We start from the raw sequence: 70,487 nt of genomic DNA on the forward strand, positions 1-70,487 counted from the left end.
CCAACTTAACGCGGATAACGCAATTTTATCCCAACTCGCAGGAATTCCAAACTGCCAAGAATGAACCCATTTCACCGTTTAAATGAATTACCCTCCTTGATTTTATCATGTTTCGCGGTAAATGATAATTTAAGCGTGCTGATAATTTAAATTACCCTCAACCACAACTCTTTGGGATCTATATTACGGAATGTCCAAAAAGATCAGAAATGGCGCACTCACTCATCCTGTTATTAATACCCTTATATTTAACAATGCTACCACCAACGTAAGTAAATTCATGGGATTTGAGGAAAAGCGGTGATAAACGTATTATTGCGATGCATCAATTTTTTTTACAGGGCCTATGTAAAACTCAATTTCATGATTTTACAACATGTTCAATACCGAAATTAAAGTATGTTTGCATGGGTTAATGATTCCTACAACTTAAATGGAGCTAAACAAAACAGTTCGTGGCTTGAGAGAAAGGGAGGTCGAAATGATTACCTTGAGAAGACGTGCAGTTGAATTTTCCTGTAGCTCATTTGAATTCCACAAGGGGAAACACGACTAGCATTTCGTTATTTCGACGAAAGAAGGGAATCGAAACATTAAGTAAACAGGTAAGCCAGACGTTAATTAAATCCCACAAAATGAAATACACCAACTCAATTAAACAAGAGTAATTAATCCAATTTTTAATGAAACCATAAATTCCCTGTTACTACCCTTTAGCGCATGAAAATTTCATATTCCGGTCTCGCAGCGCAGTTGGATTGTTCCAACGTGGCAACGACATGGAATCCATGGCGTCGCCATTACGGCCATTGCCCCAGAAGGAAAACTTTTTAATTTAATCAGGAACTTAAGGTTAATTTTTTCCCGGGGAAAACTCTCTCCCGGTTGCCGACAGGATTAGACCAGAAAGTATTCTGAGGAACACAAACTTTCGATTGTGCTATACACGGAGAGAACGAACTCTCTCAAATTCCCCGTCAGCGAGTGGCGAAGCGGTAAACCGTCTGCCTACCTCGTATTGAAGCACATTTTACTCCCCAATTTTAAAATAAGGGCACACCCCTCCCTTATGGGACCTTCCCAGGCCAGGAGGTGGATCGGGAGCGAGCTACGTAATGGGAGCGACCCATGATCGAGTGAGTGAGAGGGAGGGTTTGGGGGGGGGGGGGGGAGAGAAACGTCCAATCCCAATACAGACATGGCAGTGCGCTGTTTTGTTTTTTCCACTCTTCCCACCCCCCTCGAACAACCGCAAGACTGAGCCCCCCGAAGCCCCAAACCGTTAATCCGTTTATAAACAATGGGAATTTTAACTGCACGGTTCAGCCTGGAGGACTCGCCCGTTCGATTCCGGCTTGAAGTAATTGCTCGTTCGATTGCTTCGTTCCTGGCTCCACCGCTTTGCATTTTGATGGCCGACGCGAGGGAAAGGGTTGAAGCCACGACGCAGAGCTCCTTCTACCCGATGGAAGGGGGAGGGGGGGCTGGAGGGATTGAGAGAGGTAAAGGAGCGGAGGGGAGAGTTTTAAAGGCGAGGGTGGAGGGTGGGTGGGCGAGTAGGGGATGAAAAAGGGAGTTCGGGGGTGGAAGGAAAGAAAGGGTCGACCCCGGGACCTGGGTGGGGGGAGGGTTGGTTTGAGCTTGTGTGGGTGGTTGGGGGAGGGAAGAGGTAAGGGCCGGTGGGAGTGAGTGAGTGGGAGGGAGGCAAGGAGATGGAGGGCTGAGGGTGAATATTGGGGGTTTGAGGAGGAGGGATGAGTTTGCCATCGGAGAGGAACGGGAAAGGGAATGAGAGAGAGGGGGCTGGCTGGATGAGGGGGATTTTCGGGAAGGGGGGGGGTTCAGAGAATCCCAGTTTCAAGCCAATCGAGGGAGAGTTTTCTCCTTTTATGTAAGCCTTTGCAAGCGATCCCCAGGAAGAGCCCGCGAAACGTTGTTTTTGCAGCGGAGAGAATCGAGGATTAGACTTCTCGGCTCGCACCCCGGCGATTCCGTCGTCATCGAATCGGAGTCCGACAGCGGAGATTTCTCGACATAATCCCGGTGTTTAAGATAAACATGAAAAAAACATTAAATCCCATTTCACAGCATTAGATCTGTAGTTCTATAACTTTTATGTCTTAGGTTGAGCGGCATAATTTTAGCCGATACTGACCCGTGAACGACATAATAACGCAAAACATATGTTAATTACGAGTCTAATATTATAGCTGTCAAATTGAAGAACGTCCTTTAATGACTCTGAGGATATCATTTGTAAGAGGATATCTTCATTTAAATTGATGATGCTTTTACGCACACACATTTCCGCATCTATTGCTGAAAATGCCAATCACCAAATCACCAAAAACGAAATACCACATTCACCAATGCCACTTATTTTAGAAGTACTTCCATAATGGGTATCAGTTTTATTAAAGGGTTACAGAAGGAGAGTAGAAAACATGGAAGATCTCCAGAATCGAATAGATTTGGCAAACGTTATGGGTATTTGTTTTGAATTGGGGAGAAAAAGATTTGGGATGATGAGTAGCAATTCATAAAACTATCTTAATTTATTATCCACAGTGATAGAATATAATTGGCATGATAAAAAGACGAAGCTCATGCTTGAGGTAATGGCCCGGGGCAAAAAAAAAACTTTCGAGCACATTCTCTAGTATTCGACGATCGTATCGAAAGCGGATCCTCTTCGGAAGTTAGATTGGACTTTTAACTGCCGCGAGTTAAAAGCAGCCAGCAGTGTGGCACTCAGAAACTACGAACGACACACTTAGCGCACTTTCAGGGAGGACTGACCCTCGGAAATACAAGGCGAGCGGCCCCGCCCCCTTTCATCCCTTCCCATTTTTCTCCCACCGCCTTACCCTTTGTCCTTGCGGGAATTCTTCTTCTTCTTGAAGGCCTTCTTGACGCGGAGCAGGAGGAAGGCCGCACGGTCGATCGTCAGGGCACTGCCACCTCCGGAGGCCTTCGGAGTGGGCCCCGGCGGCCTCTCCTCGCTGCTCATCTTGCGCCCCGAGAAAGTCCCCTCGCCGACGAGAAAGACTCCTTCAGGCGTCGTCGCTCTTCCTTCTCCTGGAGGAGGGCACGATGCCGCATCTCCTCCCGCGACGCCGTCTCGGGGCCGCCGCCGACGGCTCGCCGGCGGGCGCGGACATCATCATCCCACCCTCGGTCGAATAACTCCGGCACGGGATCTGCTTGACTCGAACCAATTCCCTCTATCCTCGACTTTCTCGCGCTCGGCGGGCCGCACTCAGCCGCCGCCGCTACTCTCTCTCTCTCTCCCCGATCTCCCCCGTTTCGCTCCTTCGCACTGGCGCGCCACTGGGCGGCCCGTCGTGTGGCGCGGGGCGACGCTCGTCCGAGGGGCGACCCTGGCGCCGCACCGATCGATTCGGGAACCAACAAGCGTCGGCGGCGAGTAAACCGCGAGGTCTTAGCGAGAAAAAGTTGAAGGATGGAGCGGAAGAGGGCGTTTGAAGGAAGCGGAGATATTTCGGAAGCTGTCGGGGAAAAATAAATGAGCGAAGGGGAAACGAGAGATTAAAGAAGATCGACCCGGACTATAGATAAGGGAGAAGTAATAAAAAATATTTTTTCGCATTTCATAGCCCGATGCGTGCCATAAAGCCCTGGCCTCTTAATCTGCAGCGTGACCCAAAATATTAATGCTATTTTCTTTGATTTATCTTTCCATTCTGCTTATGGAAAACTGAGATTCAAGACGAATTTCCATAATGAGGTAGGATATTCTTGTTGATGCGCATTGATTAGCAAAATGAAGATTAGCCCTCACTAATCTTATTTACCATCCTGATGCCTCATTATAGTTTGTAATTAGGTATCAGGATGGTAAATACAGATGATTTACTATTAACCTCGAGTAATTTTTCGGAAAGTGTGAAAAAACTAAATAAACCAATGGTGCTATTGATTATTTACCCTCTTGTCTAATATCCTTATTTTTTCCTCCCCTTGATATCTGAGAGTAAAATGCGTAATATAGTTCATAATGAGAAGCAACTTAACATTAGATCAAGGCCGAGAATTCGGTAACGCAAGTGGTAAATATTTTAGTAAATATTTACCAGGTTAAGAATTGCATACTATATACCTCGCATTGGAATTTAATTTTTTCTCGTACAAAATTCAGGCAATAAACGTGATAAAATCTGAGACTGTATTTTGTCGTTAGAATTGGAACAGTTTATGGAATTTAAATTAAATATATTTTAGGGAGCATAGTTTTCAAATAGATGCCATTTCATTTTAAATAAATCACGCACCTTCCCTCAAGAATCATTGTTGTCAAAATTGTAATCCGGTGTGAAGGAAAACGCAGAGAATTAATGTTTTTTTTGAAGCGGCTAATATCCAGTGCGTCTATCCTTTATTTTTTTCCTCATTGCACATATGCCTTCACTTTTGTTGTAGAACTGCTTTTAATTGTTGCCTTTAGTAGTTTTTCTGTCATACGAGCACGTAATTGCATGCTCTTTAAAGAGTAGCATTTCGGAATTTTGATCGCATACTAATAAATCATTTTAAACAAGGCAAGCACAATAAAATCCCTTAAAACTTATTTTTTAAGTAGTAACATTCTGCAACACTTGAATCTAAACTAATGTGTACTATTGAGTTGAATCCCGTTACTTTTTCACGCCAAAAATGAGGAACCAATTAAATTAGGTATTGATATTAACGTAACGTATTTCAAGGTAATATTAAAATGTTGATTCATGACATAAATGATGGTAGTCATAGTCATTTATCGAAATGCTGTCTTCAAAGGTGCCTTCAGCCTTCGGCCCTTGCTTTTAATTTCATATTATCATAGTCAGTTACAACATGCAATCGCGGGAAATGGTCTCTTTTTACAATAAAGACTAAATACAGGTATCATGAATCTGTCAATATTTTGTTTTTCTCGCATATAAAAACTTCGATAATACCTCCTGCAGTTCAAATATTTTCGTTAATTTTCAGGAGATCGTTACGCAATTAATCTTACGTGTCAGTCATTGAAAGAAGGATAGTACGGAGTATGGCGAGTTTTACCTGAAAGTTACCCAGGTATAAAATGTTGCTAAGAAGATTCATGTTTCAGTTTTTTCGTGAATATATTATAAAGTTGGACCTCTATGAATGTTTGAAGAATTTCATAGGTAAATTGTCTTTCACCAAAATCATTTTACAAGTATATAATTTCAATATACATCTACAAACCTAGTTTAATGAATAACAAAATATGCCTTCATATTTATAAAAATATTTTTTAAGTCTTCACTGCGCCATTTAAGTTAGATTATTGAGGAATAACTTGTTAATAGAAATAAGTAAAGAAAACAGTCAGTAAAACCAATGTACAAAAATCATTATAATTCAAGTACTAGGGTGATCTGGTCAAGTTTCAAAGTAATTGGTTTGGAACTTACGAAGGTTCTTAATATATTTGTCAATGGTTTGTTAACTTATTTCTAATTATATTTTGACAAAATACGCTATATGGTATTATGAAGCATAAAGACCAAGTACCTTGGTGTGAAATATTTATTGATGATTCTACTGGATGTTTGATGAGATAAAATTCCCTTGAATTTTTCAAGGGCTTAAGCCAAAACTGGAAGTACGCTTTGTGGTTTGTTCAGTAGCATCTTTGAGAATGGAGTTAAGGTTGACTTTGTGAAAGCAGTTTTAATCTCCATTCCAATAGAGAGCAAGACAGTAGAATATGAGGGACGTAGAGCAGAAAGTTTAGTGTAGCACGCTGAAAAGTTTGCATTGGGAATCATCAAGAAGGTTTTGTGAACGGGTTAACCGACTGCTACGGTAAAGACGGATTTGGAATGAGAAAGGGGATGGAAACGCGTGATGTCATTGCCATTATGAAAACTGTAATACAAGATAAAATTAAACATTATTATCGATTCTGTAACCTTTGAGCGTTATATTCTACCTGCGATGTAGTGCTCTTCAAGTAAGCAATATTCTTCGCTAATGCGGAGCCGATTTTTGCCTATTCAGGTCGACGCAATAAATCGCTTTAAGACCCGCCATTTTAATGCACGAACAATTCCTGCAGTAGGTATACCAAAGAAAGTCGAAGATCTACGCATTGCCAAAGTTGGTGATAACAATAGGAAAATGAATACATTACACCTTTGTCTTACCCTGCAAGCCTTCACAAGGGTGTGCAACAGGAAGTGTTAAGCCAATATCAATTACTGTAATTGACGATTACAGGCAATCGGTATTGGTTTATTTTTAGGTAATTCAACGTGATGATTTAAATTTAATATGCAATTTTTTGACCGAGACTTGACAACGGGAAAAGGATTCCTTAAGCCACACTACTCGTTGATCACTTTCCGTTTAATTCTCGTTGAGGTCTCGCCAACCAAATGTAGTGGGGGGCTAGAATTATTGCATCTAATATAAGTCAGCGTTCACATCATTTTTATTTATCTAGTCCTTCCAAAGGCTCCAAACTCAGTTCTTTACATAAATATTAACGCGATGCCTTATTTTCTTTCATAATCACTTTCCATCAAAAGGGCAGCATTTCCTTCGCACCTTGTATAAATCAGATAGTAGGCCCTTCTGCACACGACACCAAATTCTCGATGCGTACTCATGGTGAGATCTGATCAACGCGGCAGAACAGGCCATCTTAAGTTTTTCATTTGTATCTTTCCTCCCTTTTCGTTTGATGAAACTATTTCTTTAATGAACTTCTGCAACAGTTTCTAAGGTGTTTCACTCCAGTTATGTTAGATGACAGTGTGCCTCAGGAGTACTTGGTTTGCAATGATTATCTATGCTATCTCTCGGAGCACATATTTAAAATATTTAATGATTTTATTGTCCAATAAATGGATAATTAGAAAGGCAACTTCGAAAAAGAAAATCAGAAGGAATAAACTTTTAGGCTTAATTTTTTACTTGCAAATTAGTCCTTCTTTATACACTTTGCCCTTTCTTGGCAAAAGTAGCTCCAACGTGACGTTTTACACGTGACTTCACACTTTATCTTTTCCTTTTTAAAAACTAGATATTCTTTTTCCATATTTCCATCAAACATAGATGTAATTATACTTCCTTCTACTCGCAGAATTTCTTCTTGGACTGGGTATCAAGTTTCTGGAATATTTTTAGCATGAAATAAAAATGAATAAAAATTAAAGAAATGGTAAAATATTATCAATTTAAAAAAATCCATACCCTTCTGTTTTTGTATCCAATATTTCAAATAGTTCGTTTAATTTTCATTGATAATTTTCATAACTAATCAATGCATGTATCTTTTAGTTAAAAAATACTTTATCAGCCATTAAAATGACCAAGTAATGACCAAGAACAGAAATTTTATACGGAAAACAAACAGACATGAATGAAGCTCAAAGATATGAAATTTAATGGAACAAAAGGAATGATGATGCTATATCGTATGACGTATGAATAAAGGTACATAAATTACTTTAAAAATACGATGTTGGATAAAAACAAAACATCTGCAGAGTGGATGGACTTTGAAATGCATTGACTGTCTCATAAAAATCGGAAAGATTAACTCAAGTTGGTTTTGATAATTGGCTTTTGTTTTTCAGAGGATATAATAGTTCAATTTAATACTTAAATAAAAATGCACAATACATAGAGCTGCTTTCTCTCGCCGAACATCGTGATATTAGGTTGGCACTAAAGACACAATAAAAAAATCTTAAAGAATACTTGAGAATAACAGCACAATGACAAAGAGTACCGAAAACGTTTGACACCGAAAGAAAACATGTACTCTTTAAAGAGTACATCTTGGCATTGTCACGTCTGTGGATCAAGAAACCCATGCCTTACTGTATTTGGTATCTTCAGTCAAACAGCCTTCTCCTCCAGAACGCCGTGCAACGGTAATTAAGAATACGTGTTCATTGTCACTTCGTTCATTTTTGATATTGCGAAGGTTAAATACTACTGTACATGCACTTACTACTGTGAAAATGTACTTTTTAATTTAGGGCTACGCACACTTACCGTGCTTACCACGTTTATTTACCTCTACTTGTCATTCTATCCTACCAACACACCGCTCTACACTATAGCATAGAAAATACTTAAAATTATCAAATATTCTAGAAACCATACGCTTTGTTCGTTCCTGCAGCAATTTTAAATACTTGAATGGGCTTGAACCATAATGGACGTTCCAATCAACGGTTGAAGGTCCGCGAAGTCCACCTTAATGTCCATTCAGAAATTCCACAGCCAAATATTCTTGCCCTCCACTCTACTCAAAACCAGAGTACGACTGTCCATCGGAGGGACAATGCTGCAAGATGAATGGACGAATATTGACAGCCGCTATTGTAAGAAAAATCAAGAATTACAATGCTACATTTGTTATGATGATTGAAAATTCCTTACTAAATTTCCGCTCGGTACTTTTCGTGAATGTCACACTGTGCTTAAACCATTGTTTAAATACATGGACACCCTCGACAAGTGAAAGACATTGAAGGAGAGAACGGAATTCACTTTACATTCTCAGTTGATTGTGCCTACTATTTGAACATCTACTATGACTACATTAAGAACAGTTTCCAAAATTTCCCTTCTACTGTATTTTATAAGGTTATAAAAAATCATAGTTGGAGGAAGTAAAACAGAAGGGTTGAAATGTTATGCATAGAATTAGGACGAAATGAACTTAGCTCTACTAACTGAAACGCAATATAAAATCGTTAGGTATACAGTATAGTATTTCTAGGTAAGCGTAGTAGCGTCGCATTTAATCATGGCGGATACTGACCAGAGTGTGCAGGGTTCGAATCCCATTCTTTATTTGGAGATATTTATCATCAATAATTCTAATGATATGTAATTAAACCTATGCTTCACTGGAGTGGTATACTAGCATAGGTTGTTAGGTGAGGTAAATAATTAATAAGTATTTTTATTTTTTTTTAATTTTTGCCTCATGGTTGCTATGAGTGATAATGACTGAAAATTATTTGGATAGTAAAAATCCTTTCGATAACAACGTACAGAACATGTGCCAATTAAAAAAGTAAAACGGATATTCTAATGTTTCATCCTCTAATTTACGTCATAATTTCGTAAATTATTACTAATTTTCTGCTGTATGGTTCAGAAAGGATTCCTAGCAACTACGGAACCCGACCCGCTGGGCCGTGTGTTGTGCTCAGCACCGGACGAGGCAAGACTTCCGCGGTCTTCATCACAAGAACTCCTTGAAAATCGGAACCGACAGCCGCAGCAGAGAATAAAACACAGTAAAGAATCGGACCAGTTAGAATAGAGACTTGAAATTTTAAAACCATTTAGTGAATAGGAAAATCAGAAATTATAGCGCGGGAGATGAAGGGAGACAATTTAGACAGGTTTGGGCTGCACGAAATGAGATGGAAAGATATTAGGGATAATTAGAGCGATTATTATAGAATATATATTAAATGGAGGGAAGGAAAATCAGCGATAGATGGCAATGGTTTTGAAAAAAGAAGTACGAAAAGCGTAGTAGACTGCAAATGAGTAATATCACATTATTCTTTAGAAGTTAAAGCTGAAACAACGAACTTGGTCATTATTTAGATTTACATGCCAACAGGTAATCACAGAGAGGATAAAATAGGCAGAGCATGCGATCAATTTGAGGAAATAATGGCGGGCGTGGGAGGAAACATTTGATAGTTATGGGGGATTGAAATGAAGAGGTGGGGCGAATGGCGAGATGGGACTGAAGTAGGGCACTACGGTTAAGGAACAGAATGTGATCCTGGGGATAAAGCAATAAACATCTGCGGAGGCATCGTTTGATCATTAAGAACACTTGGTTTAAACATCACAATAGGCTTAGGAACGTTAATGCATGGAAAATACCTGGGAGTTCAGAAATATGCGGACTAAAATATGGTTTGGCACATATTTAGTTGCAACGTCATTAATTCTCACAGTTACCCAGGAGAAGATGAGTATTTATATCATAATGTAGTGATAATGAAGAGTAACGTCAGATTCAAAAGGATAAAGCTGGGAAGATGGATGAGGAAATGAAATGAAGAAATATTAACCGTGACGAAAAAATTAGACCAAAAAGACAGGGGAAAATATTATTTGTGAGGACAGGAAGATGGGTAAGTAAAAGAAAAATGGCAACATATCAAGAATGGGATATCGAAAGTCTCAAACAAAACTATAAGAACTTTTGAGGCATTTCATTCGAGATTGAACGTTTTAACGAAAAATACGTCGTGGTGGAAGAGGCAGTGCGAGGACATGGAGAATTTACAAAGGATGTGTGAATGAGTGCACAGTATAGAAAGGTGAAAAATCTATCTATAAATAAGATGGAAAACTCCGTGCACAATATTTAAAATACGGCAGTTTAATTAGTAATGAAATGTGGGAAGATTCAAGAAAGATGGAAGATATATCTAGAGAAACTATTAAGTAAAGACATTAGGTCTGCAGTTTTAGGTCTAGAAAGAGAATATGACGTCGATGGGGACAGCTTAGGTCCAGGCATACTTGATGATGAGATTGAAAGAGCATTTAGGAGTTGAAATCAGATGAGGTTGTCGGGGAGACAATGTTCCCGCGGAACTACTTCAGGGTTTAGGAAAACGTGAATGGAGGAGCTCTTATGGGTTAATTCGTAGCATTTATGAGGGAGGACTTTGGCCGGAAGACTTCGTCACATCAGTCGGTGTTGGTTCCCATCCCAAAGAGGGAAAAGCAGTCATTTGTGAAGATTATAGACCAATAAGTTTGATTTCGCGCACAGCTAAAGTGGTACTTAGGATCATCAAAAGAGGACGGAGGGAAGGGAAAACAATGAATAAGGGAACGATCAGTTTGAATTCAGAAAAGAGAGTAGCGCACATTATTCCATAGCAGTGAGGTCACTAATAAAAAGAAACATTTAGTACAATCAAGATATATTTGCTTGTTTCGCAGATTTAGAGAAGATGTTTGATAAAGTAAATAGTTTAGAACTAATGAATATAGAAGAGAATATAGGAGTAGATGGGTGGACTTAACATTGTATGTCTTAGACTGCTCATATGGGAGTGTCGGATGGAGAGACAGGATGGGTAGAGTCAGAAAGAGAAGTAAAATAGGAGAGTTCATTCTTACCCAACCCTTTCAATGTATACATGAAGGAAATAGTAATAGAGGTACAAGGAGAACTGAAGATAGGAATGAGAGACGGAAATAAAATCGGTCGCGGTAGGTGTAAAACTAGTTAGGTTGCGGATGATCGAGCTTTAGTTTGCCAATCATTCGTGGGGTTGCAAGCAGTACTAAATGCATTAGAAAATCAGTATGGGTGATATAGGATGAAGATCCAAACACAAAGTATAAGGAATATGAGGTAGCAATAATATAGCGATGTTGGATGGTATGAAAAAGGAGAGGAATTAAAGAGTAGACGGGTGAAGAGGTTGCGGTCTTCATCACATTCTCTTTCATCACATTGGCTTTCCGAAGGCATATTGACAACTGATTTTGCCGCATCTAGTTCATACCGTAGATAAATGTACGGAAGAAATAAATGTGTCGGCGCCACTGTTTTGCATAATCGGATAATGAATTAGAAGCCGACTTTAGCGTTACGGAATCTGGGAACATGAGATCCACCACTGGAGTAAAGAAATAAAATTAAAGGAAAATACATTATACACGTTAAAAAGTGGTCACCTAAAATCTGAAACGCCATACAGCGACTGAAAACTATGAAATTAAAGCCTGCTCACCCTTTTAGATTATCTGCAGGTCTTGATGAAAAAATTTCCGTCTATTATGCTCATAATTGAAGTATGTTTTGCAAATGAATTCGGCATCTGAAAGTTTTACACAATTTGTTTATCGTCAGCTTGCCAAAATTCTTACCTCAGGCAGGGGAACATTAAAATAAGGGTTCAGAAATGTATTGTGTTAAATTTAGATAAAAGCAAAATATTCAATTCTCTCAAGCAAATATCGGCAGGATTCCTTATTTTAACATTCATATGCCGTCCTAAAATTATTTGATTTGACGTCAAATCTCACCTTCAATCAGCTGGATGTTCCAGAATCAAAAACACTAATGGTAAGAATTCATCTTTAGGGAAACTTTAGCCAAAGGTTAGCCAGAAAGATAGAAAAATAGAGAAAGTATTCAACTTAATTCCTGATCTATAAAATCTAGCACAATTTAGCGCCCTTCAATGCAAGACAACTAACTTTCATTGCAATAGTCGTGAATAAATAAAAATAACGGAACCGAGATAAAACTCAGCTCTGCCACATCCTGAGATCTTCTCAATCTTCGATTTTTTTTCAAAAGGAAGTAGTTCCGACTTCTTTATGAAATGAACAGAGGGAGAAAAGCGCTGATGTAGCAGGAAGAGATCAAAAGCAGGGGCTGAAGGGAAGTTTCCAGAATCTTGAATCACTACAAATCCGAGTTTTTTACGATATTTCGCAATAACATTTCCGAACATTACGAATCTCACGCATCGTAAATCGGAAAATGGAAAACCGCATAACTTAAATTGTTTTCCAACCCAGTGAATATTTAGAATACGGAGAAGATATCGTTACAAAGGTGATTGCATAAAATAAAAATATGAAAAATGTTACTATCTTTCTAGAAGACGAGACCAAAAGTAAGCCACAGTAAGCGTAGAGAATGCTATATGCATGAAATTCCTGGTCCTGGATAATTATTAGAGGAGTAAATGACTAGATTTTTAAGAGGTAGATTAATTAACTTCACGAGATGTGCATTTGTCTTTCCATGAGGGGCACGGGCTCTCGTCAATTTTTAACAGTCAGTTTACAACCGTAAATTACATCATGTAGCTTTTAAAGTACGGCATGGTACCCTGTTTGACGGATCATTTGATAGCCTACCAGAGAACCCAGGCACCAACCCATATGATATCAATTGTAAACACCAGCCATATCCAATTTGTCTGATATCATTGGTTTCAAAGTAGACATGCAAGGAATAAAGAGCTGACCGCGAAAAACTGACCCAATCGTGAAAATTTGAATTTTACACGCAGCGGGGATTAACTAACAATTTTTATTTTTGGAAATCAACCTTCTGGTACATAACAGCCTTGAATACTTGCAAGGAAGAGGGCGATTTTGCTAATAGCATGAGTATGAAGAAAGGAGGATGAACCTTTCTTCATAATAATAATAATAATAATAATAATAATACTTTATTCATTTTAAAAATGGCACAACCATATTAAATGTCGTCAATCATAATATTACTTAATATATAAACATAAGTTCTTAAATGTGATGAAGATTGTCACAAAAGAATTCATCCAATGAGTAAAGTGGGTGAGCAAGTAACCAGGTATATACCCTATTCTTGAAACTCTGGATACCATCTGATTTCAACTGAGTAGGCAGATAGTTATACAGTCGTATGTTCATATTGTGTTGTAAGTTGATGACAATCTACAATAAGTAGTATTTAGATTCGATTTACCTCTTGTGGAATAGTTATGGAGGTTGGATCTTAATTGGTAAGTTTCTAGATTAACTTTCACATGAATCAGAGCCTTAAAGATATACAAACAAAATACAGTCATGATTCTATACCTAATAAAAAAAGGTTTGCAGGAATCACGTGGTGGTATATTAGCAAGAGAGCGAATAGCTCTCTTTTGCAGTAGCAAAATTTGTTTAACATGAGGGGAATGACCCCATAACTCAACACCATAATTCAAATGACATTGAAAGAAGGCATGGTAAAGTGTTAAACGATACTCATTTGAAATGATAAAGTTGAGCTTTCTTAACATATAAACAGCTTTACTAAGTTTATTACAGGTCTGACTGATGTGAGTCTCCCAATTAAGTTTTGTATCAATATAAATTCCTAGTATTTTAGCAGTTTCAATATTAGTTGTTTTTGATTTAAGACTGCACACAATATGCTGAGTTTTGTTAGTATTTAATTGTAAATGATTAACATCAAACCATTCCTTAGCCTGTTTTTGGGTAGGGCTAGATCGTAACTTTGCATCTTCTGGATGTTGACACTTTTGTACAAAAGTAGTGTCATCAGCATATAAAACAGATCTAGGTTTCATATTACAGGGCAAATCATTAATCATGATAATGAAAAGTACTGGGCCAAGCACAGAGCCCTGTGGTACACCACATTTTACTTTAAGAGCTGCAGACCGACAGCCATCAAGTTCAACCAATTGGTGGCGATCATCCAAATATGACTTCATTAGTTTCAGTGCAACTCCCTTAATACCATAATATTCTAGCTTTGTTAGTAATATTGAATGATTAACACAGTCGAAGGCCTTACTAAGATCACATAGTGTCACTGAGACTGATTCCTTTTCTTCAAATGCATTAATGACATAATTAACTATGGACTCTACTGCCAAAATTGTAGATTTCCCAGATCGAAAGCCGTACTGGGATTTGGAAAAGAGATTATTTAACTCAAAAAAATTACATATTTGATCTTTCATAATAGCTTCAAAAATTTTACCAAAAACGGGGACTATGGAAATGGGGCGGTAGTTAGCTAAATCATCTTTATCACCTTTCTTATAGACAGGTACTGTTTTGGAATATTTTAGAGCTGTTGGAAAATCTCCTGTCTCAAAACATAAATTGACTAACATTGCTAATGGTTCCGCAATGAGCACAATAATGTCCTTTATTAGGGAGTTAGAAAGACCATAAATATCCTTACTGTTGGATTTTTTAAATTTTTTAACAGTCGATATAATATCAAGTGGAGTAACAAAATTCCATTTAAAATTTAAATTATTCGGAGGAAGATTTTGCAGCATATTACCAATATTGGCAGCATCAACTTTTCGAGAGAACAAATTGTCTTCAACAGCTTTTAAGAAAAAATTATTTACAGCATCTGGGGTGAAAGGAAGATTTTCTTTTCCATTACCATGACCAACTTCTTGATTGATTACACTCCATGCTGCCTTTTGTTTATTTTTTGCATTCAATATAAAATCCTTGTAAGCATTATTTTTTGCACACCTAACTAAATTATAATAATCTCTTTTGTATTTCAAGTAGGCCTCTTTGTCATGCCGGCTTCCACTGGTTTTGTAAGAGTGATAGTAACTAAGTAAATCATTTCTAAGAGCTAATAACTCCCCAGTATACCAGAGATTTTTTTTATTTTTAGTGGGGATAGAGTTTAGAATTTTTTTAGGAAAGCATTGCTCAAAAATGCCTAGGAAATTACCTAAAAAACTTGAGAAACATGTTTGTTCTACAGAGTCTGTGCAAAAACCATGCCAATCAATACAAGATAGAAGCAGTTGGAAACTCTCTAAACCTTCTATTGTTATGGGCCTCACAATTATGGTTTTACCTCTATTTGGATATATCTTTTGAGTTATTTGAGTATTAAAAGTGAAGCTTATACCTTGATGGTCAGATAGGAGATAGTCAATAACACTTATACTGTACAGTTCAGGACCATAATTGGTAATTACATTATCTAGGCAGGCAGAAAGTCGAGTAGGCTGTTTGTTTGCCCAGTATAAATTATAAGAAAGCAAAAGATTTTCAAGAACCTGACAATCACTAGTTTTTAGTGTTATGTCAATGTTGAGATCTCCACAAATTATGATATTGGCTTTCAGAGTCAAGAATAGGGATAGTACTAGTTCCAGTTGATTGCAGAAGTGTTCAAAAACACCATTAGGGGAGCGATACACAGAAGCAATGATCAAATTCAGGTCCTTCAATATGATCGCAGATATTTCAAAGTGCAATTCCAGACAGAATTTGTCCAAGTCAATTACCTTGAAGGGCATACCTTTCAAGACATAAATACAGGTACCACCGTTTTTTGCTACAGATCGGCAGTAGAAAGATGCTAAGCCAAAATCACTAATTTTATACACATCAAATTCATTTTTCGTGATCCAGTGCTCATTGAAACATAGCACATTGTAGCCACCATGTTTGACTATTGCCTCTATCTCCGTTATCTTATTACGTAAACATCGCACATTTTGGCAAAATAAATTAACGCTATCTAGTCAAAAGGACTTGGGTTTTGATATTCCCGTTTGGAGGCGGGTAACACGTTTCTCTAAGGAACACTTTTCCATAGTGTTATCGGTGTGGCCCCTTGTTATTGAGGTGGATACCGGCGCATCACTAGTTTTCAACTCGGAGTTCGGATTTACCACCGCAGCTGACCCTTCAGGAATGTTCTCTGTCTCTTCATGAGTAGGGGTCAGTTTCCGCGGTTTTGGGGGTAAAATTTCCCAACTTTCACTTCTACTGGCCAAATATCTTCTTTAAGAAGTTGATCCTTAAGGCTAATTGGCGCACAGAGTTTAAAGGAACTATAAATTTCACCCACTCTCAAACTTTCACATTTGAAGTCATTTCCAGGAAATATTCCGGACAGATGCTTCACGATGTCATCAGGCGTTGCATTGGACTGGACACGACCAACGTAGAAGAGAGTCTTGCGAGGCACTCCCACAAAATTGCACGTAACAGCAGGCTGCTTAGAACTCCCAAAAACCGTATTACGTTTGCGTTTATTTTTCTTGTAACTCACCTTTTGAAAACCTTCCTCGTCAGTAACGATGGATTTGAAACACATGGTGTTAAATTTTGCGTTTACATTTTTGGGGCACAAATCGGAGTTGTCACTAGTGAGGCCTAATTGCTCGTTGACTTCAGGTTTCAATTCCGTAGACAACGTTACAGCTTCCTTTGCAATTGGCTGCAAGGTAGTACTTTCCGTGGATCCGGTAGATTGGAGAGCTTGTAACTCCATTTTCAATTTTTCAATGTCGGCCGCCATATTGTAAATATTGGGCTTATTTACACGGCATAAAAAACACTTCCAGTAAATGTCATGGCAGTCCGAGAGAGCTTTTAATATTATATCACCTAAGCCGGAGCATTTATGGTGATATACACACGAGCAAATATCGCAACTAACGACCATATCACGTACTTCGAGTCGTGTTTTACAAGAGCCACATCGTTGTACGGCCAAAGTTGACGCCATCTTAGAATACAACTCATACTCATACTCATGGATAGTTGACGATGCAAGTACCTAAGTGAATAAAGCGAGGAGGTAAACTAATTTTTGATAAGATGATACCCATAATAATGAACGCTAAAATTTCTAAGCCATTATACAAACAGGATATTAAGAAATGTGAATAAATGAATTATCTCTCCACTTAAAGTATGGCTTCAAGAGAAACTACAACATATCACGAGATCATGTTTATTTTTTCAACGTGTTGCTAGTGGTAGTTATTTCGGATTCAAAATTAGCCGAGGTAGCTGGAACAAACTCCTCACCCGAGTAATGACTCAAACCTCTGGGTTTCGAGACCGACGCGTCAACAAACACCGAGTCGCGTTCTCTCCAAATAAAATAATAAACGCTTGGTCACATGCGTTGCTGGGATCACTGAATTGACGCGGCGAAATGATGAACGGGACGATTCGAAATATAATAGGGTACCAGTAAAAAATCACTTTCAATGATAAAATACGTGAACTACTCTCGATGCGAAGATCTGCTTAGCCCCTCGAATCACAGTCAAGATTAAACCTCCAGGTCTTCGGTGGCAAAAGCCAATCCATCATGTCTAGCGGGAAGGAAGCCATTTTCGACCGTCACAATTAGCTGAATCAGGGTTTGAGGAGGTGAGCGGTAGAAATATCGCAGCGTTGGAGGTTTTTGAGGACCAATCGGTTTCGAGAGGTAAGGCGTTCGAAACATAAGGAACTTTCACGCGATCAACAGGAAAAATAAAATCCCTGGTGATGGCCATCCCAGCATAGTAGTCTGCGCCCTTAACTGCGTCAGCAACTATGAAAGTACGATTGTATGCTACAGTTGTAATGTTTAGAGATGGTAACTTTCAGTTAAGTTTTTACTAAATAATGGCATAAACAAAGCTAAAATTCAGGGCAGAAAAGCACTTAATAGACCACATTTACATATAAATATTGTAACATAGAAAGTAAGTAGATTATTTACTAAAACAATTGCACATCAATGTAGAATAAATATAAGGATTTAAAATAACCAGTCTGAATCAACCACTTTTTAACTTTGTTTCCTAATGTAACCAAATTCCTCTGATGGTTAGTAGGGCAGTGAGAGGGAGAATGGGGAAATAGATCAGTAGCAGGAGGTAAATACATCAATATATTAATAAATACTAATTATAATACATCTATATATTTATAGCGATTTAAAATAACCACATTGAAACAAAATAACTACTTCAACCAGAGATGGTAGTCGAAAATAATACCAAATTATAACATTTATCCACCCGATAGTACAAAAAGCACACAAGGATACGGAGTCAACATGGACGGCATGCAGTAGATTTTTGTAAAAAGACTTAATACCTCGTGCGTACCATTTGATAGCGTTATCAATTCACTAGGACAAAAAAATAATATAAACCGAAAACTGGACCAACTGCAGAAAATACGTATCACACCAAATTTTATTTTTTTTTCTAGAAATTAACCGGATGTCACCAATGCGACAGGGCAAAAAGAAGTAATATATAAAAAATTATTTCCATAGCATTCAAAAATAGAGGGAATGTTACGTTGAAAATTTTAGAGAAAGAAACATTTACAGAGAGGGGAAAAGTTTTGTAAGGTAAAGTACCATGTGAAGTAAAATACGAGCCGTAAAATCAGAAACAGCAGACTTAATTTTTGATCATTATTGAGATAAAATTTTACTAAATAAAATTAATTTATATTCCCCAACAAGATGTACAAATATATCATGGGCTTGATGAAAAATACTCTCCTTCATCCAATCCAATCGATATCCAATTCTCGACATCCAAGACAATGAGTCAGATTCGTGTGGTAGGAAATACATCTATCAAAATTGACATGCGATTGTATATATAGAAATAACATATGAACCGGTGCTATTGATAGAAACTAATAATGGAAAGAGAGAGATATGTCTGTATAAAACTCTGTATCGATTGAAAAGAAAGAATATGGCAATCGGCATAAAATGAAATGCACCAGATTATTTTGTACAAATAAATAAACGAGCAGCAATGAACATAAATTTAAAATTAAGTAAGAACAGAGAATTAAGCAAATGTATTTGCCAACCAACACACGTGTAGAAGTTAAAGAACAAAAAAACGAGGCGAAAACTTTTACGAAATGGAGGGTGTAAGTAGAGATAGATATACGAGCATGTTATGCATAGATTATGTCGTGCATAGAGGATACCTACCTGTAGGTATTATGTTTGAACATGGATTGGAACGAAATATTTTTTAAGGACGGGGTTGGTTGTGCCCGCTAATGCTGTATATTACTGTAAATATTTTATGCAATTTATTTTATAAATGGAAAATAATTCTACCATGCCATTTGTTTCGTGTTTAACTTGGTATAGGCTTCCGTAGTGTTTCGTATATTAATATGGATAGCAAGGTTTCTCGTGGCTCACGGAGTTCATTGCGCTTCCACCGAGGATGAAACGGGAATGAAACTATTATTAATCAAGAAAATGAACGAGGCTGAGTACCAGAAAGTGTTCCATATCAAATATCAATTTATTATCTTACCAGGCCGAATTACCTAATTTATTACCTTACCAGGCTATCCAGGCTGAATCTAAAAATCATAGCTTGGGGAGACACATTGTCGACACAATTATCCTAGTAACTATGAGCAAATATTTCTCAACAATTTCATGAAATATTACACGCTGTAATAACTGTGACTACAAAATATTAGCCAATATTTAAAATATGGAACAAAAATAACCCAAGATTCAGCTGGCATTGAATCTGCAATTTGAGAGGGCGTGGAGTTTAACTATGTGCAGACCAGATACGCTGGCAACATTATTGAAGTGAAAACTTCTTATGCGATGCCCATTACGCGGCTGGTTTATTATTGTTATGCATCTAATTGACATTCACATTGATTTGCTTACAATGTTATTATTTTCAAACCCCCATCTACTCCGTCTTCGAAGGTGTTAACTTGCAGTGGGGATTGTTAGTCCCCCCCAACCGTCCACTTTCCCTTCAAATTTTTGGTCACAAAAGCGCTAACTCTTGCTACAAAGGATATACAGCTAATCTTACTTAAAGACGCCAACGGAAGTCACACCCGTGTAAACAATATCAACAAATACTAGAAATCAACAGGTTTCTCCGCCTGTAGTTATTATTGTTTGGTTGTGTTTATAATTGACATTAAAATCAATGGGATTGCTTTCAATATATCCACATTTGTGAATTGTGTTTTGTGCTCGCTCATGACTGGGTTTGCTTTGGGAGATTATCAGGTATATTTAAGGGATATTTTGTAAATGCTTTATATTAGAATAAATATTATATGGATATGTAAAAGATTTATATGCATATATTATGTATATGTGTACACACATCTGTGTTATATAAATTATTTTATTTACCGCTTTTAAATAAATACATAGTTTTTTAGATTAAAACATAGCATAAAATACGGGGGTTTCAAAGCTGCGTCCGTGCTGCCGCGCGTCCCAGCGCAACCACAGCGACGCGAATCCCCTCTCTTACGCTTACGCCAGGTTACGTGCGTATACGCTGCTGCCCGTCCGATAGCAGCTGCACGTATGTGTGTCTGAATATATATAATTTTCCGCTCACTTGAGAAATCTTTTGTAAAGGTCAACTGTTACAGGTGTGGGGGCTGATGGAATAGTCGAGAGAATTGAATTTCCTAAATATCAATTCAACCCAAAAGTAGCTGGGTCATATATCCAAATCAATTTTTCACTTCGGTCGTCAGTACCCGAGACTGCCACGCTTTTGTTTTTATTTATTTTTTCTGAGTCCAACCAGATTTCAGAATCCTGTAATATTCAGCCTCGTTCAAGATAAAAAAACTTTGTTGCGAATCCAGAAATAAAATATTTAAAAAAATTTAAATCTGCATATATTTAATCACACCGTTTTTTAAACTCATTTTAACGCCAACTCATTATGCACTTCGAGATAATTTATCGAATTTCCTCAAACTCGAGTATCCATCGAGCTTCCCAATTTTCTTCCACTTGAAACTTTGAAAGCGTATTAATTTTAATATTCGATATTGAGATGGAGATTTTCAGAGACTCGAGATTCGTTTTTCCTTATGGAAATAAGGACAGAATACAAGTATGTCAAAGGCAGTCGGTTTTGACCAGGGATGGTCTCATGAGGGCTCACCATGAGTTTCATCCCATTTAATGATAGGTCGGACGCTATAAGAGTAATCAAAGGAGATAAGCATTACAAATCAATAAGATAACATATCATTTTCGAGAATAATAAAATATAATGTGTGAAATGGAATAATATCCTCGAAATCATTTACCCTTCAGCTCTGATTTATTTTTCTAATGCTAAAAGTATTCTAGTACTACTATTCTAGTCTATTGTGCACGTATTCTAATAATTTTGGTCTGATACAGTAGAAGAACTCCATTAAGTTTTGGGGTTAAGTGTCTTCAGTAAGAGAGCTCGAAACGTTGTACCATATGATATGCCTGTGACCTCAACTACTTCGAGAACTTCGATTCGTCGATCACTAAAAACCACATAGTGGATTCTGTCAATTATTTTTAAGAAAGTTACTTCCACTGGACGTCTCGACCGATGTTCATCGTTTGTGTATGTACGGTCACATTTAAACTCATTCACCTAATTGTAAACAGTCGAAAACACCGGAGCATAAGTGCCATGAATTTCATGCAACTCGGCTCTGATAGAATATCTGTTTTAAAAACACGTAGGACTCCATGGGTATTTAATTCCGGTTAGTCAAAATTTTTTTATAGAGATTTCAAACTAAACGGTCGACTGGAAATATTAACTATAAATCGAACTTGAAAAAATAAATTATTAATATGTACTCATGAAAATATTCCATGGATCAAAATGCTGTATTCCATCAGCCAAGATTAGGCTTTTTACCCACCCTAATTACGGAATTGAGAAAGTAAATCCCACTATCAACAAGAGCAAGACAGCAAACAGCAAGAGCTGTTTGCATTTAGTAAGCAATTGGCTAAGTATGCAAAGAGAGAAAAAAACTTTGCCAACGAGATACAGGAACCTGTACATAGTAAATGAGACGGTATATTCTTATTGATCCGTTGATCATTTTACTAGTGAAAGTATCGTGTGCTTTAATAGGGTATAGGAAGTCGTAGAATCAAAAAATTTGTTCATAAAATACTAAAATATTTTCTAAAAGCACGCGATGTTTCTTAAAGGCTAATATTATTGATAGTCGTCTTTTTTAGTCCACACGACTCACTGAAACGCAGCAAAAAAAACTTCTCCAAAGCATTATTGCGTGAGACTTCAAGTAAATATCGTAACAATAAGAGGGAAACAATACTTGCATGTACAGGAAAACAACTTGGAACGAGCTTGACTCCTTAGCTAGCTTTAACAGAGCTGCTTTGAAAACCTCATGTTGAAATGTGTTCATTAGTTGGCATTAAATCCATTTACAGACATCTTGGAAATATGAGACCATGGTTTCTCATAAATGTTTTCATAGACAAGAGAGTGTCTTTTGAACACAAGAAGTATTTAGAGAGCAACGGGTTCTTTCATTCTAGATCCGAGAATATATCCTCCTAAGGGTGAATGAGGAGTGAGATTATCCTCCTAATAATGAATACTCTCTCATCGCACTCTCGGATATTTATTCAGTTGAGGGTGTTTACGCACGCGTATATATCACTACAATGTCTGAAGAGCCGACTTTTCGGAGATCTACTGTCCACTTGAGTGTTTACAATTGATATCGAAGAGCTTGTAACGAGTAAAGACCTACGACTAAGGATGCTGCATACGTGTCTCTGTTAAAAATATTAAAAGAAAATAAAATTATAATTCATGGAAATTCATCGATACTATATTTATACATAATATTTGAATTACTTACTCAAAGATGTATGCAAAAAGACTACATCAATCTTCATTAATTACGAATTTTATAAAACTCCACGAATTGGAGCAAAACTATTTTTAAGTCTCTCTTTTTGGTTCAATTGCTAAATTTGTATGGGATTTTTGTCACTGTTGTGAATGGATTCATTAATTTGAGTCTATGATTTTTACTCAGATTATTGTATTTATCTTTGATCAACTCCATTCAAATGCAAGGTGCTCGATATTCAGATATGGAGTCCATTATACGGGTAATACATCATTTTATAGCGTCGATAAGCATTTTGGTTTTTTTTAACTGCTTGTTAGAAGGTATTCGTATTCCTTGTGGCGGTAGTTCTAAAATCTGTCGTACTTTGAGCAAACTTTATAATTAATTACCTTCCACTATCTCAAAGTGGCCGTCGTTCAATGGCGCGCTACTTCATGGGATAAGGAGTGGTGAGAGATTGGGTGGCAACCAGGAGAGGAGGGTCAAGGCACATGACGACCTGCGGTTTTCATTGTTTTTTGAACGAGCAATCTAAAATAAAACGTATGCGATATAATTTCCCTCTAAATTGAAGGTGGTAAAAAATGTTGAAGGGTACGAGTGGATTTTCGAGTTACGAGTGGATGAATTGGAGCCTTCACACGATTAGAGTGTGAAGGCTCCAATTTTCCCCAAAAATTATCCCGAGATGACAATTTCAAAATAAACCTTGCGCACCACACTGGAAAAAGGAAAAATCATTTTTGAATGACATACCTTTCCTGCGTGGATGTTATAGCTAAAAGATTTACCAGAGAGAGAAGCTAACATATTGCTACTTGCTAAAAGATTACAACAGGTTCGTCCTCCAATAGTTAATCCGCAGATTTCGTACTCCAGCTCACAAATTCATGTGACCATTTGTGACATTCTATTTCAAGGATACTATCAAAGTCGTTTTCTACTAACAATAAGAACTGCCAAATTCACTAAAATAACGACGTCCACTTCAATTTTTGTTTTCAAGAAGTCAGAATGAATCACATGCGAGGTATGTTCAAAAATTATCGCCAAATTTGAATTTTCGCGGGTTCCGTATATTTGATTTTCGATTTTTTGTGGTGTTATGTTGGTACCTATATTTCTCACTTATGACGAAAAGTTCAGCTATTTTAAATGTTCCGTTAATTGTTGACAGCTGTTTTTCTTGGACGTGTTTTGGCTTGTCTTCGGTTTTTTCCTGTTCCAAAAAATGGATCAAAGAATCTGTATCAAATTTTGAGTGAAAAACGAAATTAAGTGGACGGACGCATACTTAATGTTGACTGTGGCATATGGAGAAGTTACCTTGGACCGAAGCAACGTTTATCGGTGGTAAAAAACGATCTCAGAGGGCCGAGAAGATGTGAACGACGAACAGCGTGCCGGACGCCCGAGCACGTCAACAACAGACGAAAACATTGGTGAAGTGAAGAAAATAGTGTTTGCCAATCGTCAAGTCGCCATTGGAGAAGTTCCTGAGGACCAAAACATATCTATTGGCTCGTACCATTCGATTTTTACCAATGATTAGGGCATGACACGAGTCGCCTCGAAATTCGTACCACAACTGCTCAATTTCTACCAAAAACAACAACGCTACGAAAACATTGCTAATGAGGTGTTGGCCTCTGCCCGCAATGACCCAAATTTACTCCAGAGGGTCATAATTGGTGACGAATCATGAGTTTATGGTTATATCGAGGAAGCTAAAGCTCAATTATTCCAATGGAAGCTGCAGCACGGGCCAAGACCGGAAAAAAGCGCTAAGTTCGGTCGAATGTGAAAGTTTTGCTTGCAGTTTTTTTGGAATGCAGGGGCGTGGCGCATCATGAGTTCTTGCCACCGGGCAGAATGGTAATTTACCTGCAAGTTATGCGCAATTTGGGCGATGCAATCCGCTACAAACACCCGGATTTGTGGAAGAACAAAAATTGACTTTTGCACCATAACAACGCCGTCGTAAAACCAGCCAATCTAGACTGAGAATATTTCCAAGTTTTCCAGATTAAATCATTCAACGGGAAGAAAACGCCGTTCCAATGTTCTTCAGCGTAAATACAGCTGTTCCATAATGCTAAATAATGTCGTCAAATTACAAGCTTACATCATATCGGTCCACGATGCCTAAGCTATACGTACATAAATTTGAAAGATTAATTCTACAGGAAACTCCATGCCTTGAAACAAGTGGAACCAACGATTTCGATTGCCTAACTCAATGAAAATTTCAGTGTCAAGCGGGTAGGGGAACTTCTGCGTTTAGAGGAGAGGATAAAGTTGCGTGGGAAGTCCACCCGCAATTAGGTGAGTACCATTAGTTGGGGGCTCGTAAGGCGTTTGGAAACCAATAGCATCGCGTAAGTTCGACTAGCAATTAGGAGAATTCTTGGAAAAGCGGAAAATTAGTCAACCACTCACCTGCTCCATTAAGTGTTAAGGGTCGAGTGTTTGGAGGGAAAGTTGCAGAAAGAACAGTCTAGACTTGCAATTAATTAATTAAAAGGATGGCAAGTGGAAGTAGATGCTGACTGAGAAAAGGTGAATGATTATCAGAAACTGTAAATCAAATTGAAAAATTTATGTCACATAAACTTTGAATTAGGCTTGACGGATGACGACATTAGATTTTAAAGAAAGCGTATTGTCTCATGCGTTACACGCGAGAGTACGAAGAGACATACCGAAATTAGAGGTCATACTTAATTATATAATCCCTCAGTAATTGAATTTTTTCGGTTATTTGAGCGTATAGTTGAGAATCAGAATTATAAAATTGAATTCAGTATTATCCAACAAGATCCCAAAAATTGGTGAAAAATAACTCATTTCGTGTCCCACAATTCTTAGGCGGCCATTTACTTGTTGATTTCTATTCCTGATCTTCACAAAGTAAATATTTTCTAATGACGAAATGATAACACAGAGAGAAATTGAAATTTAATTCTTGTATTTTCTTCCATATCCATCACATTTCATTGAAAAGGCATACCCTTTGTATCTGAAGACGTATATTTAATTTGTATATTCCTTTTTCCATGAAAATATGAATTCCCGAAGAAAAACAAGATCAAAATGAGTGAAAGTCTTTACAAAAAGGGATCTCACCATTGTGTGTACCTGGATCGTTCTTAAAACGGTGAATTTACCCTGTTCAGTGACTGGTAAATTTTCCCCGCAGGAATCCGGCCTTCAATGAATAGTCAATGATTTCGTATTTGTTACAAGGAAGCGTAATAAACAGCGCGATGACAGCTTAATTTTTCTGAAAAAATCAGGTCTAGATCAGTTAAAAAATTAACTAGCCATGGAAAAAAGGGGAACCAATGTATGTTGAGGAAATATTTTTTTGTTTCTCTACTTGCTCTGCGTGATGTTTATCATGACCAGTTGTGAAAAGAAAAATGATGATCGTTCGCTAATGGTATAATGAAATTTTCCATGGATTCGCGGGAAAGTTATACGCAAACGGATGATAGAAGCCTAAAGTGAGTACAAGTCTCGCAGTTAATTGCTACTTCATAGGCACTTTATTGTGATAATTTACACGATTTTGACGTATGCTGTCAAAGATTACCTTTTTTTACGAGGATAAGGACGAGGAATCCGAGATATATGCAGAACAGGCTTTGAGGGATATTATATATTTGCATCAAAATGTCGGGAATTGAGTTCGTGTGGTGGCTAGTGTACTGGGGATAGGCCAAGTTCGAATCCCGGCGGTTTAAGAATTTTTCATTGGTATCCCGATCCCTAATTAAGTGCTATGTGAAGATACGTGAGTACGCCGTCCGTCGGTCTCCCTGAAAATCCTACCGCTACCAAATTACCAACATACAAGTACGTAATGGATCAAGTAGCCTTAACTCTCCGTCGCCTTCCCTAATAACTAACCACTGTCAAATTCCATATGTTGCTCTGGGAAAATGTTGCAATACTCGCTGACAAGATGAATGTTTATTTTGGAAAACTAATGGCGTGTTCTACATGATTTCGTCGGATGGACATGCTAATAATGAGTAGAGCGGATCACAACTTTTTCAGAAAATTTTATTTGCGACAAACCGAAAAGTTTTGACATCCGATCATGAGATTATTTATTTAGCGCTTGGCGCTCTAATTGAAGCTTAAGGCGCGCCCCACTCAATATTTTTTGATTGGTACAGAATACGATGGAATTTAAATAGGATAACGTTCAAAGATTTTACCATAGTTTCCGCTGTGCGAAAATGACGACTAGGGACCAAGCGGGCAAACAATGGCAATAACAGAAATTATTTTGTGAGGAGTGCTACCCAAAATGTACTACGTCGGCTCAAGCCTACACTCTATTGCTGCACCAATCAATAGTTCATGAATCGGTAGCTAGATTCCAATTAATTTTATCAAGGCCTTCTGATTAGATTTTTCACCACCACAATCTGTATTAGTGCGCATATTAAATAATTATGGTGAATGAACCTGATGTATATGACCAAAAGAAGTTCGTCAAAGGCCAATATTGCCCTCAGTCAGAGTTTGAACTCGTCTCCTCTGCCATACAATTGCATTCTGCAGATTTTGAATGCGCTAGAATATATGAATTAGAATATATGAAAATATTCCACAATCACACAATTTCCTTCTCCTTTATTATTTCCTAATGAAACAGTCAAATCTAAATAAGTCCTCAATTAAAAGTTAACATGGAATACCGATAAAATTTAACGGTTGAACAACCTTTTTGTTTGGATTTTACGCAAGTTTTTCCTCAATCCAAGATCTTTGATCAATTCTAACTTTCATTCTATACCACATTCAGAATTTTGAAGACATTTAATTGAAATCAAATTCATAATAAAGGCAGGTAGTGAGAGAGTAACGAGGGAAGTTCTGCGCAATACTGAGCAAATATTTTGACTATCTGAAGCTATCCATAAGCAATAGCTATGTGCACCCCGTAGAGAAATAGGTAAGAAAAATTTCTTTAACCGGTTAGGTGAAACGGAAGTCTTATGCGATGCCATTTGGCAACTCTAAATCACTGAACCCAACAGTGTGGATGACTTTAATAGCTAATCCACTGACTTTCATCCTATCGTTGCCTGATTTCATTGCTAAGGGGCTTAGAAGGGGATGGGCCCTACCATCGCCATCTTTGGAAAATAAACCCTATGGTCTTGGTCTCCCTCAGTTATGAGGCGTTTTTGGCAGTAGAAAGAGATAAAAATAAAGCGAAGAGTGGAAACGACAGGAAATAAAGAGAACTGATCTGGAAGGGAACGAATTAGAGACCTGGAGATCGTAATTGAAGCAGAAAGGGTATTAATCAATGGAATGAGAATCCAAAAGTGATTGGACGAATTCGGAAAATCATTTTTGCAGCCACAATTAAAGAGGAAGAAAGTAGTGTACGGATATCATATTGAAAAACTAGTTCATGTAGTTATTCGACCCCATTGTTGCTTATACGAGTATAATATATTTAATTGTTTTTCGCTCATCACTGCGTATGTATTTTCTTGAGTTTTTAATGAAAGACTGGAAGGGTATTAAGGAATAAATCAGTTACATAATGCCCTCTTCCAATTGGTTACCGCGACTAAAATAAATAGCGATAAAGAGTTACTTCTAACTTTTTATGCCTGATTTAGCATAATATTTCAAAGAAATTTTAAAAATATTTTAACGAATTCGCCCATAACATGCCAATTCAACAATGTCGTTTGAAAGAGAGAAAAATAGAAAAATATTTTGGAAATTTTAAATACATGTATAGCCTGTATAGAATCTGAACAGATATGCGTAATTCGTGTCTGTGTCGACCCACCTCAGACAGCTAAGAAGGACTTTAACTCGAATCTGTCGATGGCAGATGGCAATTAAGGCAAACATTTATGGAGAAATAACTTTGGTTAGCTATTAACGGCATACAACTGATTCGACGCAAAAAAATGCTTTCAAGCGAAAGCATTAAATTCTACTACACGGGTAGTTATAGGGCAGACATTTATATTCTGTACATTCGTGAAATGTGAACCTTAATAAGAAGAGCCTGCGCTCAAACTCAGAAGCAATGGCAACCAAGCCTAACGTGGAACGAAGGGCCAAAGGGATTGAGAATCTTTTCTCAAAGATTTATCTCACTGTGTGGCCAATTAGGACTACGAAGGAGACAAAGGCAGTCTTCCCTTCCACATTTAGGTTGCTCTCTCCAATTATCTGAGGTAATAGTACAGGAAATGTACAAGTATGTTCCCAGGGCGTTCTCGTAAGATTAACTAACATTGACTTGTTCAGTTAAAAGTTAATCCTAAAGATTAACTTTTCAATTTAACATTTAATTTGCCTTTACATTTACTCGGGAGAAATAAGCTGACGGCAGATGTAGCGACTCTTTTAGTGCCCTCGTTCAGCTAATTAATTAGTAGCCTCTTACCCATGAAGGCTGGCTTAGTTTGATTTACTTTGCTCTTGATGTCCGTTGAGCTTCCACCATTCTATGCTACTCGTATGTCATAGATAAGTGAAAGCTCCCAATGGTCCTATTTTTTCCTTCGTAATTTCATCTTCAGCCTTCAGTTTCCAAGTATTTTGCGGATAATTTCATTTTTATTTTTTCTCCATTTTGATTCATACATCTTTCAAGAGGGTACTTGCATTGTATTCATGGATTATGGAAAATTTTCACGATTCGTTCCAAAACATCCATGTCGTTGAAATAAGGCACGTTAATTTCTTTCCATTTGCACTCCCAAGTACCAGCGAGTACTCTCGAATATGCCGAGCAATGCTGGTAACATATTTTAAAATCTTTACCCGATCCATTTACTTATTTTAGGATTTATATTTCTTCGACTCTTCATGCAATGCGGTTACTCGGTTTTTACACAGCTGACAAATAATTATTTTCCCAACGCAACCCGATTCAATTTTTTCCAATAATTTGAATATCTTCTTCCTCTCGACTTTGCCAAAGGCTTCGAGCTAAGACCATGAAGATCGTAATAGACAATGGTTTGTTTATGAGTATCAATTTGTTATCCGGGCATTTTCAATTGTAAGGCATTCATCGGTTCCAGTATCTTCCTAAATACGATAGTTTTTCTTCAAGTTCCATTTCCAGCCATCGTTTAGTCTCATAATTTAAACGCATTTGGCCTCCTAACTCAATATTTAGTGCTCCTCTCATCTCTGCTTTTCTTTGTCATCTCAACTTCTCTAAATCTCCTGGCAATTTACCACTGCTGTAGTAATCTTTCGTATTTCCAAGGATGCTGCTAGCTATGCCTATGGGCGATACTTCCGTTGGTTTGTCTGCTCCAAACATATTGTAGTCCTTATTGCGTTTACCGTTCTTTCTAAGTCACTTTGCAGTAAGCATCAGTCACTCACTTCAACCTCGTCTGTAACGAGCCGTCTTTCAGAGGTAATTTCTGAAAATATAGTTTCTAGAAATATTCTCTCCATCTTTTCGAAATATCTTCACCTCCCCATATGTATTCGCATTTCCGATCTTATCACATTTCATATTTCTTCCTTCCAAGTACTTCCCCACTACCTGCTAAGTTTTCGAAATTTACCTCCTTCATATGTTCGACGATTTCTTTTCAGCATCTTTTAGCCCACTTTCTTTCTCTTAACATTGTATATGTTGATAACTCAACTCTTATTAGGAGAGCATCCTCATATTTGTTTCTTGTTTTATTTTAACTCTGCCCTAATTTTGGCTGTCGCATCATGCCCATGCTGGGCGACTTGATTAGGTGAATAATTTGTCCTCCAGCAAATCCAAAGATAATTGGTTCGAATCCCAAAATGAGTGTATGTTGCATAAACAAAGGTGGCTCTCTTTCAGTAAAGGGTGATGGCAGGCTAAGAGCAGCTTCGCCAGATCCCATTAGTAGACAATACATCAGGAAAGAGTATTATCGCTTACCCTGTCGACACAGCTATGCAGATTTCTCATGTTAAGTGATCAACCTAGATATCACAGACACGAAATTCTCTTTGACTGCTTTCTACTCGTGCCTGCATGAAGGAAGGAGCTGATTCTCACGATTTGATGTCTAGTGGGGTATGGTATGCGTGCTTGGTCACACAAAGTAGGCAGGGATGGGTCAGGTTCTATTTACTACATGAAGTAGATATTTCTTTCTTAATATAGCTTATCAAATTAGTACCTATTAACGAGCCAGTAAGAAAAATATTTAAACTATCAAAAACGTTAAATACATTTACATCAACAATTTTTCATGCATATATTTTTTCTTCGCTAGCTGACAATATCCATAAGGAAAAACAAATATTTGCAATATAATTGCCAAATATACCCTGGATTTCAAGATTCAATAAGTTTTCTTCCCTGAACCCTTAAAAATACCATTATTGGAGAAGTATTTCAGCATGATATTTAAAAAATTTTGTTTAAATAAAAGTCAATTTCAATGTCTACCTTTTCAGCAAGCCTGCATATTTTTGTCTTTAAAGCTCTTTATTTATCTATAAAGGAAAATGTCGACAAGAAAAGCATAAGGATACTTTATATTTTCACATTATTTATTCATATAACAAAATTCTATGATTCCAACTCCGCTTCCCTCAAGAACTGGTTATTTCTTAAATGCTGTTGGAAAATAAGTCATGTATTACTAACTTTTGTTTGCATTTGAAAGAAATTCATGAGTCCAAAATATTTCTTCATTTAGCCCATCTCTTAGCAGTCAACATGCATCACTTAACAATAAAACAAAATTTGCTAAATTATAAATTTAAAAAATATATAGACCATAATAACAGAGACAAAAACTCTTGCTATTTTCCATTTAATAAATATTTCTTTTTGACTAGTTTCAATGCACTACATCATTTTCAAGTGAAGCTCTCAATGTACAGAGTCCATATTATATATACTAAACATAGGAGCTGGAGAAACCAGGGTGTCTCCATGTGCAGGGAGGGGTTGGGGAGAGGTGAAAGGGAAAAACCAAAGCCATTGAGGATGGGAGAAGAACGAGTAAAAGTGAGGGCTGGAAATTGAAGGTTTGTAGGGGAAGCAACTTATTAAGCATCCAAACTTATAGAGCAACCAAAGTCATATAGCAAAGCCTTTGCTGCAGCCAAAATACTTGGTCAGCAATGGGGAAAAAGGTGATGATACCATGATAAAAAGCATGTACTCTTCTTGCAGGAAGTGGTCATTTAGTGTCAGGTTTAGGTCAGTTTGGCAGAGAGCTGGATCAAAGGGATTCTAAGAAAGAAGATGGTGAGATGAAAAGTATCAAAAATAGGAAGAGTAACAAAGGTTCTTAATGCCTAGGATACGATAGTGAAGATATTTTAATATTATACCCCAGTACTACAGGTATTCATGTGAGTGGTAGTACGAATTGCTCATAGATGTGAAACTTCAAATAACATGTGACCGTCCAAGAATTCATTTTCAGACCTGAAAGAAGGAAGTAGTCCCCTCATGAGGTGGCAAATGGAGAGTTTGCTGAAGTAATGGGAATTCAATATTTGATAAAAGGAGTGTCTGGAGAAAAGGCTACAAAACTGACGTATATTTTGAAGTGCAATTTATCTTAGTCTCAATCAGAAAGACTCCTAAAGAGTTTATAATGACAGAATAAAAAAGTCATGGTGGGGGTTAAAGGTACTGCAAAATATTTTTAGCAAGGGCCTTTATTGTTTTGAAACAGTAGTTGCAAGTAGAGAAGCTCATATGCCAAATGAATGTCGTCTCAGAGGAAGATCAACTGGGAAAGGTGTCTGTGGCTTTGTCACTTTAAAATAGAGTACCAACATTTTGAACACATCACATCAACAGTCAACTGCCCAAGGCTATGGCATCAATGAAGAATGAATACTAGGCAACAAATTACCAGGGAAAAATGAAAAGGAAGCAGCTCCATTAGAGTGAGATAATGGAAGAAAAAAACATTCCAGTCAAAAATGGAGGTGAATTCCAAAGTAAGCAGTTCAATAAGCAACTCCCAGAAATTGCATTTTCCAATGGCATACAAATTCAACACAAAAGAATGGGAAAGCTAAATAACTAAATCAGACTCTGCTTTAATGATGTGAGAATATGGCCGCCATTAACTCAACATGTACTCCTTAAAGGCAAAGGGAGAAGAGCAGTATGCATACTTCGAACTGTGGCACACATGACAAGGCAGTTTTTTGATGTGTAGCTCGGCCCAACGCTTAGAAAAATGGGAAGCTGCAAGCACTCTGAACAAAGAGACAATAAAATTAAAATAAGTAGTGGATTGTGAAATTGATATGAAACTTGGGGGAAGCATTAGATTTGCTGTTATTAGACATTAGGAGAGGAGGAGGAAGGGGGAGACTCAAGACTCAACAACAGAACTACTGCAGATGTGAAACTTTAAAATAAATTAGGTCAAGAAAAACTGACCCAATCCCCTGGCAACTTTTGTTATGGAATGGGACAAGGAGATAAAGGTTAATGTGGTGACAAGTGTACTGCTTCCCAACCCAGGGCTCATTTCCCAGCACTGGCAGGATTTTTCAGTGCCATCCCAGCCCCTACTTGAGGTGCTTTGTGGAGAGCACTTAAAGTTGAGTATATCAGATGGAGAATTAAATTGTGGATCCCTTTTGTTAAGAATAGACTAATACCAATGCTGGGTTCCCCTAATCCTCACCTGAATATTTCACTTCTACCATATTACTCACACCTATCCACAACGGAACAAATTACCACAGGTGCCAGTCGACTGCCCTTATCAATCAATGGCCAAGAATCTGACACCATCACAATACACAAACAATTAAGACATCAAGTAGTATTACAAGAAACAAAAGGTGGAATTGATTTTTTTTTGAATATTTTTTTTAATTGATAAAATTAGACAATATTCCTGCTGATTACTCACTGAGTCGGTCCAATATGGGATAGACAAGAAGTGATGGTAAATTTAATTTGGAGTCTGCATAAGAATGTTTACTGCTTGAGAATAGTATGACTGGTCTTGTTTGCTCATTTCAAATTTAATTCATTTTTCAACAAGCTTTAATTTTTTTTAACACATTACTATCTTGAACTGAGTGAATCAGTCAAATTTGTGTTAATTCTTTATTTTTAATTGGGAATAAATAGTTTTTTTTATTAAATGACTGCACTTCAAGTAGCTAGTTCTAAAACGCATGAACTATTCATGGGGGGGGGGGTGTATTAAAGATATACATACATCGAAGTATTAAAATAATAATGATTTATTTGTCCTAAGACTAGAAGAAAAAATGAGTGGGACATTTAAATGTTAATTTGTTCAGTTTGTCAATTAATTAATTTGTTCATTCTTTTTTTTCTTTTGGCACCTTCAGTTATCTTTTTCATGTAATTAGGCGAACATAACAGCCATCCAGTCATTGGTACCAGTAACAAACAGAATTAGGGTTATCTTTGATGAGGATGTATTCCCACTGGCACTCTAAAATGAAATTACCTCGTTAAATACATGAAAGTGTCTACCTAATAACCTTTAAAAAAAGACTTTCCCAAAGAGATTTTTAACCATAAAGGCTCTACACACTAATATGAAAATTCTGACAAGGCTCTTATTACATGAGCAACAGAGCCATTTTAGATAGTTTGCCTATTACATGTACTTAAGCTATTCTCAAACCCACTAGAGGAGCTTAATTTCTGCAAAATAAAAAAAATAAATATTCAGGATTCCTCACAAAATCCTCTTTTCTTTATTTGACTGTAATTTACCCAAAACAATACATGCAATCATGAATTATCTATAGGAATTACTATGAGAACAGCCTTACTTGGGAGTACTTTTGGTCACTATATTATTTTTTGTACTCTATGTGGTCGCATATATTCACCTCTCTCTTAAGCCTCAAGGCTCTTCTCCTAGTTACCAAGAAGTCAGCATAAGTACTTTGCTTTTAGAGATGATTTTTTTCCAAAGGATATGAATTAGAATTAATATTTAAAATGGCACATAAATAGCGTAATTACCGAAATTAAGTATACAGATCCATCTTTATCATAATTTTTTATTAATTTCATATACCACGAAATTTTCCATAAGGTGTAAAATTTTAGACCTTAGGTAAAATTCTTATTAGAGAAGTACATGTTCTCTTTGAGCGCCATTCCAATGGCATTATCACGGTCATCATGGCAAACTTATTACAAAGTTTGACATGGCCGTCAAGAATCAAGAAAATATTAACTCAAAAACCAACATCTTTAGTTACAAAACTTTGATATGGATAACAAATCAAGGAAATAGAAATATTCCATAATTTAGTCATTTTAAATTCGAGGACACGCATGGTATATTGAAATGTATTTGTGTGCTTAAGAAATACCACTTTTCCTTATAACTTTGGTGGAGCATATAAGGGCTTAATAATAACATAAAGAGCTTTCCTGTAACCTACAACACAAACCAATGATTACACGAAAGCAGGAGACGTACCCGGAGAAAACATAACAATACGTCTTTCCTCCAACTTAAAGTGATACTCTTTCGTCGACCTGGCGGGGGACTTGTCATTGACCTTCCTGTCAACTTTCAACACTCCAGACACCTCACCACTCAATCCAGTACTTAGACCACTTACTTCAACTTTGATATTACACATGTGGCTTATGCCAGCAATCACTTTCATAGACTCAGCATCATCTTTTCCATTATGACATAATGATACAAGGGAACAGCCATTCATTTCTAAAAGCATATTTCGACAATATTGGAAAAAGCTTAGAACTAGTGAAGCACTGCATCCCAAAATAAGGAAATCCGCTATATCATCAATAATGATACAAGGATATTTGTGGTAAAGATCAAATAAATTCTGAGCGTCCCTCCGTAACTTTAGAAATAAATCTTTAAGGAACAATTCTTCTTTTCCTATGCCTAAAATATAGTTTTCCTTTAATTCAGTAGTGAAATTTGATTCTACCATTTTCATAACGTCTAAACACTTCACAAAGCCTTCCCCTTTGAGCTTCTGAAGGTTTCCACCCATCTTGATGCACACATTATGATAATGCCCAAAAGTATTATGCGATGCCAAAAGACAAATAGGTATTTTGTTTTCAATACAATGACATATCACTGCACTAATAACAAAATTACCGTTGCTGCCACGATTTTCAGCAATCGCTATCACTTTTCCGGGTAACTCCTCCTTATCAAGCTCAAGGGCCATACACAAATCATTAGCCATCCTCAGGCGAAATGAGACGTTACGTCACCATACAAAATCTTTTTATGGTAGGAGAAATTTATTCTTTATCCCTTTCAAGCAATCTCCTTCTTCGAGTTATAACACTGGTAACTGATAACCAAACAAATTAGACGGCTGCCCTACTTAAATCAAAAGCCATAAACTTGAGTGCTGCTTTGCAGTCAGATATACGTTCATCATTTGTTTTGGTAAAGTTGACGTGCTAAATTCGAAGACCAATCCGGTAATTAGTATTTACTTTTGGGTGCCTAATTGTCACTAATTGTGATTTGCCATATATTTGATTATTAGAATACTTAGATATGAAAAACTAGAATATGGATTTACTTATTTACTGCAAAATTATGCTTATAATTGGTGGAATATTGTGGCACGGAGAGTAAATTTTAACCTTCATTTGTGTCAAGGTTATTATTGCATTATATTTGCAAAATATTTCGCGTGATGTAGTGTGTGCCTACTTAGCAGCTTGTGTCCCATGATGACTCCAATTTTGTCCTTGCAATATGATTGACACATCAGCTGTCGATTGGATTAGCATGTGTTGTGTTAATATCCTTTAAAGCTATACCATAGCTGAGATTCGTCACAAGACTTCTTATAGTGGGAGCTAGCAGTAGGCCGAAGGTCTTACTACTGGTGTTGAGCAATTCCAGGATTTTAAACGGATATTTGGAGTAACGTATAACATTTTTTCAGGTTTTTCGTGACATTTTCAGTGCAATGGACAATGCGGTACCGAAAAGACTATCGAAATGGTACTTCGGAGGATTGGCTTCGGCTGGGGCAGCATGTTGTACACATCCCTTAGATTTATTGAAAGTAAGTAACCGTAAGTCAGGACCCTTTTAATATTTGTTGATAAATATTCATTCGTATCAGAGCTACTCGTACTGCCCAAGGAAGGGAGAGGCCCAGGTTCAATATTAATTCCTTTAAGAAAACTTCAAGCAACCTCATTATTCCAGTTTTTATAAATTGAGGATATTTGCTATTGATAGCAAATTGATTTTTCGATAGCAATTAGAGCAAACACGAATTTTAACTGGAATAAATGCTTAGTAGTGTTGAAATTTGTCTCTCCATAATTATAGTCAAACCTTTTATTTACTGCAGGCTATGTCTTCAAAGCTATTTAATTAGATGCAAATGTGACCCCCATAAGTTTTTATGACCCTTTATAATGGGTTTTAGAAGGGATTTCTTAATTTAAAAGGAATATCACAGGTATGAAGTGTTGTTCAGGGAGAAGCCAGTATAAAAATCAGCCTATTTCATCCAGTCGGTTGTACCTCCTCATCTAGTGCAATTTTTTTGTTAAAAATACTGATAGAATTCTATTAATATTCTTAGTGAGGCATTATGGCTTGGTTTTCATCCAATATTTATTTTGGTAGCTGCCTATGATATATATTTAGCTGAATTATTTGACCTTCAAAGGTCATAATCTCCTAGAGTTGAATCAAATCTATTGACTTAAATTGATACTAGGTACATAATTGAATTTTTGACAGTTCTATATATATTGATATTCATAATTTTTTAAGGTATTTGAAACAGTTGATGTCATTCTTTGGATTATTTATGATTTATTTTTCCATTTCATTGATGTGTTATCTAATATACCACGTTATAAATGAATGCCAATTTATCCTTTTACTAATTTCTATTTAAATAAAGAAGAGGTAGGACAATTAGTGAAAAATATCATAATTGTGATCTAATGTCTTTTTATTTACATCCAGTTTTAATGGAGATCGCTGAATAACAATATTTTACTTTGCATTGTTTGTAGTTTATATAGAGTTTTTATATTTTGGATAAGAATGGTTATTTTGATAAAAAGTATTTAAATATGGAACACATTTTTGTTTTCAAAATAAATTCTCATCTTCTTGCTGTATGTTCTCCTAAATTAATTTATATTAATTATTAAACTGATGTTAAAAAATTATAACCTCATAAGTGGGTCTCCCAGGCTCTTGGGTAGCTTAATACGTTGAGGATTGGCTACTGATAATAAGGTTCAATGTGGATGGGTCAGGGTGATTATCAGACAGAACAGACGGCTAAACTTTATATGTAATAATATTAAATATAAATGCATTATTCTAGGGCCATGTTCTATATTGCAAACATATAGAAAAGCAGTGGTATAGATACACATTTTACTAGAAGTGGAACAATATTGTACTCTGTATATTTTACACAAATTTTATATATGAGAGGTTTCTGAAGAATTTTTCATTTGAGCAATGAGAATCGATATATCACTTAATTATACTTCAGAAGCAAAATGTTTTGCATAATAAATATAAGAGGATAATGAAAGGTAATATGGTATATTTCATCCTAGATTCTAATGTTACTAAATGTATATTTTATTAGAAAATTTTTAACGGGCATCTTTCAGTGAAGCAAAGGTGCATCAACCAGTTACTCACCAGAAACTATAATTCACATAATCCACAGAAGTGAACAAAGGAAGATTATATGGACTATTTTATTCTAGGTTATAATAATATTTATCATTTAATGCTATTGGCTTTCATTGGAAGAAATTTTGCATCAATTTAATTTATTATGTGGTCCAGAATGTCATTCCATACTCTTTAAAACAGAATTGATTGGCAGTTATTGTAATATGGGATTTAATGTAAACCAAAGCATTCTGCAAAACCCACATGAGTAAAGGAACACAATATATTATGCCAAAGAGAGATATCAAATTATTTTTTTACCTTTACTCTTTATGGCAGAGTGATAGGGAGAGAGATACACGAATTTTCACTGTGGAAATTTTAGACTTATTGTGAATTGAACATGTTTTGACGACTGCATCTACTTCTGATGATGAAATATGCTTTCCACCATAGATATCCTAAGTATTGGATTATAGGAAAAAGTGGCATTTGTTTAGTCTGCACTATAGGGAGGTGAGGGAACACATGGCCCATTTATTTTCATGAGATAATTGCAGCTTGCCATAGGTGAACGGAACATGTTTAGGCTTAAAGTGATTTTATCAGATACAATGACTAATCAATAAATGATCAAATCTATAAAACTATTACTGCATATACAATGCCCTTTAATCTAACACTGTGGCATTAACTTAAAGTTTTGAACAATAAATTATGCAAATGAAAAAATATGATCATTCTTTATTCAACAAAGAGAGACATTTCAGGCATGATGTGGTGGAATATCATAATAAATTAAAAATTGGCAATATTTTCTACAAAATAAAATTAATTAATGTGACCGGTTTCAATGTAACTACATCATCATCAGGTAACATTCATCACTCTGAATCCAGTATATATGCTGAAAAGCAAGTTATGGGAGGGTAGTGGAAAAGAGGGGAAAAGGGAGGAAAGGTGGAAGGCAGCATGGGTGACTATGTATGTGAGTGGGTGAGGGGGTAGGGAAGACAAAGGAAATAGGTGCAAAGTCCGGAGAGAACATCGTGGCTGGATGGAGGGAGATTTCCCATCGGGGGTGTGTCGCACGAAGCGGCGCCATACTCCTAGGGCCGTGGAGAAAGCGGGTGAAGTTGGGGTTTTCACCCTGCCGTCGTTGACTTGGCTCATGGTATCAGCGCACAAAGGGTAAACTGGTGATTATGGGTTGGATATCACTTGTTTATTATGGTTCCAAGGGGCATGCCCAAGTGAGGGTTATCAGAAGGGTGAAGGCGGGATTTTCCTAACTTTGAAATTGCCGATGATGGGGGGGGGGGGGGGTCCTGCAGTGTAGAACCTTCCCTCCTGGTCCATGAAGAAAGAGAGTGGGGAGTCAGGGCTACCCACCTTGGTTGGGAAAGCATGGTCTCCATACACATCGGAGAGGGGGGGAGAAATTCCTATGAGTAGGGACAAGGGATATCACATGAACGTCATGGGAAGGAGATAGAGAGCAGGGTGAAGATAAAAATTGGACTTCATTGATGAGCTCCAGGTCCTTGCGACGTATGATTTCTATGTCTTCCATGGCATCTAGCTTCTTTCCTTTATCCAAGTTGTGAAGCACTTTGAAGTCGAAGTCACAGAAATGGTTGGAATCAAGTAGATGTTTGGCAAATAAAGAATTAGTATGACCTGTAATATAGCCTTTCCTGTGTTTCATAATACGTATCGCAAAACTTCTACCTGTGTGACCAATATAAATTGCTCCACACTAACACTGAATTTCACAAAAAACCCCTTTTTTTATTGCATTCTATAGCGTCTTTTTCAAACATAAGGCTATGGACAGAGTAGCGGGGGTATAAAATGAAATGCGGAATTTGTCTTTGGGAAATCTGTCAGCGATTTTGTACGTCACAGAGATGTGCAAGTATATTTGTGCTGATGAATAAAAGGCTAAACAAATTTTGTATGACAATGCAAAAATTTCAGAGTGTAAAAATTATTTGCCTTGACAGGAATTAGAACCTGGATCCCTCAATTTCCGACTGAGTGCTTTAGCCAGTTAAGCTACTGAAGCATCCTCTTACACTCCAAAATTTTGGTTCAAATTCCAATCAAGGCAAATAATTTTTACACTCTGACATTGTTGAATTGTAATGCACACTTAGCAGATGACTCTGTTGAAAGTTACTGATGCAGTATCTCCCACAGTTTCTAGGAATTTGCCAAAGGTAAAACACTATAGTGTTTAAAGTTGACTTTAACATCGTGGACTGTGGTGCTTCGCGCACGACTACAAATGCTTGTGACATTGTATGTATGGTATTTTGTCGCAACATCATGCTCCTTTAAAAGCCCCGAAAATTTCAGGGTGTAAAAGGATGCTTCGTTAGCTTAAATGTCTACAGCACTTGGTCAAACATTCAGGGATCCGTGTTCAAATCCTGGTCAAGGCAAATGATTTTTTTGCTCTGAAATTGTTGCATTGCAATGCATATTTAGCAGATGACTAAGTTAAAAGGTACTGTTGTGATATGTCCCGCAGATTCTAGGAAATTTTGGTATGCTCTATTTCATGAACGTGATTTCTCTACAGGTCCATTTGCAAACACAGCAGGAGGGTAAGCTGTCAATCATACGACTGACCTTTAATATTGTTAAGCAACAAGGAGTTTTGGCTCTGTACAATGGTCTTTCTGCATCCTTATGTCGACAGCTAACGTATTCAACTACACGCTTTGGCATCTATGAGGTTTGTGGGATTTGCTTTTGAAAAAGGCACTTTAGAAATACTCCGTAGTTGCATGTATTAATGATTAATATGAAAATGCACTTTGTTTCTATCAGCTTCTATCTATCACCACAGCATGTCCAAAAAGTGTCAAGTAAGTGAGATGTATAAATTACCTCTTTTTATATTCTGAGTCTTGAGTAATTCTGATCTTTACTTAACGTTGCAGTTTTGGTTAAAGTTTTTTTCTGTCTGAATATAATTAGTGCTTGACTGTAGAAGTGTGTATTTTTTATCCCAAATGCCTCTCCTGCTTTGTGATAGTATACCAGATTCTTTTCATTGTTAAAAATTAATAAGGATCAGTTAAATCTTAAAGCTTTGGTCTTCATATCAAAATTGATCCCAAAGGCATGGTGACTTTTGGTAAATCTGACTGGATTTTAGGTAAAGTTAAATCAGGCAAGGTCTTGTTATAAAAGTGCAGTAGTTTTCGAAGGCCAAATTTAAAGTCATGATCTTGTCCTGAGTTTTTGAATTGAGTCACTTAATTTTATAAATCTTCACTCATATTTTAGAATTCAACTTAAAGAATAAAAATATTGAACTTTCTAAATTGTTACACTTAATATTTTACAAAAATATTTTGGAATTCATCACATGTGTATATTATTATTGCAATTAATAATCAGTTAGTAAATGAAAAAAGCCATAAGACTAAATGAAAATCTTAGGGAAAGATTACCATTTTGTCAAAAATTTGCTTAGACTGAAGAAACCTGATTAACCTTTCGCAAAAATTTTATTCCTAAGGTAAAATTGAAATTTCAAGGAAACAAGAAAACCTTGAGGCTGCATAGTTCAGGTGGATTATGATGAAAAAATAAGGGAAACTAATTGACAAACAATGACTATACGAGATCCCATTATTCAAGAGCACTTAAATTGTTAACAACTTAATCTTAGGAGAAAGGGGAGTGAAGAGGAAATAATATTAAGATTCAGCCTTTATGTATTTTTTTCTTCTCTTCCTTAACCAAAAAAATTTGTTGTCTCATGCGTAACTTTGTGGAATTTGCATAACATACTGAAATGTAATGAAATAATTGACTTTGTAATTCCACACACTTTATTTTAAAAACACACAAGGTTTCGACGTTGAACGTCATCATCAGGACCTGATGATGACGTTCAACGTCGAAACCTAGGTCTTGTTTTTAAAACAAAGTGTGTGGAATTACAAAGTCAATTATTTCATTACATTTCTCTTCCTTAACTACTGATATTCTACCCCTTCAACATTATCCCCGTTTTATGTCTGACTAATTCCCCAAATGGAGTGAAGAATGTTTAAATAGATGCATCTAATGCCATTGCTAATCATTTGGTTTGAAATAAACACCCCAATGATCTTTCACACCCAGTGAAGTTTTTATCACCAGACCATTGTTAATATATAAATTCTGCAATACTGACAATGATAAATAGAGTTATGATTTTTATATGACTATATTAATGCCAGATAATTGCAATAGTAAATACAATGATCCCTACTCACTTACATAAACTGGATCCGCAGCCATGAACACTAGCAGAAAATAATATCTTCACATGCGCAAATGGTTAGTTGGTATGTGCAGATATAATACTTTGTTCACTGAAAAATTGTGAATTTTTTCAAATGTATTATTGGCAGGAAAACCAAAAGATATGTAATAACGATATCTAGAATCAGCCGATATAGAAGCTATTTTTTCCTTGTGTTGTTTTCACATAATATCTGTTATATTTTCGATCATATCAAGGGATACTCTCAATAGATAATGTATGTACCTATATATACATACGTGAATTCTTATGGCCATGGTATGTGCACAAAATTGAGCCAAATATTTTCCTTTGTGGTCATTTTTGTCTGTGTGTGTACAGTATTTAGTTCAAATTGTGAATGCATCCTCAAGTAGTGTAAAATTGTTGTCATTGCTGCACATTGTACTTTCTAACAATTATTTTGATCACTTTTAGTGCATATTATTTGGTAATTATGTGATGTTAAATGAAGAGGCCGTAGAGTTTTTCAATCAGTAATAGAGGCTATCACTAAAGCATTTACAATATATCCCTCAGAACCAATTTTTTTCTTACAAAAATAGCATCTATTGTGACCATAATGGACAGAAAATGAAACCTCATGCAAGAAAGAAATGGTAGTCATAGTTAAGAGAGATAGTATTAAAGTCTAGAAAAAAATAGTGATGCCATGAATAAGAATTCTTCGTAGGTTATGGAAAGTCATATTGAAGTGTATTTAGTCATATTTATTTTTTGCATTGTCATTTTTACCAAATAATGAATTAGTTGAGGAACTAAATAACGGTTATTTGTAAACACCATACATTTTAGTGATGTTTAATTAATTGTAATCATTACATATTTTGGCAGTCAATGAGACTGATTCCCCTTCATTTAATCAAGGTCCCATTTAGCTTATAGGAAATGCATATGTTTAAGAGCAGGCATAAAATATTATTTTCCGTATTTATTTCCACCTTCTGGATGCAAAATCAATTTAAGTATTTTCATATGATGCTACAATTGTTCATATTTACATTATCAGTAGAAAACACTTATTCATTCTTACCATGAACTTGGACATGAAGGTATTAATTGCTCCACAGTACAAGTTAGTCTTACCTCAAATTCACATTTCCAGTGTTTACGTAACCCAGAAGGGTACAGTTAATAGGGAAAATTTTTTGTGCTACCTTTTAGTTTACTTGTCTTAGGCCTGAATGGAGTACCTTGAAGTTAACTATATTTTGGCTATGGCTGTACCTGCGCTGAATTTAAGACATAATTTATATCCTTAGCCAGAAAGTAGTGAAACAATTTCTAGAGTGCTTAATACATATCAAATTATTGCTACTGATAGAGCTTATAATTTCCATATTGACTTTCTATGATATGGCTTATTACTTATTTGTGTTAGAAGTGTCTGATTATTGTAGTTTCTTTTAGTGATGGAATAAAGTTAACGAAGGCTGTCGGAATATCAATTTTCAAAAGTATTGAAAAGAAAATGTTTATTATGCTATAGTTTAAACATTTTTAGACTTTCTAAGCTTAATTGCTCTTTTAAGGTATATTCACAATTTTTACAGTGATGGATAGTGTAAAGTTATGTATTTCAGGCAGCTTATATTTATGCTTGTAGTTTGTACTGAATATAAATTGGCATTTAAGCAGCATTCAACTACTTCATGCAACTCCTTCTGCTTATGGTGCTCTTCCTGCTTAAACTGTTCTAAAAGTTAATTCTGCTGAGGAGCTGATAAGAATAAAAAAATTATCAACAATCGTGGTATCTCAAAGCATTAATGAGAAGCTTTTTAGTATTTAGAATTTGTCAAGGTGAAACACTGGAATCAGAGACACTGACAGATGTTATTACAACCTACATTTGTTAAATGTTCTTCACCCTCAAAGGATTTGACGTAGAGTTGATTGGTTCAGTCAGTTTTTCTTAACCAAGTGACTCTGATAGCTTACATTTGTATCTGCTGCATATAAAACTGTTGCTGTGCTGGTGGCGTGGCAGGTAGCAAAGCAGACTGTAGCTCCCTCAGGGGAGGCCATCCCATTCTACCAACGTGTGGCTATGGCCTCATTAGCAGGGGCCTGTGGAGGTTTTATCGGCACACCAGCTGACATGGTTAATGTTCGCATGCAAAATGACATCAAATTACCCGTCGACAAGAGAAGAAAGTGAGTATGAATGTGTGCACACAACAATATAGTTACATATTCTTACACAATGCAGTAATTGCACTTGTAGTTCATTTTTTAGTTTGTTGATATTTGCTGATATTTGCATTTGAGTGAATTATTGGCATTTTGTAACCCCTGTGTTGATTTTAAAATGTTACTAACTTGACTCATGTTTCAGCTTCTCACATTAACAGTAAATAATTCACATGCACTAGAATTCCATATTAATGACTAAAAATGGTTTTATGCTAACATACTATTTGTTTTGATAAATTTTAGTTTCTTCGAAGTGTTCTTTATTTTGTATCTACTTATGAATGGAATAATTTGCACAGTTTAACTTCAATAATTTCTAATTGTAGAAGACTAGTGTAATGTATGCTATATTGGAGATATATCAGGAATTTAAAAATATTAAACGACAGTTTAAAGGTTTATTATCTGCCATTATTGTGGGTGATTCCTATTATATTTTATTCTGGGTATATTTTGTACTCTTTGTTATGAATTTTTTTAACATGCATTGCATGTAAACATAATGGGAATAAAACAATATGCTGCTAATAATGATAAGCTGTTAACGTGGATTTACTGTTGGCAACCAGAATCTACCTGGAGCTGTTGTTAGTACCCAAGCTACTCTATTGACTTTTGGTGTCTTTCATTAACATACATTACAGCCAATAACTAACCCATTTACATCACTTCTGCTCTTGTTGACCCTCATAAGTATTTAGCATTTTAATTCTGAGAAAAGTTTAAATGATTTAATTTTATTTACTTTTCTTGGTCTGTACAATATTTCCATTTTTATTTTTTTTTAAATTAAACTCAGTGTTTTATTCATTGCTCATAATATCTTAGTACTGATGAAGAAATAGGGATTTAAATACACGTGTAAATGCAGTACATTTTTTGTACATTTAAAAGGAAGATATTGCCTCATTCCCACAAAAATAATTCAAAAGGAAAACTCATTGTGAATCTGAAAAAATACATTCAAATGAAATGAACTTCTATTCCTTATTACTGTAGAAAGTAGTTTTTCTTAAGAATACCATTTATATACCATATTTTTCGGTTCATAAGGCACTTTTTTACTCCAAAATGTGTTATAAAATCAGCCTGCTTCTTACGGGCTGGGGGTATACAGGTATAACTTCGACCTACTAGTGCTAGCTGATTCTCTGGAAAATTACTTTCAATGAAGTATTTTTCCTGCATAAAGCATAGAAAATGGCTTTCTTGATTGCAAATTTTGATGATATCACTGTTTTGAGTAAGTTTTTTATCAGTCAGCCAACGCTTTTTCCAATCCTCGAAGCACTTCAAAAAATCATTTTTTTGTGATCTTGTTCAGCTCCTCCTTTGATGCAGTCTTTATCTCGTCAATTGTAGTGTAGCGTCATCCTTTCTTGGGCCTCTTCAGTTTCGGGAACAAGAAATAGTCACAGGGGGCCAGATCTGGGGAATACGGTGGCTGCGGAATCATTAGTGTGTTTTTTTTGCCAAAAATTCGGGCCCAAGCAACAATGTGTGAGCAGGGGTGTTATCATGGTGCAAAAGCCAACATTTGTTCTTCCATAAATCTGGGCGTTTGCAGCAAATTGCTTCACACAAATTGCGCATAACTTGCAGGTAATATTCCTTATTTACCGTTCTTCCCGGTGGCAAGAACTCATGATGTACCACGCCCCTACAATCAAAGAAAAGTGTAAGCAAAACTTTCACATTCAACCAAACTTGACACTTTTTTTTTGCTCTTGGCTCGTGCTTCAGCTTCCATTGGGTAGATTGAGCTTCAGTTTCCACGTCATAACCATAAACCCATGATTTGTCACCAGTTATGACCCATTTGGGAGCAGCAAATTTGCGTCATCACAGGCAGAGTCCAACACCTCATTAGCAATGTTAATGCATTGCTGTGTTTGGTCGAAATTGAGCAATTTTGGTACAAATTTCGTGGCAACCCGTGTCATACCCAAATCATTGGTAAAAATTGAATGGCATAAGCCAATCGATATGTTTAGGTCCTCTGCAGCTTCTCGAATGGTGATTCGCAGATTGGCCAATACTATTTTCTTCACTTTGTCAATGTTTTCCTCTGTTGTTGATGTGCTTGGGCGTCCGCCATGTCTTTGTCGATCACATCTTCTTGGCCCTTTGAGAACGTTTTGTACTGAGGATAAATGTTGCCTCAGTCCAACGTTGCCACAGTCAACATTCGGAATGCGTCCTCGCACTTAATTTCATTTTTCACACAAAATTTGGTACAGATTCTTTGATCCATTTTTTGGAACAGTCAAAAATGGAAATCAAGCCAAAACACGGCCAAGCAAAACAGCTGTCAACAATTAACCGAACATTCAAAATGGTCGAAATTTTCGGCATAAGTGAGAGACATAAGTACCAACATAACGCCACAAAAAAATCAAATATACGCAGCCCACAAAAATTCAAAATTCGCGATACTTTTTGAACAGACCTCGTACATTGGCTAATCAAAATGTAAATCCTCTGGTAATATGTGTATACGTTATACATCTCCTGATATAGTTAGTGTGTATAGGCATAGATAGGCCTTAAATAGTGTAGGAGTAGTAAAGGCGTAGAAAATGTTTGTGTTTAGTACAAATTTCATGAAGCATGGAAATAAGGCAGCTGAAAGGCATTTTGGCCCACCTTTAACTGAAAAGATGAAACAAGAATAGAGGGAGCAGAAGGTGGTTTTAGTAAATGCAGATATAAGTAAAAAATGTAGGTTAATGTGCTCCTAAGGGGTCAAAAGCTTCCGCTGAAATTGCTGCTTGAATATGTAAAAAATTATAGAGGCACCGACTCATTACATCATACCGAGGGGAAGAATAAAACGGATGTTGATTTCCAGTGTTTGTGATTGAAAAAACATGGTGGAAAGTTAAAAGTAAGATCATCATAATGATGCTCTTTTAAAAAAGGTGAAATTAGCAATGTACTACATGGGAGTGAAGATGGCATTGTGTAAGAGGAAAGTGACAACTCCAGTGAAGATAACTGCAGAAATGATGAAGCGGCAGTGATGGCAAATTTCTGAAATTATATGATGAATAAACGTTGATGTATGTGTAGCTGTTAAATTTTAAATCAACTTAACAGTTATCTTTGTATTAAGTATTATAATCAAAATACTTTTATCCTTTTCTGTCTGATCCAAACATTTTTCTTAAATTCCAAACTGCAGAATCAAGGTGCACATAATGGCCCTGGAAATACAGCAACACTTTTTCATTTACATCTATGTATATTTTAGTTGTAAACATGGAATATTGATATGAAAACCTAACATTTTCATCAACCAACTGAAACATTAACTCCTAAAGTGAAGTGAAAGCAGTAGATATTGGGTCTAAAGCTCAAGAGTAGTCCACACAGTTAAAGGGTGAATTTAAATGGAATGTCCTGAAGTCCAACAAGACATATGTCATGTATCTCCTCCTTTACCATGCATCTGATTAAAACTATAAAAGGCTCAGGAATCAAAAAATTGCTAGAAATTTGTATACATTCCCAAATACACAGATACTGAAAAATGCCCATTGAAACATCAATAGCTTGGAAGCCTCCATTGGATTCAAATGGAACAAGTATATTTTTGTACCAGAGATATGCTTTGACTATAAATAACTGCTGCTAACTGAAGGAAAATTGGGAAAAGTTGCTCTCATTTAAGGGAATGAGTTTCATAAGGGTATGATGACCCACAAAAAATTTCAGACAAAATAAATTTCTGGTTCAGAAATAGAATGAGCAGTGGCAATGCCCTGTTGGCTGAATAGTGGATTTACCATTAATGTATTCTTTCAAGGGTATTATTGTCATTTATCTAAGTTTTTATGATAGCATTATTCTTTAATGATCAAATTTCAGTCAAGCCTATACTTTTGATTCTCTTCACATAGTAATGAGCACTGACTAATACCAAAATAATGTGTCACAATGAATATTAACTGATATATTTTTTGATGATATGCTGTCATAGGCTACATTTAATGGCAGCGGATTTTTATTTGATGTTTCATTCATTAAGAGCCCTGGACAGACGCACCTAATATGGAATAAGAGTCCTCTTAATGTTATGCCTCAGAGAATGTTATTTCTTATTATGTAAGTACTGGCTTTCAACCCTGAGGGGCTGGGTTAAAATGCTGGAGTGGTCTAGTTTTTTCAGTGGTTTTCTGATAACTACTTGCAGGGAAGCACTTAAAGTGAAGTACACGGTCTGTTGAATGGGATGTTATATTGTGGACCCCTTAGCACCTTTCATAATGGCAGGCTAATGCTGATGCCAACTTTCTTTCCACTCTTCCTCTCATCCCCTCAATATCCTACCCCTACCGAATGGCCCACCAATTTCCAATGGCACAAATGGGCCTAGCTGTCAGTTGCCCCCATAATAACTACTACTACCCAAGAAAAATCATTCATTAGGCCAGTATTATAAACACTAAATATATATAAAAATAGATATAACGTATAGATATAAAAATTTGGCTTTTCATCTTTAAAAAATGTAAAATCAAAGTTGTCTTCTTTGATGCCATTTATTCAGCAGGTAATTCAATATTATCATCATTATGACTTATTTTATCAAATATTAACATAACAGCTGATAACAGCAGCAATATATGTTTACATTGGTTTCTTAATCTGTAGAAACAAATGAGCTACAACTCTATTTTTAAATACTACTCCCAGAAAACCTTTTTTATAATTACAGGATAACAAATAATTAACATGGATAAACAATAATGCTTAATCATTAATATTCATTGTTTTACTATTTAACATTAAAAATGACTTTTTTGAACACTAATTTTTAGGAAATGTGAGTTTGACTTACTCTCTATTGAAAAGCCATGGAATTTATGTTTTCTTTTACTTGAAAGAATAAGGCTTCATTAACATGAGTGATTTTTTTTAGTATTTTGAGCTATCATTGTATTGAGGCTACCACAAATATGCCTGAGTGTCAGTGAATATGGCATTAACACTCTCTTATTTATTGGCACCACATAAAAACTATCATCTATATTTGTATATCATATGCATTTAAATCAAATTTCATGGAATAATAATTAACATGTGCATTTTATATCCTGCCCGATTATGTACCAATGCATTCATATTTTGATGGTACCGTAATAATTTTTCATGGTTTTTGTTACACTGCCCTTTTCACATTTGTGCTTTCAAATTATGGCTCGGCATTATCAAAATGGAGAGAGATTGTGGAGAAGTAGAAGCAAGGTCAAAAAATAAGGGAGACAATGAAGGAATATAGTAAACTATTGCTTATAGAGTTTCAGGAAAGGAACTTATGAATGTATCAACACTAATAGAGGTTTGCATTATTTTGCAAACAGCTTTGCTGAATGGTGAGAAATTCTTATTGCGATCACTGTTATTTGGGTCCCCTCTCCCTGTTTCTCATGATTTGGAATTTTATGTTTATCATTCGTATTAATGTATATAAATTATATAGTCCAAAAAATGTTTTTGAAATTTTTATCCTACTTTCAAATAAACAATTATATCTGTTTTAGGAAATTCTCTTTTTTTAACATAGCTGGCCACTCTGAGATCTGTAAATGTGCATGTCAATTTTCAAAATGTGGGCAGATACAGATAGAATGTATAAGATGATTTATGTTGCTGGGTAATTCTTTGAAGATAAAATATTATTATCAATGCTGTGAAGAAAAAGTATGTTTTATGAGCAGAAATTTGAAATGGCAATGGAATATTTAATAGCAATTATGTCCTTATAAAATGTTTAATGAACATTTTAATTCATTTATATCATATTGTGAATAAATGAAGTTGGGTCACTGGTTCAATGAATAATTGTTTTATGTTGTAAAAATAAATTTGTGAAGATAAAATACAATCCTACCTATGCATTTCGAGGAAGCAAAAAAAATATTTGTTCAGCACAAGTATCAATTAACATGAAATGTTTTAGATAATCTCCTACATTTCATATTAATCGATTTCCAGTTGACATAGATTCAAGGTTTAACTGTATTAGCTGTAGCTTATTTCAATTTTTAAATGGGACAAAATGAAATTTTGATGAAAAGATGTTTCATAAGAGCAGGTCTATGTCAACTCTTCTTGCCTCCTTCCCTCCACTCCTTAGCGTTCAAACCTAACATCATTATATCCACTTTTTCATAATGTCCCATATTCTGTGATCAATTAAATCCACACATATCTGCCTCCACTAGTAACTTTCACTGCTGCTTTTATTGGTGGAAATCAAGAGGGGGGTTCCCTTCAAAATAAATTATTAATGTCATTTCTGACAGTATATGACCATTTTTAGTCTTATCATTATCTTTTTTACTTTACACATACATTATTTTTATCTTATCATTTTTTCTTTAGTTCTAAAAATCTGTGACATCAAATTGGCAAAGATGTTGATAATATTTAAAATATTTAAATGCCAATAATGCCCTTTATGCAGTGCTTAGTTTGCACCTTTGGTCAAAGAATGATTGTCGGAAAAAATGGAATAGTTGTGGTCTTACAGTTTTCCATTTACTAAGCCATAATGGGTATTCAAAACTGATAATGCTTGGTGTCCTACCAACTTATATTTAATTTTTTTTAAATTAATAATTAATCAACTATGTTTTGTAGAACGTCAAGTGGGTATGATTGCCAGTATATATTAGAATGTATTTAAACAGCTTTGGTCAATGTAGATTACCTGTACCCCTGGCAGGTAGAAGACGGAATTAGCATATGGCTAGTAAAAGCCTAAAAAATCAAACAGTAAGCACAAACACAGTAATAATTTAAAGTGCTAGCAAGTTTTCTTAAGAAACATATTCAATTCAGAATGTCATAAGTTGAACATGATGGTGTAAGATAATCTAATTGCCAATGAATGCATAGTTGAATTAGTTTATTTCTAATGCTTTCATGTGACTGTTAAAATGAAAAATTATATTCTTGCTGGTAGTAGCTCAAATTTTAATTTTATTTTGTATTTCAGTCCTGAAGTCTGTAGTATATCTCGTTGGCCTTTCACAATAAATGATTAAGTGTATATTTCTTAGTTAATATTACAGAGTTGGTATTAATTTTTCCTTTCATTCTTATTTTTGTGACCAAAAGCTACAAGCATGCTTTTGATGGTCTGTTTCGCGTTTATCGAGAGGAGGGCATTCGACGCTTATTTTCTGGTGCATCAACTGCAACTTCCCGTGCTGTATTTATGACAGTAGGTCAGCTTTCTTTCTATGACCAAGTCAAGTTATTCCTTCTTGGTACAGGAATATTCACGGACAACTTTACCACTCACTTTCTATCCAGCCTGACAGCTGTAAGTATATATTTCTTTAATCTCAATATTCATCAGTATTTTAGATGTAATCCCCAGTTGGTTTCATTTTATTGTTCTTCAAAAATAACATTTCTAGTGTTTATTTAATAGAGATAGTTTTATTACATTGCTGTGATTTATGTGGATGATAGGAAAAATGAGGATATTACTTTTAACTAGATTTGTCTTAAGGATCACAGATATCTCTGATCCTCATGACAAACTGTGTTATCTAAAATTGCACAATTTTGTTTCTTCTGCCAGAAATCTTAGAAACTACCAAATATTAGTACAGTCAGTGATTTATGTATTTATTTATTATATAGTCTTATTATATGTTTTATCTCAGCAAACTTTCAAGCAGCACCCTATGGAGTGATTATATATATTGGAAATATGATAATATCATACCATATACATTGTCACGGCCTAGTCACCCTGTCAAGCCATCAGGCAATCAATACTCATTTTTTTGATGATGCTAGCAGGTCACAAGTGAAAACATAATCAAACTTTGCCCACAGGTATATCTCAGTATGGGATAAGATTTTTGTAATTTTCTAGTTTCTCTGATAGTCTGTATAGTATTCTATTTATTATAACTTCATTAAAAAATAATTGGGACAGCTTGTGGGATCATGATAGATATTGCATCTTGTGTTAGTCAGTCAAGGTCAGCTTTGCTGAAAAATGTAGGGAGTGAAGTGGCACCAATAGGTGTCTGAAAAATAAACTTTTTATAAATATGGAGCCCTTAAATTTACGTAGAGATGAACAAACAAAGGTAACCTCTTTAGGTTAAGGTAAGGGTCTTTGTGAAATTAATTTTTAAATTACTGAGCATGCTCTTAGGAAAATTCAAACTAGAACATCCCATCATCTCATACCATAAAGTAGCTGTTAAATCTCATAGAGACACTGTTGACAATGCCTTTATTTATTTTTAGTTGATTTACTTTTGGGTTTATGGCTTGAAATTTTAGAAATATTTTCCATATTTTAGTTGCTTTCATCAAGTATGATAAAGATATGAGATGTATATGATTTTGCATTGTTTGATATGCATAGTCTAAAATTTTTAATGAGGTAAGGGAAGACTTATTTTAAGTTACACTTTTCCTCATGGAAATTTGAATTTTATGTATTTGTCCTCCAAAGAAATGTATTTTTTCTCATTTGTGAAGGTGTACACATGTATAGCAAAATCTTGCATGAGTTCAATTTTAGGACTACAGGTATCTGTGAAAAAGTAATTATTGCTGGGAAAGATGTCATTATTCAATACATGAAAAATTTATTGATTTAACTGTTCCCTGAGTATTAATCCTTTCATTAGCTTGTTATTGTTACTGGGAAACATGTGACCTAATTTAGAGCTTCCAATCCATGTATAGAGTTTGCACTTTTTCTGGTTATGAATAACTGTAATTTTTAAATTGCATCTGATCTAAAATTCACTAGGGACCAGATTTTCAGGAGCAAATTTAATGAGCAAAGAAAAGTCATAATCATGCCAATGTGACATTTTTGATAAAAGCAATTATTAAAAAAGAATGGCAAAATTTGTTTTTCAAAAATCCTCATATTAAATTATAATACACATTACATTTTTGAGGTCAGCAGATTCCTTCTCTTGGAGCACTTGCAGATTGACCTACTCAAAGGTCTGAAGACATTTAAAATGTTATGTAACAAAATGCTATATGTTAACTGGTGAGGCCTCTGATGGTTCTCAGATATGTTTGAAACATCTGCTCTGCCACAAAAGACTTTTGAAATGGAATATAATGTTAGTAATAATAAATTGCTGGAACTGTGAATTAAACCATTTTGAATACTTGTGTAAAGTACATTCTATAGAAAATATGATTTCTAATTTTCCTGATTTGATAGAATCATAAATTTAATAGGCCTATTTATTCTTGTCTCATCATTTGTATTGATTTGTTAGGGTGCTGTAGCCACTGCTTTAACACAGCCTTTGGATGTCCTGAAAACTCGTGCCATGAATGCTAAGCCAGGAGAATTCAAGGTATTTAGTTATTGAAGTGCTCATAGCCTTTGTAAATTACACCTCCGATGTCATTAATACTTTTTAATTTATTTTATTACAGAGCATGTGGCATTTGATAACTTATACTGCAAAGTTGGGTCCACTTGGATTTTTCAAGGTTAGTTATATCTTGATGCTTATTAATGAAATGTACAAGAATTGCATTTGTATTGAATGTAATTAATTTTATATTTTTAGAAATGATTGTTGTCACCACTGGGTGAATTCTTTGTTTGTCTTTGCAGGGATTTGTGCCTGCCTTTGTTAGGCTTGGACCCCACACTATTTTAACTTTTGTATTTCTGGAGCAGTTACGAGTCAATTTTGGTACAATTGTTGTTAAATAGAATATGGTGATATGAAATAGTAATCAGGAATTGAATTTTGTAACATTTTATAGAGTTTTATTTGTTAGAAGAAACTTTATCGGTTCTAGTTGCTATAACAGTAAGTAAGTGTTGAAGTCAGCTGGTTGTAAGGTAGTTAAATATCTGTCAAAGTGACTTATATGTTTGTTTACCCTTTCATTGAATTGTTGATATTCTCTATATATTTTGTTCGCTACTGTTAAGTTTTTGTTTAAAAGTTCATGGCATGTTCATGTCAAAAATTTAACACTTTTTAATGTAACTGGTACCAAAAACATTGTTTTATTTTGTGACACCTGGTGGAGCATTTGATATTGATTCTCAAGCTCTTTAATAATTTTTAATGTATAAATGTCCTGTTTTAAATTTTGGCCATCGTCAAAAGAACTCATTTCTCCCCACATTTGTCATTGGCTTATCTTGAAAGCTTAAGAGACCATGAAATATTTGATATCATTATGTCATTATTGTTTATACATTATATATTCTGATTTTCTTATTTTTCTTTGCCGTCTTATACATGTTACAATTGCACTCATAGGCATATTTTTCCGTCCAGTGCTCATCCAATACTTACATTGAAATAATACCATATTCTGGTATGCATTTTAATTTGACCATATTGCAGAAACATATCACATGCACATTTGACATTATTAGTGCAACTTATTATTTTTTTAAACTTTAAATAACCCGGTGAACACTTGCTTCTAATGGAACCAATGTGGTAAATAATGATGACATGTATATATTTTTACAAAATAAAAATATTGTTGTCTTGCTTAAAAGTTATAGTTGTTTGTGTAGCTACAGTAAGAACACAATATTTTTTCAGTGAAAGAATAATGATTATATTTAGCATATTATGCATTAATTTTTTAGAACATTGTACTATTGAAAAATCAGCCTACTCTCTTTCTACAGAAATGCATAAATATCCATTTAAACATTTTTATTTTTCTGAAAGTAGAGTGTGCATTACAATTTTAAAGAAATGATTCGTTGGCATAATTATTTTCTATTTTTATTTTGTGTTATTGAGTGAGCCTCATGAATAATTTAAATAATATTATGTATTACAATGCATTTAATAGTTTTGTGGGCCATATTGATACTATTAAAGACATAGGATACAGTTTTTAAGGTGCATATTCACTTATCCTGATGTGATGTGTGGAGGGATATGAGAGTGTAGTGAAATTTCATTCCCCTGTGGGAAATGGGTTGATCTGGCCACATTGAATTAGTGTGCAATGAAATATATATTGGCTTATAATGGTAATTTAGTGTGGAAGTGTTTTAAGTATCAATATATGTAATACCAGCATGTGATATTTTGCTTTGGCATAGTATGGCAACATTTATTGCTGGGTTGCATATCTTTGAAACCTTGGCAAGTTTTGGCGGCTCATTCTTCCTCTGTGATAATTAACCCCGCTGAATTAACTTGAAAATCCTTAATCATTTATGTTTCCTTTTCCGATATTAAGATTTGTTTTTTCTCTGGCATATCATGTCATGGATCTTTGAAGGTGATTTGGTTCTTTAACTTCACCTTTATAAGCTTTGATCCTCGGATCAGTTTGCTGTGATACTATAATGGAGTACATAGTTCGCTTATTAATCACTTTTGTGAGTGCTGTCTTTAGAGGGTATGTGTATTTACGATGTTGGGCAATCTTGGATATGATGGTATCTTCATGAAATTTATATTATCTTTTTCATTTTTTTTCATTCTTATGGCATGTGAATAGTAAATATATATGTGGATTATATTCAATGAAATGTCTTACAAATTCCAGTAAACCAGGGAATAATAATTTATGCTAAAAGATGAAATTTTGAAATGGTAATTCATGGAAATGTCATGGCAAGTTTTAATCATTAAAATGGCAGATGTCTCTACTTTATATACAATACCATTTGAAATAATTTTCAGCTATCTCTTTATATTCAAGAGTAATAAATTACTTTTGTATGCAATGTAAATAATATCATAAATACAAATTCCAGATTTCTAAACATTTTTACTATCAATTTAGAATTTTTCTCATAATGTTGAGTATTTATCATGTGATTTTTCTTGATATCATTTGTAATGAAATAACAATGGACCAATCCATTGTATTTTCTGCTTCCAGTTGCTAAAAAGTTTATTGTTGTTATTTGTGATCATAAACCCTAAGCCAGATGTTTTTTAGAGCAATAGCTGAACTGGTTTCTGACTACACACAATGTCATTTTCTGACCTAATATCAGTTGTTAGTAAGTACTGAATATTTTCGAGGAAATTCAATGTGCCATTCATTTATTTAATGCAATATAAATTTTGTAAGTAGAATTTTTGTAAATTCTGTTAACTTATTTTTTCTTAAAAGAAAAGGTTGATATTTTTTATGATAAAGAACAGTTTTGGAAATAGAATGCTTTTAAATACATTTGGGCTTTTTGTATTCAGTCAACGTTTTTACTTCCTCTTAGTTAATCCCCGATTTCTTTTATCCTAATCAGTTGAATCTGAACTTAGATAGCATAGAGAAAGACAAGTGTAAGTGCAAATAAATGGAAGTACTGATGTAATACGACATTTTAATTGTAATTATGAGATTAGTGCCTGGTATGATAGATAAGTCTGAGCTAAGGGCTGGTTTTTCAAAATGCTATTGTAAAAAATAATTTTTTTATGTCATGAAAATTATTTTGACTTATCCTCACAGAGCCTAGATATGAGCTAATGGCTCCAATTACCAGTATGTAATCTAGGAAGTAATTTCTTTGTCTGTAATGCACATAACTAATTCCTGCCAACATTTTTACTTCATCACTTACTGTAAATTTGACCGTAGTCAAGATGATAGATGTTCATGATTTGGCCAAATTGGTCTTTAATACTGTTATTGGGTATCTAAAACAATTATTGGAGGCTATTTAAATTTCTGTATGACCCTAGTTTTTTCAGTCCAATTCCTAAATTCCTGGTTAGTTTCATGCTAGCCCAGCATAGTTCATCAATGTCTTGTGTTTACTTATATGATGAAAATTGGCATAGAGCTGATTATTATGTATAAAAATTATCCATTTAAGTAACATTTCCATGTATAATAGTTTCCTCAAAATTGCCAATCCTAGAAATCAGCTACCCTGGATATTTCAAATACCTTTAGATAGAAATGAAATATTTTATCCCAAATAATTAGCTGATTTTTGGTATGAACATTTCATTCCACAGTTAAGTTGGCTTTCAAGTTTTTGCTGTTTGTGGAGCATTTAATGTTCTGGAATTTCTCTTGTGCTGAAGTGAGTCTTCAGTAGATAAGAATTATCCTTCAGCCTTTCACTCTTGAATATGCTGATTTCAACATTTGAGTCATAAGACAGGCTATTGCAGCTATTCTTGGATGATTAAGTGATTCCCAAATTTCGTATCTGAAGTAGCGATCAACATGTTATGCTATATCCTTCCTCAATGTAATGGGGATGTGAAGAGATATTTTGGATTCCAGTTTAAAAAAATGGAAGCACTCCATATCTTTCAAAGGCAGCTGTTTTCAGGTATTGCGGCACTAGAGAAATATGGTGTATACCTAATTGGTTGGTATTATGGCCCTGGAGAGGCCATAAGTTTGATTAATTTTTATTGCAGTCTGTTTCTTAAGTGATTTGTCATCATTCTTTTCGAATGAAACAGATATGCTGATATCAAGTATGATACTTTAACTGGATGCCTGCTAGTTGAAAGGTCTCCTCACAATATACAGTTAAAATTGACTTGGTCGACATTTTTTATTAAAGATCATGTGAAGCAGAAAATGTACATTGATATGCAATTTGTGCTACCCAATATTTTGAAGTTCCATGATTATGTCCCTATAACCAGTATTGGATACCAAATAGGTACATATTAGACAATTGAAGTGACATGAAATTGTTGTGGGTTCTAGTGAAAGATGTACTTTTATAGAATATTGGTTAGAAAAGATGGTTATTATTTTACTGAAAGAAGCTTTGTTAAATGTTCCTAAATGAATGTTGATGATGTTGAATAGTATATATGACATTAAACTATGGTTGAAAACTATGTATTCAGATATAAAGAACCATGACGGAGGCATTGAAGTATTTTCATTGTTTCACCAAACTTCCATTTTCCTACTTCCATCTATTGAATTAATGTTTTCCCGCTACATTTCTAATGCAGGTAATGTGATACAGGTATGTTCATATTTGTGGTGTTAATACTGGAAGGACGGGACTTAGAGAAAATGTTCATGAATAACTCCTGCTTGGCAGTTCTGTTGTCGAGAAAAACCATGAATGCAAATAAATAAAATTTTCACAAACAAGAAATAAAGCCATAAATGATAAATCTCACAATTGTAAATTGTTCCCTTCAAATAAAATAGGTGCAATGATACATTTTAAATTTATTTAAAATTTGAATGAGAAGAATTTTTCCTTTCATGTGCATCTCTTAAGATCTCATTGCATTCGATGAATTTCTTAGTATGCACTCTGTTACCATTTTCTTTTTAATTTGCACCTGATACATCTGTATTGTCTCTGCTTAGTTTTAGATATTTTGTATAGAGGTAGAGTGTTTGTCTTGGTTGTGACAATGTCTTAAGAGTTCATCTTATGCCTCTTGAGGGAAGGGTGCCTTACTAAATCTACCTGGAGGCTAGTGGTCTTTTTCCAATCATGGCATTTTGATGGAGGTTAGAGCACTTTTTAAAGATTTTTTGGTTAGACTCGGATTGGAAATCAAAATCAACACCTCAGTCACTATAAGGAAGAACCCCTCCAGAATGAGAGCAAGGGAGAGTTCTCTGCTGTGCAGGAAACTCCCCCTTTCCTCAATGCTCTCTTGACTATACATGAATCAGCTGCTGAAAACTTGAAGCTGGGCTTTTGGAGTGGAATTGGGAAACTGGCTTGGGATAATGTAAAAGAGTCAGCTGGTGGAATCTGATGCGACCAATTGGACGCTATGTTGTTTACCTACTTTAGATGCCATTTTTTTCCCATGAACTCTTGGTTCCCCGATGAAAATTAACCAAAAACACACGAGTGCTAGCTGTATGGGTTGGAAACCAAACTTATTGGCAAAACTAATCTAGAAGAATTCAATGGCAAAGAGCATGGCATATGTGCATTCAGAGTTGTGCAATGGCAAATGGTCTTTGTTCAGAGTTCCAGACTACTCATTAAGTGATACATGTTTGCTCAAATGTCCTAATTGCAAAGGAAACACTTGGTTTTTCCACATAAAATATTTATTCACGACCTAGGTTTCGACGCTCAGCGTCATCTTCAGGTGAAATACAGGCCAAAATCTTTCTTTATATAACAGAAGGAATGGGGAGGTGGGGGGGGGGTGTGTATGGATGTAAGAAAGGAAGAGGAGATGGTGGGGGAGGGAAAGGAGCGGGATTGGGGTATTACTGAGAAGGAGGAGTCAAGGTTAGTCTCCGGGGGGGGGGGGAGGGGGGGGGAGGTTAAGGAAGCATGGTAGGGAAAGGGTTGCCTGGCGGGGGTCCGCCTTGGGGTTAGTGGAGATAGGACAAAGAGTTTGGGAGTTTAAGGTTGAGGAGGGGTGACCGGGAGTTACATAGCACGTCGTTCACTATATTACAGGAAGAATTTGCTCTTTCCAATATCTCCATATTTTCCAAAATGTCCAACCGGGGGCCTTTTCTTTCGAAATGGAGAAACTCCACGCTGAAATCACTCTTATGGTTCTGGTCAATCAAATGCTTGGCAAATTGAGATTTTCCATTACCGTTCTTCAGGCAGGCCTGGTGCTCCTTCACACGTTCTCGGAACTTCCTTCCCGTCTGGCCTACGTAGACGGCGGAGCATTCACAGGTTAGCTTGTACACTCCGCTCCTTTCCGATTTTGGGATTTCGTCTTTGTTATTTGCGAGGATGTTTCGCAAGTTGCGTCTATTGTAAAAGGCTGGCTTTATCCGTTTTTTTGGTAACACTTTAGCGACCGAGAGAGACAACTGTCCTAGGAAGGGAAGCCTGCGCCACTTGGCTTCTGAAAAAACATTATGATTGAAACCATATATTAACAGCGTGCTTAGTTTTTTTCTTTTACACTGGTATAAACGGTCAATTAATTGGGGCGTGTAACCATTGCTGTGCGCTATCTGTTTAATAATAGACAGTTCTTTCGCAATATTGCGCGAAGACATGGGCACGTTAATTACTCTATTAATCATTGCATGAAAAGAAGACAGTTTTTGAGAAAAGTGGTGCCTGGATGTGGCATGGATTACTTGATCTGTGTAAGATTTTTTTCTGTAGATTGCAAATTCCAATTTCTGATTGACTCTAGTTACTACTAAGTCTAGAAAATTAAGAGAGCCATTGCTCTCCTTTTCTAAAGTGAATTTAATGGATTTGTTGATTGAGTTAATGAACATTAAAAAATTGTCAAGTTGTCTCTCCGATCCTGACCATATACAAAAAACGTCGTCGACATAACGGAACCAGCGATAGACGTTATTCACTAAGGAGTTGTGGTGAGCAAAAATGTCTCTTTCCACCTGACACATAAAGATATCGGCTAATAATGGAGATAGGGGTGACCCCATCGCCAGCCCTTTTGGTTGTTCATATATTCTCCCATTGAATTTAAAATAATTTTGCGCAACGCATGTTTTTAGACCTGAGCACACTTCACTTATAATGGGGAACGGAACCGCCTTCTGTATGAGGAGGTCTTCGGCGAGCTGAACGGCTTCTTTCACAGGAACACTGGGAAACAGATTCACCACGTCAAAGGAAACCAGGATGCATTTAGGAGGGAGGACCACTGAGGATAAACGGTTGGCTAAATCTGAGGAGTTGACTACCCCATGTTTGGGGGAGAATTTGGAGTGCTGCCTAAAGATGTCATTGAGTTTCCTAGCTAGGAGATGGTTCGGGGCTGTAACGTTTGAAACTACTGGCCTTATGGGCACATCAGGTTTATGCACTTTAGGTAGTCCGAAGAACCGGGGAACAGAGGGATTCATTTGCACTAATTTATATACATCACTCGGTTTATTTATAATGATAAGGGCAACGCAGTAGTGGTGATGGAGCAGAATAGCTACAACAGGAAGTGCGAAGAGTTCATCAAGGAAAATAATATCATAGAATTACCTAAGGATCCAACTACCCAATTCCAAAGGTATTGTAGGGACACCATCAAATCCTGCCAGCTTTTGTTTAAACAGCAGAGCAACCCTACACCAGGATCCTGGTGTAGGGTTGCTCTGCATTGTTCCTGAGTAAGGTGGCTGCAAAAATGTCTAATGCCGGTGGGGCAGTGGATTTGAAAGTGCTGGTATCACATCAAAAACACTTGAAGGCAATGGAAAATCAGTTGAATTATATATCTTACGATACTATGAATTAACTTCAAAGAGTATATCAGGATTGCAGCTGAAAATACATTGGTGCTAAGAAAATATTCTGAAACTGAACAATGAAAAATCCCTGGCAGTATATTTCTCTCTAAACCCATCCAAACCCAGTTCTCCAACAGCAGTCAAACTTGACATGGGAAACGCATTTAACCATCTTCGAGGAAAATTAAGCTCAGCATGTTTTCCCCTGAGAACTTTGAAGAAAACAGTGAGCTAAGACATGCTACTAATGCTTTACTATGGCCTAATCTACTCCAATATTACATATGGTATCATTTTCTGGGACTCATTGCCTTTCTCCCAAGTCATTTAAACTGAAAAAGAAGGCTATTTGTATCATTGCATCTAAACCCTCAACTCCATCTGCCTGTCCAATCATTCAAGAATTTGGGCTCCTACCTTTCCCATCCATATGCATCCTAACCACGGTAAAATACGTGAAACAAAATCCATCAAATTTTCATGCAAATTCCCTCTAGTACAGTCACCATACCAGAATCCAGGCTAACCTGCACATCAAATATAATTAAGCCAAAGTTGCAAGCCTAGGTCCAAAGTCAATGGCACTAAACCTATGAGATAAATTGCCACAGAAATACAAACACATAAAGAGAGGTAATGCTGTTTAAAAGACAAAAAAAATTCTAACATAGAAAATTTAGTGTCTGAATTTGTTAATGATAAAATATGTCGTATGTATAATATAAAACCTATGAAAAGATGATTGCAAATCTGTTATTACATATGGTATATATATATATATATATATATATATATATATATAAACCACAGTAATCAACCAGAAGGTCGGTTTGGTAGCTGATGGTAGAGTTCGCCCAGTACTAAGCCTGATATCGTGTGAAATTCACACATCAGGGTAGCAGGGCCAGTTCCCTGTGCCGGATATTGTTTCCCAGAGAGATCTGGTAGCCAAAAAATCACATAGCTTGGGTGGAGCTGCAGGTGCCCAGAGAGGCTTGCCCAGGAATCAATCCTGGGCCCTCCAGTCAGTGGTGCATTGCTCTATCCCTGGACTTCCGCGACCCACATATATATGTACACACATTTTAATCTTCTCTGTACATGAATGATCTGAATTTCTATTTTTTAATGTGTCCGATATTGTTGTTGTACGCCAATCCTTGGACAAACAAAATTATTATTATTACTATGATGGACACAATTATGAGAACAAGTCTATGGAGTAATGGGACAGACCAGGGTGGCTGTCCCATAGGTAGTATGGTTAAGAAAAAAGGAAATATCACAGGGAGAAGGCAATAGTTCCGTAGGAAGAATGTTTTATTTATGAATAACATCTGGTTTAAAATATCACAGTAAACCTACATACACATGGGAAATGCCAGTAGACACAGAGAGATATCAGATTATTTTATTTTAGGACAAAGATTTATGAAGAGCATAATTAGTTCACAGTTTCCCCAGAAGAGATGCTTATTCGAATAATAATTTATTGCTTATGACATTTAAAGTCTAACTCAAGAAGATAAAAAATGAAGACAGAGAAAATGGAATTTTAAACTGAAATGAAAAGCACCAGAAGAATTTCAAAAAAATTTCTGAGGGCAAGAGAAAATCTACATAAATGATGTTTAAAGGAGCAAATGAAGTAGCACAAAGAACAGGACAATGTTGAAGAAGTCTTAGATTACAGAAGAGATTATTTGTAAAGTACACGAGAGGAGGAGATGAAAGAGTGAATACAAAGTTAGGTTGAAAAAGTAATGAGAGAAATAATAATGAAGATGAGATACTGATTGGGAGAAAGCAAGTTTGATAAGAGGTGAGGTAATGTGGATATTTTACAGAGAAATGGGTTCACAGTTCATAAAAGTGAAAGCAGTGTCAGGAAATCAGAAGAGAAAGTCATCTATCAGAGGAATAAAAATTATTAAATGGACCTAAAAAATATTCAGGAGAAATAGAAAGAATATCCATATTGGATTGCATGTGATGATAAGAATAACTTGGGCTTTGGTATTTTGAGAGTGGGATGGAAAAGTCATCTAAGGCAATATAATCAAATAAAACTGTAGATATTGAAAGCATCTCCACTTTGAACAGAGTTCATGAAAATCTTGTAAAAATAGTTTTTATGAGATCATTCATAGCCTATATGAGGGAAGAATTTGGTCAGCAAACATAGTTTTACCCAAGAGTAGTCATTTCTACATAAGAAATCCAGTATAGTTATGCATTCAACCTAGTACCGTGCAATTTCAAATCCATTCATGAGTTTTTATACCAAATACAGTTTAATTATGCCTTATATTAAATAGTTACAGTCCATTTTCAAACTGCTTTTGGTTTGATTACAGCCCTAATTATTTTGCCTGATAGGACAATCTGATGGACCTGATGAACTGCACCCTTAGATTTTGGACTCTGACAATGCATTAAAGGGGGTTATAATATCAGATGCTAGCAGGACTTTGCCTCTTAAGATGTTCCTTGGGCCCTCCATATCACACATGAGAACGCAGAATGCCCCACAAAAAAGAATCGAAACCATCTCCTCAATTAAGGGATTATAATTCCATGTGTGAGTGTGAGGATGATATATATTGATTGCTTGACATATATTATATTTTATTCTTCCATATTGTTTCCATATGGCTTATGTCATTTTTATACTTAAAATATTAGTTGTCATTTGTTCGTTGAACTTTTGCCTTTGTTTCATTTTTTGATAGTTTGGCCTTGCCCTATCTCTATTTTGCTCTTTCGTTGACTGAATTCCATGGTGGTTAGACATATTTTGTTGTTCAGCAAAGAGAAATATATTTTTTTTGGGGAGACCATAATTTTACATATTTTGTTCTGCCCAGCAGTAATGCATAGATCGATCAAAGATGCCATTACCTGCTGCTTCGTCCTTCTCTTTCCCTATGCGTGTTGCATTTCACTCAATGGTTCAGGATTCATTTTTAAAAAAATCATTTGATAATTTTAAATTATTTGAGGTTGAGCCAAACTTATAAAAGTTTGAATTAAGATAAAAGGTGTTATCTTGTCCAAAGAACCATTCTTCCATACTATCACTAGAGGGCTCAAATTATTGCTCAGTAACAATTTGCACATTTCCTAGAAGATCTTCGACATAATCCATTATAAAAGACATTGAGGTAATATGAAGGCGTGAAATATATCTTATTCCAATGAGCGGGCTAATTATAGCTCGATGCTATTAGCTTTATCATAAAGGGACGATCACAAGACAATTAAAATCGCCATGAAGTTAAAAGAAAAACATGTTTTTGACAGCTGAATTATGGCTGCATAGGTTTTAACTGCTATGATTTGTTCTGCGGTGAATCTCTGAGGAATCTAAATTTGTTAATCAAGTAGGCGCTTTGTGCTGGGACACTATTAACCTGCTGAACTTGATTTGTGCGTGAGTTTCGTAATTTAAAATACCGTTAAATTCGGGTAGTGAAACATTTTACCCTGGCAAGAGCTAAAATTATTGCGCGGGCAGAGTGGGGTGTAACTGAGTAAAAACTGTTTAAATATTTCATCCAAAAATTTTCAGCTTTTAAGAAAGCATAAATGGTAGGTTAAGAAATTTCACAATTTTAACGCTTTGTATAGCAATGCATTTAGGCATAGGGCATACATATTATACTAGGATTTATATGATTCAATTTACATTTTTTCAATGATTTGAATGCCTTTTATTAAAATGTTTGTAAAAAATCGATGAATAACCTTTAAATACCTAAATCGAAAAAGGATGAAGAGTAGGCCGTATGTTATTTTAATGCAGCATCTTTTTAAGCATATTTTCCTTATCATCCGACAGTCTTGCGTATGATTGCATGTGTTTTTTCAGCGATAGGCCATTAGTTCGGTAAGATAGCTTAACGGATTGCATTTGTGTACTAAAGAACTAACCACCCGGTACCCAAATGGAACATTTCGATTTAAAATAAATCATATGACAGAATTGAGGTGCTTTTTGGTCTGCATCATGTCTGCTTATATCTGAAGGAAAGCAAATCCCATTGCTAATTGTTTCCGCAAAGTATTTTTTTGCAAATCAAACCAACATAATCCCGGCCAGGCTAAGGGGTGGACTAAACACGAGATAAGGTATTTGAAAAGTTCTTTACCCGAGGTTGTTCGCCAATAAAATGTAGACAACCTAAGATATAATCAAAAGTAAAGGGGACGAAAGGAGCTCCAACAGAAAGTGCCCTGTAAAAGAGGAATCTGAGTTCGTCGCATTTTGAACCTTTGGCGCGTCCCTTGGAAAAGCGATCTTCCAAGGAGCTTCTATCCCTCTTCGAAGAACGAAGACGCTTCTACTAATTCTTTGCTGATCCTGAAGAGAGTACACAGAAATAGCTCTGGTGTATATAGTATCGCATCTAACTACGACTTCTGAATTCTTCCAATAAATGCACTTTTGATGTAGAATACTAATTTTCTTATACTTTAAAACAATGAGATAGTTTGTGTAGCCACATGCAGCAAAGAGTATTTTGGTAGGTACCTTATTCAAAGCTTTCTTTGCGTCTGCTGTTTAATTTTTCTTTTTAATTTTTCTTTATTCATCTGAGTAGATTTTACGAAATAAAATTGAAGAAAAATCTAATTTTTTGGTAACAGGTGTGTAAAACATTTATTTTAGATTGAAACACTCGAAAAATATTTTATCACTGTTTTGCGAGTTTAATAACTGAAGTGTTATCATGTCAAACATTAAAAAACTACCTGTACCATGCTTAAGGTGCAGTCATCTGTCGGTCTCTTTAAGAGAGTCTGAAGGGAATTTTATCGCATTTCTTGACAAGCTAATTTCTTTACTTTGTAAAATCTCTACCTACCTCATCTGAAAATGACTGTGCTTCGAAAGAAATAAATGGCAACGAAATATACGTTGTACCGGAAAATGTGAAAGGATTGATGGGAAAAGAGGGATGGGAGGGAGGGAAAAGAGGGAGGGAGGGTAAATATAGTGTGAGATACTGGGCGGGAGATAAAGAACTCGATTTATTACATCATATTATACCCCCCCTCCACTTAACATCTACGTATACCTTAGTGAGATCGAATTTTTGGGAAGAAATGGACTTAGAAGGCAACAAGGGCCGCTTTGGAGGCCTTAATAATGTCCCCGCTGTGTACACCTTTTGTGTTTCCACACTGCCATTCTTATGAAATAAGACTAATGCATGTAAATTTGAAAATAAGCTTTCCTTTCCCTCTTCTTCCTCGGAGATATCCATCTTCGCCACCTGCTGGTCTTAATTCACGGAGAAGAAAGGAATTGAAAAGAACAAACAGTGCAGGAAGGACATTTATCACCGAATGGGAAAGGAAAGATTCCCGGAAAAAAGGCATTTGTTTTCAAGATTTCTTTCTATCGCTCGAATTTGATTTTTATTGGTCGAGAAAAAGATAGGATTGACGAATTTTTTTCCAAGAGATCGATCGCATGCGGTTTGGAACTGGTAACGACTGGCAACATGTAGTGCTACACTTTGAGACGAAAAATCCCGATGCTCTCCGAGATCATGCATATTACTCCTTGCCGGGAAAACTAAAAAAATATAGTATTTCCGAGAAATAATGCACTGACGTGCCTAAAAATATATCTCTGCATAAGGGCGATGCTTAATTTTTAACAGAGGAAAAGTTAAATGGGTACCGGGCAACGGAAGTCGCTTGCTGTAAAATGTATTCGGGGCGTTAATGGACGGAAAGAACTATAGCGATAAGAAGACGAATGCGAGCGCGCCGTTGTTTCCATGCCTCCAAGGGAGATCGGCTTTGGTCATTTGGTAGCGGTCGCATTCGAATGAGGGCGTAGTAATGAAAAGACAAAAACCGGCGCTCCTCTGCCAGTCGGAGAACGGGACTCGCACGGATGTTCGCGTGCATTCTTCGCATCCCGAAGCTCCAATCTCTCGGCAGGATTTTCTATTCTATCTCGATTGCATGAATGGAAATGGTTGTGCAAAAGCGCAGGCGACGGAGGGCATTCTAAAATAGAATGCTGGGAAAGAGACACACGGGCTGTGGAGACAGTGTGCGTGTATGAGAGTGTGTGTGGGAGAGGGTGTAGCGAGAGAGAGAGAGAGAGTGAACGAGGGGAAGGATGGGCGAGAGAGGGAGAGCGACCTTTGAACAACTACTACTTCCCCGCACTCACCCGGGGGAACGAGAGGCAAGGAGTCGGAACCCAGCGCCGTGACTTTGACTGCTTACTCCCTAGAGGAATGTGCTGCCGCATCCCATTTGGAGGGAAAGAGGGGGGGCGGAAAATGAGTGGGGGTATTGTGGGAATGGGGGAGGGAAGAGAAGGCGGCGGAAAGGATGAGGGAGGGTGGAGAAGACGAGGGGAAAGAAGTCGGGATTCCAACTGGAGCAAACCTATGCATTCCGTGGTGGGGGGCATTGGACGGGTGCCGTAAAATTTTTCCTCTAGGAAAGAAGCAGCCTAGGAATGGGAGTGAACTCGAGGGCGATATGTTCCAGATTTTATAGGCAAACCGTTCGATCGCGCTCTAGATAAAACATCCTCAAGGAAACCATTTGCGATCAAAGTCGAAAGATGAGTATTCCATCGAGTGAGGATTAAAAACAGTACATTTACTGTATGTATAAGGTGGAACTTGTTTTTGAATATTGAGCAAAATAATGGTAATTGCATGAGTGGAAATCAATGAATATTGCAAGAATTTGTTTGAGTTTAAATAATTGAATTGATTGTTTTAGAAGTCTAATGACTTTTAAAATATTGACTAGGAAAAGCATTTTAAGAATCAATCTTATCCTCTAATTGATTTTCAAATCTTCTTTTTTAAACTTTCGAAATCCTAGTATAATTATACTCACAAGGGGGAAACGGATCAGAGAACGATTACTATTCTTATACAGTACAATTTGCAATAAGATCTGGTTCCCGCTTTTTGGTGAACGAAAAAGGAATAGCCCCAGTGGAGAGGTTAAAGAGGACGCTATATTTTTTCCAAATAGCGGAGAGCGTTTAAATAAGCAACACAACTGAGACTGGGGCTATCAAGATGCAGAAGAAAAAACGTGCTAGATCTAGGTCAGCATTTATGCCTCTTTTGGTTTTAGCAAATTGTGTAGTTGTGTAACTGGGGTCTGTCTACTCGATGCACGAGTTTAGATAAAAACTTCTCCCAACCAGAAGTGAAGAGGACATGAATTAAATGAAATTCCAAAGAAATTGATGAGGATGGGTGAAGGCTTTTTGATGTAAGTCATAATGAGGAAATCAGAATGAAGAATTACAATTGGAAGTAAGAAAAATTTGGGTGAGTAAATCGAAAGTGAAAAATTTCTTTAAAAAATAGATGAAAAATGAATTAGTAAAATTAGAAATTAAGATAAATTACTTGGTACTTTATTCAATATCAGTTACGAGTATGAGGACTGTAATAGTTGATAGCATTTATATTTAAAGAATAGAAATTAATTCAATCATAATTTGTAAACAAATTAATAGGATACAATGAGTACAGATCAAGGTTTACGCTAAAGTTTAGTAGGTCACAAAGTTTCCACACATTTTCTTTGTTCGTTTCCTTGAGATGCATTTTAAGATATGTAATTGTATGTTTGAGAAATATTGACAGATCATACCATAGTTACATTTTAAGCCTTACGACAAAAACTGCGTTAAGAAAGAACAAGGAGTGAATATTCGTTTATAATTTGTATGGAGCTTTCGACAAGATAAGGCATTTGATACCCCGTGTCTATTTCATGAGTTTTTGGATGTCAAATAGGGAGATAGCGCCTTGATAAAAAGGGTTCTTCAAGGATTGTGGTAATTATGTTACAGAAGATAGTTGGTCGTGCTCTTTTACATGTCATTGGTGTGCCTCTCCTTTGTGATAATGAGAACACGATGAGGGCGCAGAATGTAAGGTCACTATGTCAGTTGATCGGAAAATAAAAGTGGTAAACATCAAGGCGGTTAAATTTGCGGAATTTTGCTGGAATGGGGTCGCTTGCTCACTTCTCGAGAATGTTGTCATTGTGTGAATGCAAATATAACAAGAGACTCGTCAGTAAAAACTCTCAGCATAAAAACTTTGCCCTTCTTGCCTATCGAAAGC

General features: G+C 36.0%; 2 protein-coding genes across 6 annotated transcripts; one reads left to right on the forward strand and one right to left on the reverse strand.

Annotated features, from left to right (window-relative positions):
- Positions 1-34,711: 34,711 nt before the first annotated feature.
- Positions 34,712-36,393, reverse strand: Elp6 (Elongator complex protein 6). Its single transcript, XM_071587979.1, has one exon. The coding sequence runs from the start codon at positions 36,226-36,228 to the stop codon at positions 35,452-35,454; it is 777 nt and encodes a 258-aa protein (XP_071444080.1). The 5' UTR covers positions 36,229-36,393; the 3' UTR covers positions 34,712-35,451.
- A 64-nt stretch (positions 36,394-36,457) lies between these two features.
- Dic1 (Dicarboxylate carrier 1) lies at positions 36,458-59,337 on the forward strand. Of its 5 annotated transcripts, none has more exons than XM_071587658.1 (8): positions 36,458-36,472; positions 36,949-37,071; positions 41,257-41,412; positions 44,990-45,156; positions 52,324-52,531; positions 54,483-54,563; positions 54,646-54,702; positions 54,830-59,335. In XM_071587658.1, the coding sequence occupies exons 2-8, from the start codon at positions 36,973-36,975 to the stop codon at positions 54,929-54,931; spliced, it is 870 nt and encodes a 289-aa protein (XP_071443759.1). In that variant the 5' UTR covers positions 36,458-36,472; positions 36,949-36,972; the 3' UTR covers positions 54,932-59,335. The 5 variants fall into 5 exon arrangements, with proteins under 5 accessions (XP_071443759.1, XP_071443758.1, XP_071443761.1 ...); XM_071587657.1 differs by lacking the exon at positions 36,458-36,472 and adding an exon at positions 36,537-36,656; XM_071587660.1 differs by lacking the exons at positions 36,458-36,472; positions 44,990-45,156 and adding exons at positions 36,670-36,876; positions 41,508-41,545 and having other exon boundaries at positions 54,830-59,337.
- The last annotated feature ends 11,150 nt before the right edge of the window (positions 59,338-70,487 follow it).

This window comes from Hetaerina americana, unplaced genomic scaffold (assembly GCF_022747635.1).
Source record: "Hetaerina americana unplaced genomic scaffold, ioHetAmer1.1.p SCAF_3, whole genome shotgun sequence".
Classification (NCBI taxonomy): domain Eukaryota; kingdom Metazoa; phylum Arthropoda; class Insecta; order Odonata; family Calopterygidae; genus Hetaerina; species Hetaerina americana.

Bases quoted from the DNA above. Each gene is read 5' to 3' on its own strand.
- Elp6 (XM_071587979.1), bottom strand. From the start codon at position 36,228: ATGGCTAATGATTTGTGTATGGCCCTTGAGCTTGATAAGGAGGAGTTA.
- Dic1 (XM_071587658.1), top strand. From the start codon at position 36,973: ATGGACAATGCGGTACCGAAAAGACTATCGAAATGGTACTTCGGAGGA. The intron at 41,413-44,989 runs GTTTGTGGGATT...GTGGCGTGGCAG, and splicing joins CACGCTTTGGCATCTATGAG to GTAGCAAAGCAGACTGTAGC. The intron at 54,564-54,645 runs GTATTTAGTTAT...ATTTTATTACAG, and splicing joins CTAAGCCAGGAGAATTCAAG to AGCATGTGGCATTTGATAAC.